This window comes from Mastacembelus armatus, chromosome 8 (genome assembly GCF_900324485.2).
Source record: "Mastacembelus armatus chromosome 8, fMasArm1.2, whole genome shotgun sequence".
In the NCBI taxonomy this organism is placed as follows: domain Eukaryota; kingdom Metazoa; phylum Chordata; class Actinopteri; order Synbranchiformes; family Mastacembelidae; genus Mastacembelus; species Mastacembelus armatus.
The window spans coordinates 6,140,447-6,212,535 of record NC_046640.1 but is presented as its reverse complement, the minus strand read 5'-3'; the positions used below and the strand labels follow the sequence as shown (position 1 = coordinate 6,212,535).

Here is a 72,089-nt window from a genome sequence, read left to right as displayed (position 1 = left end):
TGCACTTACACTTCATGGATTGTCAGGGATGGGTTGCCGGAGGTAGCAGGAGTGTGAGCAGCTGCTTCTGGTACGTTTGAGGGGTGAGAGATGTTCCTTCTCAAATCTACAGTAGAACTCTTTAAGGTCATCTGCCAGTCTTTTGTTCCACAGTGGGAGTGGTGGTGGTGGCATGTTCCTGGCCTGGTTGTACAGAGGTTTGTCCCCACTCCTATTGGCCTCCTTCCACAAAGCTGTGAACCAGGTTTTTTGTTGTATCTGTATAAGGTCTTTGTGGGCACACACATCTTCACAGAAACTATTGTGCAATGTCACAGTGTCAGTAAGTTCATTCAAGTCTGTGGATGCATCTCTGAACACATTCCAACCTGTACATTCAAAGCAGGCCTGCAGCTCTGGCTTTCCCTCTTCAGTCCATCTCTCCAGTGTTTTAGCCACAGGCTTTGCAGTTTAAGTTTCTGCCTGTAGGTTGGGACAAGGTGGATTAAATAGTGGCCAGAGAGACCCAGAGCGGCACAGGAGACAGAGCGATAGGCGTCCATTAATACAGTGTAACTGTGGACCAGTGTGTTGTTGTCCCTGGTGGGACAAGTGATGTGTTGTTTCTATTTGTGTAGTTCATGGGCAGTATATGATACAGAACTGGTGAGAACTGTGTAGTCTCATTTTTTGATGACAAACGACAACAGTCATTCACTAGCATCTCTACTCTACCGCTCTCCACGTTGGATTAATGCTAGGTTTGTTAGGAGATTCTGGTCTCACTGTCATTTTGCTTGCATCATATACTTAATTTCTGTCACCAAAAAATAATTGAATGGTTTGTTTGCCTGATAAGATCATAATTAAATATTAAATTAATTATAAAAGAGGGCATGGTCAAAATAATGTTTTTTTTTTTTAAGTAGGTCAGGGCGGGGTTAAGGGTGTTTCCTTTGACTCAATAGCAGAATGGTTTGTTTGCCTGATAAGATCATAATTATTTATTCAATTAATTATAAAAGGAGCTCGTGGTTAAAATAATGGTTTGTTTTTTTTCTCAATATTTAATTATGAAAGTGGGCGTGATCAAAAGTAGGTCAGGGCGTAGTAATGGCTTGTTTCCTAAGATAGCAGAACAGCCGTTGACAATTATTAACACCCTAAAAAGCTCGAGTTAAATGTTCACACATTTGAAACACCCAACAGTAAACATCATTCAAGTACATATAATTATTCCTAAAAAAGGAGGAGGAGAAATTATTTTAACGGTTTATAATATCATCCCTTTTGACCCACACACCCCTTCTTATCTAAAAACAAACCATTCTGCTATCTTAGGACACAAACCATTACTACGCCCTGACCTACTTTTGATCACGCCCACTTTCATAATTAAATATTGAGAAAAAAACAAACCATCATTTTTTGGCCACGCCCCTTTTATAATTAATTTAATAAATAACTATGATCTTATCAGGCAAACAAACCATTCTATTACTACTAATCTCAACCTATGATATTCCAGACTAATTATTTGTATAGTATAGAAAAAGAGTTAGTCTGTAATACACATACACACACATAGTAACATTGGAAAGAGTGGAGTACTAGAATGGGCTTAAGGATGGGCTTCACAACTTCAAGTCAGAACAGCAGGCTTTCTTTTCTAAATATAATAAAATAAAGCTTATAAGAGCTGAGAGCTGGTATGCACATCAACTCTCCGTCTCTGAAAACCAAGAAGTTAAAACAAGTTAAACTTTAATAGCCTTGTCATATCAATTACAAAATCTTCATTCTACCATCCTGAAAACAGTCAAGTCAGAGGATTCATGTCCAAGCAGGACACAGACTATTAGATGCTTTTCTTTCAGTGGGTTAGATGAATATATTCTCTTATCTCACTGTCTTAACATTTTTCTTTAGTTTAAAAGGTTATTCTTTTGCTATTCTATTTTTTCATGTTCTTTGTTTTTTATGTAAATCACTTTGCCTTTTTTGTTTGAAATATCCTGAAATATCCCAAAAATAAACTCGCTCAGCCTTTTTTAAAGGTTTTTTAAAATGTCATAATTTGTCATCTCTACATTTCTTAATTTAACTAAAACGCCAAAAAAAAACAAAAAAAACAAAACAAAAAAACTTAGATCAAAGTTTAGCCAGGACATAAAGTCAAAAATACAAATACAAAATACTAAATATTTGTAATATCATTCAAATATTCACACACGCACACACACACACACACACACACACACATATATAAGAAAGTAGATGAACATCATATACTCACGAGACAATTGTGTGCTGCTCTTCTTTCTCTTACTGATAAAATTCATCTTTGATGCGTTTGTTGCTAATATTGAATGTTGATGTAGCAAAAACCCTGAGGTGAGCAAAAAAGAGAATGACAGACCAAATTATCTTGTGTTTTATTTCCTTTCTAGGAAAGAAGCTGTTCAATGTATACAACACTTTTGTGCATTCCTCAGCTGCTCAGCTCCAACTGGGCTATGAGCTCCTATTTATACATAGATGTAAACAACTTCCTTTACTTCCCTACTGTAGTACAAATATTATTCCCTAATGCGGTTATATCCCAACACCCAACAGTCGTAGTTGGCAGATAATTCTCCATCCTGGGCGTGCCTTCTGCATTTGTTTCATTCTCAGTTGGAGTGAAGCATAACTCACAAATACGTCTTAACACATTGGTGTGTAACCAACACAACCTTGAGAACAAAATGCAACCTTGAGTTTGCAGTGTCACATTTGGTAAAACAGAGACATAAAAAAACATAAACCAAGAAGCTGCAGCTGCCTGTAAGCACAATATGAGACAGATAACTTTTCCATTACAATGTTTTCTTCTGACTTGTAAGTTCCATCTCACTTTTCTATATTGTAGCCTATTCCTACTTTGCTAAAACACACATCACCTATTCCAAGTCAAAAACCATTAACAAATAAGAAATAAAATGCAGCTGCAAGCAATAAATCAGGGGGCTGAGCAAAGACATACTATGTAGAGTATTTAGGCACAGCTACTGAGGACTGTTTACCTGACTCACACACATCAACATACAGTTTGGACTGTTATTATTCTTCTGATGAATCCTACAGGCAGGACAGCAGTAAATCATGGCTTGTGAACCTCATCTTATTCAGAATTTGTGTGTATTGAAATATAATGAAATAAAAGCTCCTTCAAATTAAAGTGCAGCAGAAAATTACACAGAGAAAATACAAACAAACATTCTATTACAGAGAAACGAGCAATGATGTTTATTTTTCTTTTCTCTAAACATATTTGACATTATGCTATTATTGATATGCTTCCTACTTTCTGTATGGATTCATGGGATTACAAATAAATAAATAAAAATAAAACTACCCATAATTCACTTGTCCACAGAATAATATACATACAAATAAATGATGCAAAAGTCCTTTTCTCCAACACTGTTGGATGGAGCAGAACCAGCTATACTGTTGATATTTTTCTCATTGCTACAAAACATTGTTGTGGGAAATGTTGTCTGCTATAAATTGCTTGTCCTGCTGCCTTTACTCTCCAGCCCTGGATCAGTGGTGGAAAATATAAAAGTGGGACTTTTCCACATTCAGTTCATTCTTGGATGATACGTCTACATTCCTCACATTACAACTCACCTACTGACAGATGGGATGATGATTGGAGTGTATTATACAAGTAGGGGATTTGTTTTCTTGTTTTCAACATGTCCATCATTGCAGAATGGTTTGCATATAGTTTGGCCAGTTCAATATATCTTTTATACAATAATGTACATACAGTACATCCTCATGTCAGAGGACTTTAGGATACATCAAGTTAAACTTACAAACTTTTTTAACTTTTCCTTGTTGTGTGCTTGGTGCCTTTTATCCCCTGAACACTTCTGTAAATATTCATAATAAAATCGTAGTTTCTGGCAGATCTGATAAACCTGTTCCAAACACAGTACTTCAAAATGACGAGCTTGTCAGGAGCTTGTCGCTTAAAAAAGAAAAAAAATGTAAAATGGCACACATACTGAAGGACTACTACTAGTTAATGTAACTAGCTACAATAACTTAGTAACTTATTGAAATGTTGTGTCCGTTCTTACCTGTTTAAAAACATCCAGCTCTGTCTAAGTTTTAGCTAGCTATGTAACCACTATGGACTGTTCATAATGCATTTCAAATGTATTAACACAAGACAGCTGAACATGGTGAGCACCTGGAGCTGGAGCATGTGTTTGAATGTGTCACAGAAGACATTGAAAAAGTATCAGGCTGACTACTACTCCTTGTGTCTAAGAGGATTAAATCAATAAGTCTGACAGGCTGTTATTACTGATGCTTTGGAAACTATATGATCAAAAGGGATGTTAATCGAATGAGATGAGCTGCCTCACAAAGTACAAATACATAAAATACATACTGTATCTTAACTGCATATATACATGGTTGGAGAAAGCCTTGTAAGCTGGTCCTGGGGATTCACGGAGGATTTGAGTGGTCATTTCTGCCTGTGTGGTTCTGCAAATACAGTCTGGGTTTGCTGATGCACGCGGCAGCTACACCGGATTTCGATCACTGGTTGATTGAAGCTATAGACACATCTTTGTCTAAGCTGGCCATTCTACACAGCGGGTGGTGGGGCACGTATCCTCAGGATCTTCTCCATATATGTTGTCAAATCCATGAACACTTCCTTGAATATGGTTTCCATCATAGAAGAGAGAGAAATAGTGTTTGATGCTTTTGCACTACAATGACAACTATTTTAGAGGACTGTTTTTAATCGCTTTGCTACTTTTTAATAACAGTACACTTTTATTTACATTATTTAAATCTGTCAAACGTGTTTTCAATTTTCAATATACAGTTCTGACACATTTGCTCAAGTAATGGGTTGTTTTTGCACTTTCCTTTTCCTCATCTGAAAATGACAATGTTGATGTGTAATAGCAACATTTATAACTTTGGAGCTATTTTTCCCCAATAAATGCCTGTTATATGTAAACTTTTCCAATTCACTGCCCCTTCCTTGCCTTGGGAAGTGTGGTCTGCTGTCCAATACATCACAGTTCATCTCTGAGATTACTTCCAACCTCTTTGTAATTCCTAGGATGAATTAATAAGAATTGATTCAGTTATTTTTATATTAAACCTATAAGCTGCTGTATAAAACATTCAGTGCCAAAAGAGCAATCTTCTAGTATGAAGAATATACATTAGGTATTTCCTTTTAAAATGATAATATCATGAACAAGAATTACATTGGATGATATTATTGGAATTATATTCTAACACCCTGTTAAATTTTATAGTTTTTCTTCCATAACTGTTGGGAAACCAACCTGTCTCCTACAAATTACATTCCTCTATAACTAAACTGCATTCTCATTTATGTTTTGTCCAATTATGGATGATGGGTGTAGTCGGGTGTCACCCTTTATGAATATATTGGTCAAGTATGTCATTAGCTTAAAAAAAATAATAATTAAAAATAAATACACATAATATTTTCAGTGGTTCTGTGCATTACGGTTGGGTAGTGTCAGCCTGGAGAGGGTTGTGGTTAAAGTTATTAATTACACAACACATTTTGTTACACAACAGTGTGTAACCACCCCCATCTTTGCCTACACCCACACATCCAAACCAGCCCAGTAGGCCCTGAGCCTCACTTAGAGCAACTAAAGAAAAAGGAAAGAAACTAACCTCATACACAACCTGGTATTATTAAGTTGCTGGATTGGACAGTCCACTCAGCAGCAGGGAAGCTAAGCTTGGACAGGCTGATGAGCAGCAGAAAGACTGGTAAGCTAAAATAGTATTGACCTGCTTCATGCCATATTAGTAGGGCTATGCTAGTAGCAAACTAACCAGCAAACCACACACCTGGCTGGCTCACAGAGCAAACAAATAGGTAAATATCAGCTTGGACATTCTGCCAAGCAGCAGAACAAACTAATCTGGAGGCAGAAACTAGTCTAACAGGCCTCAGGCCTGTATTACGCACCAAATTTTACTACAGCCAAACACCACAACACCAGGCACTTCCCAAGAAAGTTTGCTTGCATTATACAAGCTACAGTAACTAAGTAAATGACCAGTTAGGCAATAATTTATTTATTTTCATTTACAAGTGTGCAAGTGAAAATACATTAAATGTTTCTTATTTCAAGCAGGAATAATGTACTTTTCAACACTGGATTGTATCATTGTACATGTCGTCTTCTTAACAACTTATTTATTACACAACAAACAAGCACAAACTCTCCTGTCCACATGTCTGCGCTGTCACCAGGCCCCTTCTTCCACACGTCCCTCTTGGTCTTGGTGACAGACACACTTTTAACAAACCCCACATGAACAAAAGCCCAGTCCCCCCAACATAACCCAACCTAACACAATAACACTGAACATAACGGAACATAAAACACTGCGCTAACCAACATCCAAACACTTAACCAAATACCCATAATGCACCTGGCTGCTGTCATCACTGACTCTCGGGTCATTACAATATCTACATTGATTGTAGTGCAGGTTTTAGTCTTTGGCAGCATTTAATAAAGTAACTGCTCTGAGACAAAAGCTGTTCTTGATTCTGTTTGTTCTTGCTTTAAATGACCTATAGCGTCTGTCTGACGGCATCAGCTAATCAGCTATGTCTGATGAGTCGTTCTGAATATTTATGGCTTTTTTGAGGAGCTGTGTAGTTCTTCTAGAGAGGGAAGAGGGCAGCCAATGATCCTCAGTGTGACAGTGCTGTACCAATGAGCTGTTCTGTAATGGTGGGTAGACTGGAGCTAAACTAGGCTATTTATCTGTCGCTAAGCTAACGACTACTTTGACTGGGCTGCTAGCATCTATGCAACAGTTACTGGGCCGGAAGGACAACACTCATGTCCTGACCCTGAGTGTCTGTCATGAGTAGGAGCACCGACAGCAACAAACCAGCAGGAGGCAGTATTGTCTTTCTTCTCCTGTCCCTTTTTATTCTGAAGACAGAATAAAAACTACACAGGGAGGGCTATGTCACCAAGTCCTTCCCCTACACATCCCCTACACAGAGGGCAGCAAATGAACCAACCCCACTCTAAATCACTCCGACCTAAACACACATAACATTGCTATGCAAAAACCCAAACACATAACTCTAAACAGATACCCATAATGCACCTGGCTGTTATCATTGACTGCCGGGTCATTACAGTATGTTAATATGGTCTCTAAGGAGAAGCAGCAGTTTTTGGGTGATGTTCTCCTGAGAACCCTCAGGAAGTAGACTCTCTGCTGTGCCTTCCTCACCAGCTCTGTGGTCAGGTCTGCCTCCATGTAGACGCTCAAGAAGCAGAAGTCCAAGACCCTCTCTACAATGTCGCAACTGATGATCAATGGCTGTTTCTTTATACCTAAAGTCCACAATCAGATCCTTGGTTTTAGCAGTGTTCAATATAACACATGACAGAGGCAGTGAACAACTCCAGGTCTTGGTGTTCAAAAACATCCCAGTCGGTCTGGCTGAAACGGTCCTGCAGCTCCTGGGAGGCATCGTCAGGCCCTAACAGTCCGAGTTGTGTTAAGAACAGTTTCCCACGTGTTCTATGGATTCTAACGAACAGAACGATATGCGGCACTCCATGTTTGACTACACATATGAAGTTACACGAGAGAAAGGTAAAAAGCGGCGTTTTGTACTGTATGTTTACTGTTGTTAAATATTAAGAAACTGTAGTCGCTGTGATTCTTCGATCCTAAATTGCTTTATGCCATTTTAATCGTGAGACTTTAAGGTTTTATTAGACATAAAATGTATTATACTATATCCACATTTTTCGACGATCTTTTTGTGACAAAATATAAACATACCATTTTTAGAGCGGATCCGCTAAAGCCACGTGACAGTGCAATATTATATGTAAAATCCTATACAGACATTACTGTGTGTATTTATTTTAACCTGACACACACCTTAGAAAGAAGTGTTTGCTGGTGTGTCACATTCAGCTTGTTTAAGCACTCTGTAGCTCATCTATAGCTCATGGCCTTAACACCATTATGGACTACACTAGGTACCATGCACAACACACACAGACAAACAGGTTTTCCTGCATGTAAGTGTTCACACACAGGCGCATGAAGCAGATTTGAAGCCTATTTCTAATAGATATAGGGATACTTTTTAATTGTAAAACGAGAAGTATTCTCACTGGTAGTGCTGGTTCTTTGTGGAACTTTTATATACTTTGATTAATATTCTGTCTCTACTAGGGTCCTGGTGTTGGACAAGGGAGAGATGGCAGAGTTTGACTCACCTTCTAATCTCATTGCTCAAAGAGGAGCCTTTTACCAGATGGCCAAGGATGCTGGGCTGGTCTGAAGCAAAAGTGCCTGAGTTTGTAAGTAGCTCGTTTTGAGCTTTTCCCAGCTCCTGTGGCAATGGAGCTCCTGAGTTAAAGAGTGAAATCAAGTAGGAATTAGGCCTGTCAGTTCACCTCTGGTTGTTATACCAGCACCGAGGCGAGCAGAGGATAAAAAAGACTGTTATCTAAGTACAAAATGATCAATGCCATATACTTTCTCTGGTACACCAGTTGTTCCCAAGTACAGATTTGAAGTGTCAATAGTGATCTGCGAAGGTTGGGCTATGGAACTAGAGACAGCATATTAGTAGGCTTCTATTGTTGACTTCTGTTATCCGAAAAAAACATGCAGAAGAACAAAACAATTATATGTTAATCAATTCTGGTGTCACAAATGTGCAGAAAAATGTATACTATTTTTTATGTACACAAAACGTACAAAATGACTTATTTTCAATATGAAAAGTGATTGTAGACTGGATATTTTTTTTACCCCCTAACACAGTCTTGGATATGTCAATGATTAGTACTAGTATTATTATTATTTTTATTACTGATTTTGATGCATTGTTAGTTTTTGCACCACATCAGATTTTATTTTTTCTCACTAATTTATTGTCCGTGGATGTTTTTGCCCCATTGACTGCCATTATAATGACAATTTTTGACTGCACAGCCATGACACTATATAATCATGCATTCTTGATGGTTGGTGGTTTCCCCCGTTGGGAAGATGTAAAATTTGTGATTTTTACTGTTGACAAAGTGGCCCCCAATAACCCTTTACACAGGCCTGTGTTTAGATCAGAACTGCAGTTGATTAACAGATTTGACAGAAAAAAAGTTAAAAAAAAAAAATTTATCTGATATATTTTTACAGCAGTTTATTTTATTGAATGTTTTCATCCCAAACATAATGAAAGGCTAGTGAATTTGCCCACAGTGTATCATTGACCCATGGAATTACTAAATCATATTCTCAGAATTTATGTCAAATTAAGGTTTGCCACCAAAAATCAATCCATTTGTTGAAAAACAGTGAAAGTTATAGCGAACAGTACATAGGGGTTAAGGTTTTGGTGCAAATTGTTTGTAATGGCCATAAGAAACTTTGTGGATTTATTTATTTATTTATATTTTTTGGGTGGGGGGGCATTTACTGTAACTTCATAGGAGTTTGCTGTTATATGCACAGATACTATCACTGTGTTGTGCATGAGGTTGTTGCCATAAATAATTGTTTTCCTCTGTACGCAGAAGAGTATGTCTAGTTAGGCAGTGTGATGGTACTGGAGGGTAGAATCTTTGTTATCAAGTCATTACTGTTGCTCCACATTGTTAACATCTGTATATCCATGTAGATGTAGCTGTGGGACATCTTGGACCAAATGAATGTTCTCTTGTTTGTCAAAAATTCAGCTTTTGGGAAAATGATTGAGAAAAGCTTTAGTTGTGTCTTAGCATAAAATTTAAAGTGTCTGAAGATCAAATAAAGCGTCCTTATATATATATATATGTATGATTGCAGAGCAAATATTTAATGTTTTATATAGTACTTTGTGGTGGTGGGGTGTGATTGCGGTGAGTCTGCAGGGGGGAGCTGTGAAGCAGCGGCCAAGGATGGTGGCCAAATGAGGGAGACTGGCTGCAGCTGTGGGCCATTAAGTAATGAACTGCCTCTATATATAAAAATTCCCGTCTCACCCCCCTATGGGTGGTGTGTGTCTTCCTCAATCTCGGGTCCTCTACCAGAGGCCTGGGAGTTTGAGGGTTCTTCGCAGTATCTTAGCTGTTCCTCGCACTGCGCTCTTCTGGACTGAGATCTCTGATGTTGTTCCTGGGATCTGTTGGAGCCACTCTCCCAGTTTGGGGGTCACAGCCCCGAGGGTGCCGATTACCACGGGGACCACTGTTGCCTTCACCTTCCACATCTTTTCTAGCTCTTCTTTAAGCCCTTGGTATTTCTCCAGCTTCTCATGTTCCTTCTTTCTGATGTTGCTGTCACTTGGGATCGCTACATCTACCACTACGGCTTTCTTCTGTTGTTTGTCCACCACTACTATGTCCGGTTGGTTAGCCATCACCTGTTTGTCAGTCTGTATCTGGAAGTCCCACAGGATCTTAGCTCGGTCATTCTCCATCACCTTTGGAGGCGTGTCCCATTTTGACCTTGGGACCTCCAGCCCATACTCGGCACAGATGTTCCTGTACACTATGCCGGCCACTTGGTTATGGCGTTCCATGTACGCTCTGCCCGCTAGCATCTTACAACCTGCTGTTATGTGCTGGATTGTCTCAGGGGCATCTTTGCACAGCCTGCACCTGGGGTCCTGCCTGGTGTGGTAGATCCCGGCCTCTATCGATCTTGTGCTCAGGGCCTGTTCTTGTGCCGCTACGATCAGTGCCTCTGTGCTGTCTTTCAGTCCAGCTTTTTCCAGCCACCGGTAGGACTTTTCGATATCAATCATCATCAATCATCAACCATCTTCCTGATGTACTCATGGATCTTGGCCGTTTCATCTTGGATGGTGGCTCTGACGCTCACCAGTCCCCGGCCTCCTTCCTTCCTCTTAGCGTACAGTCTCAGGATGCTGGATTTGGGGTGAAGTCCTCCATGCATTGTGAGGAGCTTCCTTGTCTTGACATCAGTGGCTTCTATGTCCTCTTTTGGCCAGCTTATTATGCCAGCGGGGTATCTGATGACCGGCAGGGCGTAGGTGTTGATGGCTTGGACCTTGTTCTTCCCATTTAGCTGACTTCTTAGGACTTGCCTTACCCTCTGTAGGTATTTGGCTGTGGCTGCTTTCCTTGCGGCTTCTTCCTGGTTCCCATTTGCCTGTGGGATTCCAAGGTACTTGTAGCTGCCCTCAACATCCGCTATGCTGCCTTCTGGGAGTTCAACTCCTTCAGTCCTGACAACTCTCCCTCTCTTTGTTATCATTCGACCACACTTGTCCAGTCCAAATGACATTCCAATGTCGTTGCTGTATATCCTGGTGGTATGGATCAGTGAGTCGATGTCTCGTTCAGTCCTGGCATACAGCTTGATGTCATCCATGTACAGGAGGTGGCTGATCGTTGCCCCATTTCGCAGTCGGTATCCGAAGCCAGTCTTAGTGATGATCTGGTTGAGGGGGTTCAGGCCTATGCAGAACAGCAGCGGGGACAGAGCATCTCCTTGGTAGATGCCGCACTTGATGGAGACTTGTGCTATTGGCTTGAGGTTGGCTACCAGGGTTGTTTTCCACAGTCCCATTGAGTTCCTTATGATGGTTCTTAGGGTCCTATTGATGTTGTACAGCTCCAGGCATTCCAGGATCCATGTGTTTAACATTCCAACAGTTCTCTGTTATCAGCCCTCGTCCACGAGTGTCTTGTTCCAGTAGCCCATCTATATATCTATATATATATATATATATATATATATATACGCTGTGTGGATTTGTGTGACTGCCAGGGGACGAACCTGTATTGTAGCCGGGGTGGGCTACATACTTGTAACTAGTTTTGAAAATAAAACAGTATAAAAACCAATATTATGTTTTATTTTGTATTATCTTTGTTAATATTTATTGGGTTTTTCTGTTTGTTTGTTTTGTTTTTTTTTTGCTAAGTTGCTCACATTTGTGAAATACAGGTAACATTTTAAAATGAGATGAAAGTCAAAAACAAAAAACAAAACCCTATAAATTCCCTATAAGCAGCACTTGGCGACAGTGGCCATCTGCCTCGACAGGTTGGGGTGAGTGGATAGAGGAGGGAGAAAAGAAGAACAACAATGTGCAAGTTGATGGGGTCAGTAACTGCCTAAACTAATATAGTAAGAAAATTATATTACAACACAATGTGAGATACGTAATCTATTTACCTGATTTCGTCCCGTCTCTTTCAGACTGTCCTCGTCTGCCATCTTGCCGCCTCCAAGTCAAACACAGTACGAATACATGCACAGTTTATGAAATCAATGTTATCTTCTGCTTGATATATAATATTATTATTTATTTTACTTTTTTGTTTGTTTTTTGGAATCGTACTCTCACAAAAGACCACGCACTACATATTTTATGTATGATTTGACTTATACGAGAGTTTACAAAACCACATTTTTGTGTACAATTTATTCATTTATCCACAACCTTGGGCCAATATGTACGAATGTTTATTAGTACACGCACGTCTTTTTTGATAGCAACCTTACTGCACTCTGAGAGCGAAGTGGCCTATTGGGATAATATGGTATGAAGGAGCTTGATCATGAAGGGATTTGTATGTGAGGAGAAGGATTTTAAATTCTATTCTGTATTTTACAGGGAGCCAATGAAGAGAAGCTAATATAGGAGAAATATGATCTCTCTTGCTAGTTCCTGTCAGGCATTCTGGATTAACTGGAGGCTTTTTATGGAGATACAGTCTTATGCAAAAGTTTAGGCACCCCTTGACAAAAAACAGATTTTGGTGATTTTTTAACTGAAAAGATGTTAACACAGTCTCTCTTGGAAATGGAAAAAATGCACAATATTTTCAGCAAACACTGATGCATAGTTACTTCTTATGCCATAGATTTAACAAAAATAAAAAACAAAAACATTATTATGGCACTGTGCAAAAGTTTGGGCACCCTACATAATCAGGACTTAGTAACACCTCCTCTGGCAGATATCACAGTTTGCAAACGCTTTTTATAGCCAGCTTTCAATTTTTGTTCTTGGGATTTTCTCCCATTCTTCCTTGCAAAAGGCTTCTAGTTCTCTAATATTCTTTGGTCGTCTTGCATGCACAGCTCTTTTAAGATCTACCCACAAATTTTCAATGATGTTTAAATCAGGGGACTGTGATGGCCATTCCAAAACCTTCAGCTCGCGTCTCTTGAGGTATTCCATAGTGGATTTCGAGGTATGTTTAGGATCATTGTCCTGTTGGAGAAGCCATCCTCTTTTCAGCTTCAGCTTTTTTACAGATGGTGTGATGTTTGCTTCCAGAATTTGCTGGTATTTAGTGGAATCCATTCTTCCCTCCACCCGTGCAATGTTTCCTGTGCCACTGGCTGCAACACAACCCCAAAGCATGATAGATCCACCTCCATGCTTAATAGTTGGCAAGGTGTTCTTTTCATGAAATGCTGCTCCTTTTTTTTCTCCAAACATGTCTTTGCTGATTGTGGCTAAAGAGTTGTATTTTAACTTCATCAGTCCACAGCACTTGTTTCCAAAACACATCAGGCTTCTGTAGATGTTCTGTTGCATACTTCTGACGTTGGATTTTATGATGGGGACGCAGGTAAGGACGCTTCCATGAAGGTCTTGTCTGTGCAAGCATCGCTGCACAGTGGAACGGTGCACCACCACTACTGAGTCTGCTAAATCTTCCTGCAGGTTTTTTGCAGTCAAATGTGGGTTTTGATTTGTCTTTCTGACCAGCATACGAGCAGTTCTCTCCGAGAGTTTTCTTGGTCTTCCAGATCTCATCTTGACCGCCACAGTTCCCCTGAACTGCCATCTCTTAATTACATTTCTCACTGTGGAAACTGCAAGCTGATAGCGCTTTGCTATCTTCTTGTAGCCTTCTCCTGCATTGTGGGCATCAATAACTTTCATTTTCAGAGTCTTACACAGCTGCTTAGAGAAACCCATGGTTGTTGAGTGTCTGCAAGTGTGTGCACATGGTTTGTAGAGTCAAAGTATTTGTAAAGCTTTGAAATTGGCATTTACTATTGACAGCTGTTGTCATGCATCAGCTCTAACGAGCTGATTAAGGTCTGACACCTTGCAAAAAGAATCTGAGACTCTGGAACTTTTAGGATGCCCAAACTTTTGCACAGTGCCATAATAATGTTTTTATTTTTTATTTTTGTTAAATATATGGCATAAGAAGTAACTATGCATCAGTGTTTGCTGAAAATATTGTGCATTTTTTCCATTTCCAAGAGAGACTGTGTTAACCCTTAGATGCTCCTTCAATTGGAGCCTAAGTTTGCACCTTTGACACGAAATAGTGTGAGGAAAAATCAAACTATAAAAATTATGTAAATATATAAGTATACTTCATGCAAACTGGATTATTTATGGATTGATTATTGCAGCCTGGTATATGTCAAAAATCAGCACCAACATCTATTGATATGCATTATTATTTTATGTGCAGTGTCATATTTCATAAAATAATCACGATTTTCCAACCTGGACACAAAGAGATGTGCAGAGAAATAAAACTATAAATTATTATTATCGAAAAATTTTTTTTTTTTTTTTTAGACCAGCATCTGCCCTAATCATACATATCAAATGTGCATGGTTCTTTATTTTTATTTTAACCCTTAAATTGCCATGTGCGCTTTTACGCATACTATCCTACGGAAATGCAGCGCGTGTGAAGAAAAGACGCTTCACTGCACACACGTCCATTCATTTCTCGTCTTTCATACCCGGAAACCAAAGGAATGCATCAGACCGTGTGTGCAGAGAGCAGTGACGTAATAGAATTCGAGAGCCCTCTGCTGGAAAATCAAGGGATTTGATGGTGACGTCACCCGGAAAAAATGGCCTCATACCGGAAGTGTAAGGGGAAAGGTCTGAAATGAAGCGGAGAAATAATCATATGCGTGCTTTATGTTTTTTGTAAGTGCAGGGTCAAAAATAGTGATTTGAATGGTTTTCAATGCACACGTTTTCGTGCAAAGGAAGGACAACAGACGTTTACGATCGCACGAAAAGAAAAAAAAAACCTCAAAAATGCATAACCTGGCATTGATTACTCACAATATGCATGGAAAATGAAAAAAATGTGCTAGAAATTAAAATCAAAATACACAAAAACGTGCCTAGGTGCATCATCTTTTCAGTTAAAAAATTACCAAAATCTGTTATTTATCAAAGGGGTGACTAAACTTTTACATAAGACTGTACTGGGACATCCAGGTAGTAATGAGTTACAGTAATCTAGCCTTGAGGTAACAAATGCATGAGCTAGTTTTTCTCCATCATTTTGAGACAGGATGCTCCTAATTGTTGCAGTATTGTGCAAGTGAAAGAAGGCAGTTCTAGAGATTTGTTTTGTGTGTGAATTAAAGGACATATCCTGGTCAAAATGAACCCCAAGGTTTTTCACAGTAGTGCTGGAGGCCAAGGCTATGTCATCCTAAATCTTATATTTACTTAAATTGAAATTTCACTATAAAAAATAATAAATAGATAAAGGCATCCAGTCAATAACATATCAACAATTACTATATACATATATATATATATATATATATATATATATATGCATTTAATCCAAAGATATTGCACTTACCTGAGATATTTGTGTTTGTGTTTAAACACACCAACCATGCCAATCATAACAGGCCTACATTTCTCATAAAGTTATGAGTCCACTCAAGTCGGGTAAGTTTAATTGATTTATTAAAATAGATAAATATATACACATTTTTAGACTGCAAGAGGAAACTGAAATTGACCCATTTTAAAGTTAAAAAATAAAAAGCTTGGTTTTGCCTGCTGATTTCTCTTTACTGTTCCTCCAAACGTTTCTTCTTGTCCAGTTTTTTGCTAAGTTTCTGGACTTCTTTGTGCAGTTCCTTATTCTGCTGCTTCATGGCGTTTTTCTTCACCGTCAGGGAGTTACATGTCATGTCCAGAATGTTTTCATCTTGGAGACTTTTGTTAAGTGTCTCAACTTTGTCCCGCAGTGCACAGTTATCTCTGGTCAGATTGTTTAGCTTTTGGGTGAGCCCTTCATTCTTCTCCATCTGAGCACGCTGCTTTGAAAGCTGTTTCTCCAGCTCACGGAGATTTTTGTGCAGCGTGTTCTGTTGGCTGACGAGCTTCTTTTTCTCTGTTTTCAATAATTTATGTTGCGCTTTAAGATTATTCAGGTCTTCAAGTTTTGCATTACAACCCTGAATATCTTCCGCAATCTCACCATTCTCTTGCTTCAGTGCATCTACTTGCTCCTTCAGCTTGTCATATTTATCTTTCTCTTCCTTTGCGAGCTTCTTACGTTTCTCAGAGTAGGTTTTAGCGAGGACTCTGTTTTGGGCCATGGCAGATTTTTCCTCAGCCTCCAGTTCTTTATACTTGTCTCTAAAAAACTCTGTGCTCTGGAGCTGTCTGCTGACATCCTGGATTTGTCCGCGCAAATCATCATTTTCTTTCTTCAAATCTATAATGCGGGACAAGCTTTCATTATACGAGTCACTGAACTCTTTAACATTTTCGTACTCCCCGTTAAGACGCTCGAGTTCCCTCAGCAGGTCAGTATTTTCCCAGCTAAGGGCCTCGTGTGACACTTTGAGTGCGTCAGCCATCTTTAAAGAAAGATTTTGGTGCGACATTTTTCTGCTAATTTCCTCGATTTCCTGCCGCAGTAGGTCGTTCTCCTGACTGAGCACCTGCATTTCTGTTTTTATAAAATCGTAGTCTTCACACAAATCTGCGTTCTGTTCATACATGTCCCTGAGCATAGTGACCTGCTCCGTCCTGACGCTGTTCTCTTTGTGTAACCTCTCTGTTTCCTTTAACACCGTATTGTACTTTTCCTCCAAATCACTGGGGACTTTTTCCAACAGGAGCTCAAGTTGCTGTTGGAGCTCCTTATTTTCCTCTGTCATGGCTGCTCGTTTGGATTCCAGCTCACTCAGGGCTATCGCTTTGTCTTTCACTGCGTCAATCTCTTCCCTAAGCAATTGATTTGTCGCTACAATTATGTCGCTAGTTGTTATTTCCTCGTTTAACTTTTCATCTAACGCTCTGTAATTTTTTATCTCGTCACTAAGGGAATCTAAAGTGTTTTGAAGAGCGCTATGTTCTGCTATTGCAGCCGCCTGTATTCCCTTAAGTTCTTGGTATAGTTTCTCCAGTTCTCCGGAACTCCGAAGCTGTTCCTGGAGCTTCTCAATGTCAGCATTGGCGGCACGAAGGTGTTGGTTAATGGACTCTATGGTTTTGTCCATGGATGTTGGTTCACTGTCAAGAGATTCAGCGCACAAATAATAACATTCCTCAGTACGACTCATTTTGCTAGCTTAAAACAGCTGTGGTCACTTACAACACGGGCAATCAGGCAAATCCAGGTCTCTGCAAATATTCATCGGTGTGTTTGTCCTGCGTATTTATACTAAAATGAGCGTGACGTCACAGCACCCTAAGGCACCAAAGGCCTGCATTTGACGTCATTACCTTTAATAAAGGTTAAAATAGCGTGACGTCACAGCATTATACAAGGGACATCAGGGGCCTGCATCTGATTGGTTGCCATGGCAACAGACTACATGCTTCGGCCTAAACTGTTTATTTTTGAATTAATGAATTAAGATTTATTTAATATTTATTTTGCATAAATATAATGCACTATTACAGCAACATCTTACCATAAGGGCCATTAGTAGTGGTCCGGAGCTTTCCATCATCCCACACAGACTTCCTTAGGGAAGGAAGGGGGAGCAGGTGGACTGTAAACAGATTAAATCTCAGATATTAGTCAGTCAGGCTGAAAAAACCTGCAGTTGTTGATGCAAGTTCAATAAAGTTGTTGCTGAGGTTTTTAGGACCAATACAACAACAACAGAACCGGGCTAAGATTGACTGATTGATCGATGGCATCGATCTGACTTGATGTGGTCATCTCACTCTTTCTTGTCTTGTTTGCTTGCTGTGTCTATCCCTTAATAACCTGTGTTAGCTACTGCAATAACATGGGCAAAGCTGCAACATTCACAAAAACCTTTATTAGAAAATTTCCAGATTTAATTGTGGATGCTTATCCTTCCCCAGCCTGGTACATTTGCATAATATCTGAAAAGCCTAATTTAGATCTTTACATATGGGTGGATCCCATTATAAGACAAAGCTTCATGATTAGGCTAATGGCCTTTACATTGTAAGTTGTTATTGTGCTTCAGTCGTTATTTGCTATTTATTTATAATTAATTAAATGACTTCAACACACATTGATTATGATTGTAACGCAGTGAGCCTAAGGATCTGTGCTCTTTGATGACAGTTGACTCTTTTGTTCATCCAGCTTTGTGTGTGTGTGTTAGATGTATGCAGGGTGATTGAGCTGTTGGACAGGCCCCAGCGGAGCGGTGAGCTGCCTCCTCCCAAACTGCAGGCCCTACAGAGAGTCCTGCAGAGCAAATTCTGCGCAGCCATCAGAGAGGTATGGAGCTGCAGCAGATTGTTATTGCAAAGTCTGGGGCTGGAAATATAAGGGAGCTCAGAGCCATTTTTTTCAGTCCTGAGAGTATCCACATGATGTTATTCAGTTCCCCGCTGTGCAGTAGGCTTTGACTGATAAAACAACAGCAATAGTGTCCAGAATCTCCAGGTGAAGAGTGATAGCAAAGAAACCTAGTTTGAATATGTTGTATTATTTTTCTTGACCACCTCCTTGATCATCTTCACCAGGCTGTGAACTTTAGGATCGTCCTTGTCAAATGCATGGAACTTTTTGACAAACTCTTTGAGAGGTTGTTTGCTCTTGAGAAACTCCTCAGCCTGCTGTTGATCTGCATGAGTGACCACGGTGATGGTGTAAGCTGCTGCACCTGGGAAAAATGTATTGAAGATTTCCAGCACTCTGACATCTTCACATCATCTTCACATCTTTTAAGTATAATTATCACAGTGTAATTATACTCTGTTACAAAATTTGTTTAGGTAGAAGTACAAAAGTATAAGCAGCCAAATATGCATAAAGTACCAAATGTACTCAATGGCACATCTCGCATGAATGCATCTGATATTATTGGATCACATTCATTGATACTTCATTGTGTTCATTAGTTTAAAGTTGCAGCTGGTAAAGGTGAAGCTGATGTTACTTAACATTTATTCTTATAGTCTGACTCTGACACTCAGAGACTCCAATAATGGGACATAAATAAATGCAAAGAAATATTAAAACAGCTAGTAACCACTTAGGGTACAGGCAAATTTTAGAAGCACAATAAATAAATCGTTCAAAAGTAACAGGATAGACACCAGAAAGTTCATATGCAAAATAACAAACAGCAGCTTGAACAAGCAGTTTTCTGATCTCCAGCCTCAGGTACCAGAACTGGTCCAGTTATGGTTTCATATAGCAAAATGAGAAGAAAACATATGGCACCTAAAAACTAACTGACTTGTCCCCCACTCAGTTTTCTTGAGAAAACACTCCACCTCCATATTTTTGAGTTATTGATATTTAGGCATTCCTCATCTCTTCTTCCAACATGACTTTACTTGCGTTTACCTTTTCCCAGAAAATGCCAAACAAAATCACACTTAGAGGGCAGCATTCATTATCACGAACAAGCTCAGGCTGCTGCTGTTCATTTTATGAGCACTGTAAATTTTCATCAGAACTACTTGGGTTTGAGTGTCTGACTTTGTAGCTGTTGTGAATTATAAATGGATCCAACATATAGATTTAAGTTAATATCATAAAGCATTTGAGATGAATAAACATGAAACTTTAAATTAAACTGTCTCAAAATGCAAAACACACAAACCCTACTGAACCTACTTTTTTAGTAGCTGTAATTATCTATCTATCTGATATCTGCCTTATCTAAAACACAGCACAGTGCTTTCTGGGCTAATGTTAAAAGAGACAGTAAAAAGCAGTCACAGTACAGCGACTGTAGCCCTACACACACACATTTAGAGGTGGCAATAGCCGTAAACAGCCCCTCTCCTCCTGAAGTTGAAGAATGAATACAGTACAAAAGGAAACAAATAAAAATAGATGACATGTAGAAAAGTTGATACACTACATGCAGCCAGCATTTCCTATATCATAGTGGTGTATAAAGACACACAAAGTTAATGGAGGTACAAGCTTGATAAGAGTGTGCAGTTTCTGAGTTCCTGAACAGTTTTGCTGTGCCTGAAATCTGTTTCTGTGCTGCAGGGGGAGCTCGAATTGTGGTCTGGAGTTCCTGACGGGTGTGGTTTGTGATGTAGAGGCACCAACAGAGGTCATCATGTTGCTGAATGAACAGGCTAGCAATTTTTGTTTTGCTCTCTCTTTGTTGTTTTTCATTGAAGATATATGTTCTGCCAATACAATGAATTTCTGGCCACATTGCTTTCATGAAGTTCAGTGAGTATTTGTTTGATTGGAAGTTTACTTTGGTGCTAGACCATAAACCACTATTTAAGATCTAGGTTACACAGACTGGTGTACCTGCTTCAGCTGCAGTTAAGATGCAGAGATGGTCCTGATTTTTAGCTGCATACACATATGAGATTAGGTACAAACCACCTGAACAACACGACAACACTGATGTGTTATCCAGACTTCTCATGCTTGATGAGACATTCCCCATAACACACTCACAGTTCACAGTATCTTCATTAAATAGTGGGCCTGCAAAAGCAATAGCTTAGGAAACTCAGACAGATTACTTTTGACCAAAATCAAACAGTAGGTCATGTCAGGATGTCCTAATTCATCCCAGATGAGCTTCTCCAACAATATGTAAAACAAAGGTTTGTGGCCATTTCAGAAAAATGGCAAAGCAGGATATTATCACAGTTTCATGAGAGCCATGGTAAAAAAGAAAGCTCTGTCTAGACGGCATGGTGGCCGACATGGGCAAACGCACTGCACTAAAGACTTGAGACTAATTTCACATAGTGTATGCAGTACTCCCCAGCACCTGGACACACAGCTGGACTCTGTATTTTCTCCTGTGACCACCAGAGGGCAGAATTTATTCAAACAATTGCAAACTGACACTAACTCATTCCTGACTCTTTGTAAGTTTGGGTGGTTTTTATCTGGTCTGGGTGGACAGACAGGAGGAGTATAAAGAAGAAAGGGGGGAGCTTGGCAGTGTTCGTGAATGTTATGTTACAATTCTCCTCACTATTGTTATTATTGTCACTTATGCTGTGTTTTGTAATTCTTTTGCTTACTGCTGTAACACCTGAACTGGGATCAGTAAAGTGTTATCTTATCTTACTGGTGTTTAACTTTGTGGTTTACAGTGCAGGACAGATGCACTTCAGTCAGCTGAGTCAGTCACACTCAACCTGTTTAATCAGGGTTTATCAGGGTCTGTAGGTTTGTTATTTGGAAATATATCTCAAATCATCACTAGATGGTCACTGACATTAAGATAAAACTCAACAACATCACATAAGCTGATAAACTTCCTTCCTCAATATCAGAGGTTGAAACAATAAATCAGGTCTAACAGTGTTAGAATTGATATTTAATTGTGTTTACATCAGACACATTATTTAATTATATCAGGTACAATAGATCACAATATGTGCATCTTGGACATGACGCTGTGACTTGGCACAAGTTTGAGAGTGGACGTCCTTTCTGACACAACAATCCAAAGTGGTCCCATCCAGGCCCAGCCCTGATTTGCTGCTGGTAGCAGGCACAAAAAAGGCAGTGTCCTTGATGGGATATAATCCATGTCAAACAATAAAACATACAGTGGGTACGGAAAGTATTCAGACCCCTTTAAATTTTTCACTCTTTGTGTCATTGCAGCCATTTGCCAAAATCAAAAAAGTTCATTTTATTTCTCATTAATGTACACTCAGCACCCCATCTTGACAGAAAAAAACAGAAATGTAGACATTTTTGCAAATTTATTAAAAAAGAAAAACTGAAATATCACATGGTCATAAGTATTCAGACCCTTTGCAGTGACACTCATATTTAACTCACATGCTGTCCATTTCTTCTGATCCTCCTTGAGATGGTTCTGCTCCTTCATTGGAGTCCAGCTGTGTTTAATTAAACTGATTGGACTTGATTAGGAAAGGCACACACCTGTCTATATAAGACCTTACAGCTCACAGTGCATGTCAGAGCAAATGAGAATCATGAGGTCGAAGGAACTGCCCAAGGAGCTCAGAGACAGAATTGTGGCAAGGCACAGATCTGGCCAAGGTTACAAAAGAATTTCTGCAGCACTCAAGGTTCCTAAGAGCACAGTGGCCTCCATAATCCTCAAATGGAAAAAGTTTGGGAGGACCAGAACTCTTCCTAGACCTGGCCGTCCAGCCAAACTGAGCAATCGTGGGAGAAGAGCCTTGGTGAGAGAGGTAAAGAAGAACCCAAAGATCACTGTGGCTGAGCTCCAGAGATGCAGTAGGGAGATGGGAGAAAGTTCCACAAAGTCAACTATCACTGCAGCCCTCCACCAGTCGGGGCTTTATGGCAGAGTGGCCCGACGGAAGCCTCTCCTCAGTGCAAGACACATGAAAGCCTGCATAGAGTTTGCCAAAAAACACATGAAGGACTCCCAGACTATGAGAAATAAGATTCTCTGGTCTGATGAGACCAAGATTGAACTTTTTGGCGTTAATTCTAAGCGGTATGTGTGGAGAAAACCAGGCACTGCTCATCACCTGCCCAATACAATCACTACAGTGAAACATGGTGATGGGAGCATCATGTTGTGGGGGTGTTTTTCAGCTGCATGGACAGGACGACTGGTTGCAATTGAAGGAAAGATGAATGTGGCCAAGTACAGAGATATCCTGGAGGAAAACCTCTTCCAGAGTCCTCAGGACCTCAGACTGGGCCGAAGGTTCACCTTTCAACAGGACAATGACCCTAAGCACACAGCTAAAATAACAAAGGAGTGGCTTCGGAACAACTCTGTGACCGTTCTTGACTGGCCCCGCCAGAGCCCTGACCTAAACCCAATTGAGTTGCATCATTCCCAAGAAGACTCATGGCTGTACTAGCTCAAAAGGGTGCTTCTACTCAATACTGAGCACAGGGTCTGAATACTTATGACCATGTGATATTTCAGTTTTTCTTTTTTAATAAATTTGCAAAAATGTCTACATTTCTGTTTTTTTCTGTCAAGATGGGGTGCTGAGTGTACATTAATGAGAAATAAAATGAACTTTTTTGATTTTGGCAAATGGCTGCAATGACACAAAGAGTGAAAAATTTAAAGGGGTCTGAATACTTTCCGTACCCACTGTATTCTGGTTCTTTCTGTAGCTAAGGAGGAGACAGAAATAATATAGAAAAATGAAGAGCTGTGTACTGTTTTCTGTCATGTGGAAGAAGCTCCAGTTATTCAGACAGGAAGGAGCATCATGATTTGTGTCTGCTCTGCTGAATCTGGACCTGGACCACTTGCCAGTGTGGAGGAGACAATGACACTGCATGTCCTTCAAACACTTGGTGTCCTACAAATGTGTCTCAGCAGAGTCCAGTCTGTGAAGAGGAATGCTCAAAAATTTCTGCTGAACATTTTGTGCAGATCTGATCCACAGAAACAACAAAGTGGTTGCTTGAGATTATTGCTGCCACAGATCATTTAACCAGTTATTAAAACACAGAAATATTGTGTGAAATATTTGTGGGTTTGGAGAAGATCAGATCACATTTCAAATGTCATATAAAGATTAAAATAAAGTGAAGATTTAAACGAGAAAAACAAAGAAATCATAATAAAACTGATTATGTCAAACATAAAACATTAAAAAACGTATATATTTAGACAGAAATAAAAAACATCCGTGAATCACAATGAACAAAATGTTATGGTACACTCAAATGCAACAATCCCTACACATCCAATCACACCTCCGACTACAGCTCCCACTATAGCCAGCTCTTTTGCTCCTTCTGGAATTACATTCCCAACAAAGTATGATGCTACAAACCCACCAGCTGCTCCCAGCAATCCACAACTACATATAACAAGTTTGATATTCTCTCTAGTTTCATTACGTATGTAATACTTTCCATTATTTTTGTTAACCATGCCCTGGATCTTATTCAGAAGGTCTGTGACTTGAGCTGGATCCAGGTCAGTATTTTCAAAACCAAAGTATCGCCCTCCACATTTAAAGACAAACTGCTGGAGCTGAGAGTTTGCTTTGATGAAGTCAGCTACGGTTTTATTACCACGCTCCAGTTCATGTTTATGGGTGAAAACAACCAAAGCATATTTTGCAGCATTTTTGCCAAAGGTCTTCCAAATAAACTCTACCATGTTCTCTAATTCATCATCAAATCAAGAATTATCCAGCACAAACAAAAATGCATGAGGACCAGGTGAAGCAAGTGAAAAACACATCTCGACTTCCTCCCTCACCTCTTCAGGTGTTTTCCCAGGACGACACAGACCTGGAGTGTCAACAACAACCACCTCTTGATTGTCGATCTCTACTGTCTCCTTATGACACTCTGACTCTGTATTAGAGCAGACACATAAGTGAGACTCAGAAGCAGGTTCCTTATAGTCCTTTGAGCTCCTCAGGATGGTTTTCATGAGTCCAGTCTTTCCAGCTCCAACCCTCCCAATAAGAACAATCCGAAGCTCTGTTGGAAAATATAAGAAACATCAGTGGTGGAAGAAATACAATCAATGCAGCAATAACACATTTGGACCATTTAGGTAAAAGTCCAACATTCAACATTTTACTTAGTAAAAGTACAAAAATGTAAAAAAGACATGAAGATACACTTAAATTACTAAAATGAAAAGCATTATACAGAATCACCTATTTAAGATATTACTCAAATACTGACTTATTGATACATTTGTACATACATCATTGTAATTTTAGAAAGGTGGAGCTAATTTGAAGTGACTGTAGAACTTTATTAATGATGAATAACTGCAGGAGACTGAAACTTGGAGACTCATTAGAAATTGATAAGCCAAGAAACTATTAATGTCATATTAACATTTCTAAGTGCAAACCTGACGACCTGTTAGAAAGTGTGAAAGCTTCAATATTTACTCATGGAAGTGTAACTAACATATAAAACTACATTTGGAATAGAAACAGACTTGCTTTTACTGAAACAGTCTCTTTAAAGAAACAGTCTACACATGATTCCTTTTCAGTAGATGTTATCTTATTATTTGTTAGTTGCATCAGGTGAAAGTGTAAAACAAATAAATAACGTGTCATGTTGCTCCATTACTGATGGACGTGTAAATAAGCAACTGATTCCAACCTGTTCACCATGTCAACTTAAAATGTGATGACATGTCAGTGTCCATTTAAGAAAAATGTTGCTTATGTTCAATCCAGTTCTAGAGAAGAGAAATGTTTGTATTTCAACTTTTTCCTATTGGTTTGTTTGAACTTTTGAAGGAATTCATTCCAGCTCTTTATGGACTTTGGGAAAATGAATGAGCAATAGTTTTTCACTTTTCCTGACTTCCTGTTAAGCCATGAAAAGGCCACCATACCAGTTTTTGATTACACCGTTATTTGAGTAGGTTTTCACAGTGGATTAAGACTTTTACTAATTTAAACCCATCACTGTGTTTTTTCTCCAGAGTTGGCTGGTCATCTCTCTCTATGTGCTGTCTGCTTCATTAAACACACAACTATAATGTGTAATATATAATTAGTGTAAAATGAGATTATTCTGTAGTGTTTTAGTTGATGTTTATTAGTTTGATTTCCATTCAGGGCCATGATTAAATTGGCGTCATTACATTTACTTCACATGAAGAATTGTAACAAATGATTTATTTAAAATAATGCACTTTCTCTTTTTTTAGTACCGTTCATTAGACTGAATAATCTTCCTCAGCAAATGTATCTGAGGTTGTTTCCACTGAGAAAGTCATTGATCTAAGTGCTGCCTCTGACACATAGTAACAGTGGAAAGAGTGCTATAGTAGAATGGGCTCCAGGGCTCATTGTCACAACGTCAAGTCATATCTTCAGAACAGCAGTTATTGGTTTCTCAGTTGGTCATTATGTATGTTACCATCCTGAAAACAGAGTAACACCAGAGGATTCAGGTCCAGGCAGGACACAGACTCATCCATGTCTTTCTTTCAACAGGTTAGATTCATATATTCTTTTCTCTCATAGTTCTTAACATTTTTATTTTGTTTAAAATGTTATTCTTTTGCTATTCTACTTTTTCGCTCTTTTTTGTTTTTTATGTAAAACAGTTTGCCCATTTGATTTGAAATAACCTTAAAAATAATCTTGCTCTGCCTATTTGAAGGTTTTTATTCTGTCATAATTTGTATTTTCTTTATTTAACTAAAATGACAAAAAAGTGTTGATTAAAGTTTAGTTAGCACATAAAGTCAAGCCATTAGAATAAACATAATATTTGCAATATCATACCATATATTTATGTATTTATTAAATCAGGTGAACATCATTTACTCACCAGACAATTGTTCACTGACCATCTTTGTCTTATGGAAGCAGCTCATCTTTGATGTCTTGTCAGCAGTGGATGTTTTCTTCTGACTATTTTAAGATCTATCTCACCCGTTTATTTTGTAGCCTTCTCCTAGTTCCCTCCCCTGAAACACACATCACCTATTCCAAGTCAAAAACTGACCACCCACAAACAGGAAATAAACATGTAGCTGCAAAGGTACTTTGCTGAGCAAAGACATACTATGTAGAGTATTTAGACACAGCTACTGAGGACTGTTTACCTGACTCACACACATCAACATACAGTTTGGACTGTTATTATTCTTCTGATGAATCCTACAGGCAGGACAGCAGTAAATCATGGCTTGTGAACCTCATCTTATTCAGAGTTTGTGTGTATTGAAATATAATGAAATAAAAGCATCTTCAAATTAAAGTGCAGCAGAAAATTACACAGAGAAAATACAAACAAACATTCTATTACAGAGAAACGAGCAATGATGTTTCTTTTTCTTTTCTCTAAAAATATTTGACATTATGCTATTATTGATATGCTTCCTACTTTCTGTATGGATTCATGGGATTACAAATAAATAAATAAAAATAAAACTACCCATAATTCACTTGTCCACAGAATAATATACATACAAATAAATAATGCAAAAGTCCTTTTCTCCAACACTGTTGGATGGAGCAGAACCAGCTATACTGTTGATATTTTTCTCATTGCTATAAAACATTGTTGTGGGAAATGTTGTCTGCTATAAATTGCTTGTCCTGCTGCCTTTACTCTCCAGCCCTGGATCAGTGGTGGAAAATATAAAAGTGGGACTTTTCCACATTCAGTTCATTCTTGGATGATACGTCTACATTCCTCACATTACAACTCACCTACTGACAGATGGGATGATGATTGGAGTGTATTATACAAGTAGGGGATTTGTTTTCTTGTTTTCAACATGTCCATCATTGCAGAATGGTTTGCATATATTTTGGCCAGTTCAATACATCTTTTATACAATAATGTACATACACTACATCCTCATGTCAGAGGACTTTTAGGATACATCAGGTTAAACTTACAAACTTTTTTAACTTTTCCTTGTTGTGTGCTTGGTGCCTTTTATCCCCAAAACACTTTGTAAATATTCATAGCCTTGTGTGTTCTGGTCTATTCTAGAAACTGTCATTCCCCGGTCTCCAGCTGCCCCTAGATTCTCCGTCTGTCGCTGTTCTGCACACCTGCCCTTCATTCTCTAATTATCCAGTCCTAACTCCACTTACATCAATATTTCCTCTGACCTACTACATATACTGGCCTCTTTCCATTGCCAGATTATCAGATGTCTGCACTTGGCTGCAGTTCTGTTCAGTTACCATTTTGTGATCTGGTTTAGAAAGTAAAAGTAAACCACTGAACATCTCTGGTAAAAATGTATGATTTTCTCAGGTTTGCAGTATTTTTCTCAGCTGTGTCTCACATGTCTGACAAAGCTTCTGCAAGCTGTTGGATTTTGGTGTCTGGTCACTTAACAGTGTCCAAATGCAAGTACGTTGTGCTGCAAAAAGGCAACCACCAATCCGAGACATTTTCAACTCTTTTCATAGAAATTGTTTCCAGCAACAAACAACTAAACGGTGAGTTGCAGAAATAACTGCAGTAACGGGTGACAAAAGTAGGCAATGGTGAGTACAAGGAAATCAGTCAGGTTAACAATAGTAATTTCATTCAAGTCCATGATCAGGTATTCAAGAATCAAGTTTAGGTAATCAGGAATCACATTAGCCATGCAGAAATCAGGTTAACTTCAAAAGTCAGATTAGGTTATTAGAGATCTGATAAACCTGAATGAGGTAAGATTTTCATGAGACAGGTTAGGACTTCAGGTATCAGGATCAGTCCTCATGAGACAGGTTAGGACCTCAGGTACTGGGTTAGGTCCTCGCATATCAGGATCAGTCCTCATGAGGCAGGGTAGGACCTGAGGAATCAGGTTAGGTCCTCAGGAGTCAGGTTAGGACCTCAGGTACTGGGTTAGGTCCTCGCGAGTCAGGTTAGGACCTCAGGAATTGGGTTAGGTCCTCGCGAGTCAAGTTAGGACCTCAGGAATTGGGTTAGGTACTCGTGAGTCAGGTTAGGTTTCTGTGAGTTCAATTAGGTCCTCAGGAATTTGGAAGAACCCTGGTGAATTAGGTTAAGACCGCTGGTGTCACGTTAACTCATGAGTTAGGAACTGCCTTTAGGAATCAGATTCTCCCTTTAGGAGTCAGGTAACACCTTGAAGAAATAGGAACAGCCTTCCTGGTACCTCATGGAACATTATGGAACAGGTTAGGTCTTCAGGAATCAGGTGAAGCATTTAGCAAACAGATAAGGCCATAAGGAATCTGGTGAGGGCTCAAGAATCAGTCTTTGGTCTTCAGGCTTGAATTTATGGTAAGGCAAAAATCCATATACGGCACGACTGGACAGAGACTGTTCTGTAATAAAATGGGATAAAATGCATGCAATGCATGGATATGGAACACACTCAGAGGGGCACATCAATGTTGTAACACGAGTGTTCAAAAAAATTTAAAATAAAAATGTTTTAATACAAAAAGAAATAAAGTTACCCATTGACGGGGTCAGCAATTTTCTGCTAGTTAGCTCACGTTCTCTTGCTTCAGCGTTGGTTTTCCTTTATTTTAAATATATATATCCTCATGTTCTGCATACGAGGTGATTAAACTTCCAGTTCCACTGCGGAAACGATGAGGAACGTGTCTTCTTCTCCGTTGCCATGGTGAATCATTGTATCTGTGTCCCCCTGATGTGGGCTTTTATATGTTGTCAGACTTTACTCAGGGTAAGTTAACTCAGGTTGATTGCACTAATTCTGATCTGGTTTTATGAAACAGGAAATTCAGAGTTTCCCATGTCAGAGTCAGTCAACCAAGAGTTCAGGGTTAACTTCAGAGTATGTTGAACCCACTTTCTGAAACAGGCCCCAGTTTACCTAAATGAGTGAAGAACTACATCATTTGACTGAGCTTTCTTTACCTGAGGAGGAAATCTGCATTAGCTCTGATGGAATTATTTTTCATCATGAATGCTAAAGGCCACTATTTACCTGTGCATTAATGTTGTGGAAGGACTTCCTACTGACATAATCTCCTTCATTAACAGAGGGAGCCACCACAGGGATATGAGTCTATGCAGCCGATCAAATGAAAGAATTTGTTCTGATTTTAGAGCATGTTCATGAGAAGTCATGTGGGATATGTAAGGGCTGAGGATATCATGAAGACAATGACGTGAACTGGCAGAAAACCAGTATCAATCATTAACAGAGTCTTCAGGAAAAGAAAAGACATCCAGACAGGGTTTGATTAGCCTCTTGAATTCTGCAAAGCAAAAGGGCACGTAATCTCTCCTGCCACTTCTTCACTCTGAATGCCAACTGGCTCAGAAACAACTCAGGGTTTATAAAACCTGCCACCGAGCAGGTTTGGTTCACAGAGTAAGTTACCGAAGTAACTGACTCAGAGTTAATCTGAACTCGCTTTGTCAAACCAAAAACCCTGAGTTTGCCTCATCTCAGGGTTAACAAATTCCTGGGTTTTCACTAAACCCGCTTTATGAAACAGGCCCCAGGATGTCAGAAATAGTAAATAATAAACATCATACACATGAAATTAGACAGACTGAAGTTTATTCATAAGATGTAATATAGATAGCATACCAGGGAGTAAGAAATGGACCTGGATGTTTAAATCAGCTCCTCAAAATCATTAATCAATAATCAAACCAAATCACACAAGTTGATTACAAGTAAAATATGTGGAGAAGTAAACAAAGATTCAGAATACATGTGAATAATACTACAAAGATATATGTGTAAATGTATAATGTAATCTCCAGCAGCATTTTGTTATACGCTGCCTTTTTCACTAATCAAATATACTCAAATTCACCTTAAATCTCTTAACTCTGATACTGAAAAAATATTCATTTTTTAAAAATCAAACACAGAAAGTATATTTATAACAATCATTCAAACTTCCCACTTTAATGTTTCTCTGAAAGAGTTTATTCATATTTTTCGTGTAGTTGGTACATGGATCATTCTGGGCTGAATGAAACACTGTGCAAAGTGATCAAATTAAAAGCCCATGTGTTCAACCAAAGAGTGCAGTTTTAAATTATTCCTATTTAGACACAATGGAACATCTTGCATATGTGTGTATGTGTTGACCATTTGAAGTCAGGATAACCCATATCATGTAGGCACCAACAAGTCAGAGGATCACACAGTCTCTGAGATTTATTTAGCTAATTGTTTTAGTAGACGACTTTGGAATAAAATAATTAAGTCATGCAAATTCATTATTAGCAGCTTCAGTTTGCAGCGGGAGCGCCCGGCCACCCTCTGAACAAAACTCATTTCAGCTGCTTGTATCTGAGATCTGGTTATGAGGTGAAGCTCATGACCATAGGTGAGAGTAGGAACGTAGATTGACCAATAACTTGAGAACATTTCGACTCAGCTCCTTCTTCACAACACACTGCACATCGACTGCGTGCGTATGTATAGTGTCTACATTATCGTTTCATTCAGTTTTCTTGATTTTTCCCGTCTCATTCGGTGATCTCCAGTTTCCGTTTCATTCGGCTTTGTATTTTTGTATGTATCTTTGTCCTGGTAATCTCAGGAGGAAATAAACCCCTTTTTTTGGTTCTGAATTTGGGTCCAACCTCTCCTTCGTTGCTCCAGCACCCTGCACCAACACATGACAAACATAATAGCTGGTTTTTATATTTATTGGTTCCACCTAACCCCAAATAGCTAGAAGAAATTTAAAATGCAAGCCAAACCAAAGTTTGGGTCATAGAAGGTTAAGAGGATGTCACACACAGGGAGAAACAGCAGGCTCAATGTGTGGCACTGGCACCAACCAGTGGCACCTGCAGTGATAACTAGAAGTGCCACTCCAGGTGCTCTGGACTGATAGGCTGCATCAAATACTGGTTTTGCTTTTTTTCTGTTTACTGTAGTTTGAATTAACTACATTAATTGCATTATTATACCATCAAATTCAGAAAGCAGTCATTTTCCGGAGGAGATTGTCAAGCAACAAATCCATTTCCAAATCCACTGGGGAACATGATAGATTTACACACATTTACATATTTATATTATAGACTTGCATATATTTGTCTCAACTGATAAATCTGTTACCTCACAGGATATTTTCTGGTTTATTTGGATATTACACACAGAGATGTACAAGCTGGACTGTAAATCGTTATAGCAAAATTTGGAATAAGCTAATATGTTTTTATTACCTTGAATGTCAAAAAGTTTTACACTCAATTTAACCTAAAATTTCTACTTCAGAACTTACAGACATGAGTTGTTCTGACGTGCAGTCTTGCTACTTATAATGGTAAATTGAATAAAGTTCACTCAACGTAATAAGTTCTAAACAAGCATATTAGTAGACGTCCCAGCTGGCTTTGTTTGAATATTCATACCTTCAGTGTTTCCTCTTTTGGAATTATTTATACTGGAATCACGCTGGGTGTCTTTAATAAAGGTTAAGATTAGTCATAATTGTGGATCCGGTTAATCTTGTTAGAAATTTGAATCAAATTAAACAACTGAGGTTCACACAACAGGCTATTTCACTTAAGCTGGAATTGATTTGTATCTTCAAAAAATCCACCCAAGCAGTTTAATTAACAGATCTAAATCTAACTAAGACAACACTTCACACAACATGCAATATTTAATGAAGATAATGTGGTTGTGTTAGAAGAACCTAGAGAAGCACTTTGCTCATATTTCTAAAGCTGGAACAACGTATATTCTTCAATGTGCAGGTTAGTATGTCATGGCAGGTCATTCACTTGTCTTTGTTGAGGGCAGAGAGCTCTGTCCCAGACGTGACTGTAGAATCTGAGATGGCAGCAGAAGCACCTGATCATGACTACTGTGTAACTCAATCTGGATCCCTGCAAAGTTTATTAGCCTGCCTTTCTTTCTGGAAACACACAAATGAGCAGGGAACATGTCAGGTAGACTCACTCTATTGCACATAGAGTCTGTTCAAAGAGGTGCATCAGGAGAGTGTAAGAGAACATTAAGAGGAGAGACAGCAGGCTCAATTTGTGGGAGTGACAACCAGAGGTGCCACTCCAGGTGCCGTGGGAAGTCCAAAGGTACCACGTCATTTTAGACTGGCAACCCTATGTGACGTCCCATGCTGCAGAAGCAGGTACAGTGTTATTGTCATTTTCTTCTCTGTTGAAAACAGTGGAAAACACAAAAGCACATTTCATCAAGTTACATTAATGTAAGTTCACTTGGTTCCACATTGTCACAGTGGTCTTGTGGTTAAGACAGCACCCTGCTCTTCTATAAGGTTATAGGTTTGAGTTGGCCCTGATTCCAATCACAATCTAAAGACGTCTGTATACTTTTGTGCCATTACTCTAAATTTAAAACTTAATGCTGGCTAAGATAAACAGGTGTCAGAATGCACACTGCATTGCTGATTTCTCTGTATGGGGCTGTATAGAGGTGCTGATGCTGACTTCTGTCCAACGCAAGATTAAACCACCAGATGACTGTTTTGGCATTACTATTGTGAATGATCTATGTACCACTCTTAAAAAACAAACAAAATGAAAGAAAATGCCATGTGGCTACTTGCCAATTGTTGTTGAGCCCTATAATACTTCCACCTTCCAAGATGTAGGATATATAGTCTATGTAAGTCTTCTGCAAGTGTTCTCACAATAAAACAATGGGTTGCGTATATATTGTCCACTACACAGAAAAATAATCCTAATGAATACCCTACCATTTGTCTGTTTTTTCTTTGCATTTTTGTTGCATTATCTACACTACCCTCCAAAAGTTTGAACACACTTCAATATTCTTAAGTTCTACATTTTAGTTTTATTTCATTGTAAATGAACATGAAATTTCATGTGATTACAGTTTAACTGTGAACATTCGGGTACTAAAATCAGTAGACCTTTACTCAATTTTTATCATTATTCCATCCATCCATTATCTATACTCAATTATTCCTAACCAGGGTCCCAGGGATCTGCTGGAGTCTATCCCAGCTCTCTTTGGGTGAAAGGCAGGGGTCCACCCTGGACAGGTCACCAGTCCATCACAGGGCCACATAGAGACAAACAACCTCACACATTCACACTCACTCCTATGGGCAATTTAGAGTCACCAATCAACCTGACATACATGTTTTTGGACTGTGGGAGGAAACCAGAGTACCTGGAGAAAACCCACACAAGCACAGGCAAGGCAAGACAAGGCATGCCACCGCTTTGTCACCATATTTGTCCCTTATAGGGGGGCAAATATGGGAGAACATGCAGACTCTACACAGAAAAGTCGGGTTGCAAACCCAGGACCTTCTTGCTCTGAAGCAATAGTGCTAACCACCGTGCTGCCCTTTATCGCTATTATTATTGCAAATTTTAAAACATTTTAAAATTCTACCTATCCTTTAATGATGAAAGTCAAAATGGCCGAAATGGCCGTGCGATTGTGCCCTGGTGATGTAAACAACTTTAATTAATGTTTTGCCCTGTGATGGTCTAGTGACCTGTCCAGGGTGGACCCCTGCCTTTCACCCAAAGAGAGCTGGGATAGGCTCCAGCAGATCCCCATGACTCTAAATAGGAATAAGCAGGTTTAGATAATGAATGGATGGATGGATATTAAATCAATGTGACACACTTTGCAAAAGGCATGCACATTGTCAATTTGATAATAAATTCTTCTGGCCAGCTGTTTTAAATTTGAATGCTTACTTAGTTTTTTTTTTTTTCCAGAGCACACCACCTGAGTCTTCTTCTCCCATTTCTAGCAGCGATTGTCATGTGCTGGTGTCAGAGTGGAAGTGCGGGAGGAAAGGTAGGACCCAATTGCAAGACAACAAAAAGGCTTTATTTCACCTGGGAACTTGCAGGGCTCAAGACAACGCAAAAACCAGAGAACCGGATGAAACGGTAAGAACTATGAAAGAGTGGGTGAGACGGTCATCACAAAAACACACTTCTACTTGTGAACAACACCAACTAAATCCAACTAATGCTTTGGCAGGGAACAAAGGAAAGAGGGAGGTATAAATAGGGAGAACACAAAAGGTGATTAAACACAGGTGAAAAGGATAACCAATAGACAACAGGTGAAACCAATGAACACAAATAAATGTGAAGCTGCCGGGGACCAGTGCAAGGGGAAAAAGGAAGTCTTTACAAAATAAAGGTTCCCCGGCAGGAAGTCCCAGAGGGGAATCATGACAGCGATGCTTGATTCAACTTCTCGCCTTTACTACCTGTGCAAATACCAACAGCACAATTGGGTTGCAGGTTGCCAGGTTGAGATAACAAATAATTTAAAGTTTGTATGATGTGTTCATTGTTTAAGTAGAATGTGTTTTATACAAGATCTGGCAACTGGACTACGGAAGTAATTCGAAGCCAAATTTTTTGAGAGACCACAAACCGAATTTCAAGAGCTACTCAGTTTGCAGGTCAGCATATGAGAGCGAGCAGGCACCGATTTGCGTGAACAGGTACACATTTTTGCGAACAGAGTCAGTTTACGCTCTCTCAGTTTTTTGTCAGCTGCTGGGCACCTAAGACTGCAAGATCTCAGAAATACACATTTTTGTCCAAAAACAGCAACAGGATGTAGTATATGCAGTGAATGGTTTAGCCTGGGTCACCCCAAACAGTTTGTGTAGTGAGTACACTGGCAAATGTGCACATTTGCCATGTACCTATGTGAGTAGAGAGTATGTACGACGAGTAAAGAAGAAACGACCAGCTGAACAAAAGATACAACATGGTATCAGAAATGGAGGTACCCCTTTGTTAATGCGCTCCTCAAATATTGACTGAAGATCACCGGGCCTCGAGTGAATGGTGCCAAAGCCTCACCATCAGATTATCTGTACCAGCCCAGCATGATTTAATTTGTACCTTACTGTCTCAGCACTAGTGAATAAATCTGAGTCAAGACAGATGACTGTGCTGTTGAATTGCATAGGAGAAGAGGCGCTAGATATTTATAACTCGCTTGTGAATACTAGGATCCAAAACATAAAAAGTTATCAGAGGTCCTCGCAGCTTTTTGGAAATACTGTGCCCTGCTAAAGAATACTGTCCTTGAATGGCATCAGTTCTGGGCCCCCACATTTTCAGAGCAAACAGGGCGTAGACAAATTTGTCACAGACATAAGAAACAAAAGCATGCTCATGTGAATTCGGAGATACTGAAGATCTCATGATATGAGAGAAAATAGTAGTCACGACTACTGGCTCTGGTCTTTACGAATGACTGCTGTTCATACCTGAATTCACACTTTTTAAAGCTATTGATATATGCAAAGAAGTCACAAAAGCACAAGTGACTGGCAGCATCATCAGAAGTACAATTTGTGCATATCATTAGAAAAAAGGGGTTGCAACATGCATGCGGATGAAGCAAACCTGCAGTGAATAAAGAAACTCCAAAGTCAAAATGAGGACACAAAAAATTCTTGCGGATGCATTCACCTTCCAAGACAGGGCCCTGCCTTTAATGAAGTATGTAAAAAATGTGGCAGAAAGAAGCATTTTGCGAATGTGAACATGCTTGATATAAGCATTGAGCTGTCAGAGTAGACTGACTGTTTAGTGGGTGATGCTGAGGGAGTTCGGGCTTCAGAAGAATATCTACTTGGTAGATGGTGCACTTCATAGTTACTTACTTAAGAGATGTGCGTGAATTTGGCCTCTAGGTTTGTTTTCCACATTCCACATTGAAGAATCAGAATCAGAAACAGGTTTATTGCCGAATAAATGAGGGATTCACATTATAAGGAATTTGTTGTAGTGAGATGGTGCATACAAAGAGCATAGACATGACGAATTAACATATAACATGTAATAAGTGTCCTAAATAAGCAGCATAGATAAAATAGAATAAAGTAAGGTGCAGTGAAATAAAAAAGTGGGATAAACTGTGCAAAAGTCATCAGGTGGATGACAGGAACAGTGACTGTGCTAAAGTGACAGAGCAGAGCAGTGTTGTTTAGTGTTAGCGAGTCTGATGGCAGATGGGAAGAAGCTGTTTTTGTCCCAGGCTGTGGCCCCAGCGTACCACATGGTGATGGAGGAGGTGAGGATGGATTCGATGATGGCCGTGTAGAACTGAACCATCATCTTGGCTGGCAGCTTGAGTGTCCTCAGCTGCTGCAGGAAGAACATCCTCTGCTGGGCCTTCCTGATGAGGGGCTGATGGTCGGCTCCCACTTGAGGTCCTGGTTGATGGTGGTGCCCAGGAAACGGAAGGAGTCCACAGTAGATATTGGGGTGTCTGTCAGGGTGAGGGGTGTCAGTGGAACTGAGACTTTCTGAAAGTCAATGATCATTTCCACTGTTTTTTGGGCGTTCAGCTACAGGTTGTTTTTGCTGCACCAGGATTCCAGATGGTCCACCTCCCTCCAGTAGGCAGACTCATCTCCATCTGAGATGAGTCCAATGAGGGTGGTGTCATCCGCAAACTTAACCAGCTTGACAGACTAGTGGTCAGAGGTGCAGCAGTTAGTGTACAGGGAGAAGAGCAGAGAGGAAAGTACACAGCCTTGGGGGCTTCCGGTGCTGATAGTCCGGGTGTCTGAGACTCACGTGCGCCTCCTGTCTGTTAGGAAGTCAGTGATCCACCGACAGATGGAGTCAGGCACATTCAGCAGGGACAGCTTGTCCTGGAGGAGAGCAGGGCGGATTGTATTGAAGGCAGAGCTGAAATCCATAAACAGGATCCTGGCGTAGGTTCCTGGGGAGACCAGATGCTGCAGGATGTAGTGCAGGGCCAAGTTGATTGTGTTGTCTACAGATCTGTTGGCTCTTTAGGCAAACTGCAGGGGGTGTAGGAGGGTGGCCATGATGGTCTTGAGGTGGGGTAGAACCAGGCGTTAAAATGATTACATGACTTAAGACATCAACGCCACAGGTCATCATCATTTATGACCAGTGATGTGTGACCACTGTGACCTTTTTTGGAACTGGGACTATGGTGGTCGTTGATGAGGGCGTCGATGAACTAACTGGACTCTTTCATGATACCTGCACTGGGCTCATGGACTCTATTGCTCCTAAGCGCGCTAAACCGGTGTATGAGCCATGGTTAAATGACACCATGTGTGCGCTCAGACGGGAATGTTGATGCACTGAGAGGAAGTGGAAGAAGGACAGGCTGCACGTTTCCCTGCAGATGTTAAGAGACTGTCTTTCCACTTATCAGAAGTTCTGTTTCATTCTCTGCAGCCTTGGACCCTGCTATTCCTCCCGTGTGCTCAGCTGTCTTCGAGCAGTTTGAGCCTGTGTCTTCTATTGAATTCGCAGATATAGTCCGGCTTGTACGACTATCTCATTGTCCTATGGATTGTATTCCACCTAAACTGTTGAAAAATGTTTTGGAGAGTGTTGGGCCTTTTATTTTAAGATGAATTAATATCTTGCTGGCTACTGGCTGTGTTCCATCGTCTTTTAAGCATGCCTTAGGGCAACCTCTCATTAAAAAACATAATTTGGACCCAACTGTTCTCTCTAACTACAGGCCGATCTCTAAGCTTCCTTTTTTATCGAAAGTCTTAGAGATGGTGGTCTATTTACAGCTACAGTCCTACCACGATTTTAATCATATTTCTGAAAAATTTCAGTCTGGTTTTAAGTCACGCCACAGCACAGAAACAACCCTCCTAAGAGTTTCAGGTGACCGGCTCAGGTGACCCTGAACCATCCCTTAGTTATGTTGCTATATATCTAGACTGCCTGAGGACTCCCCATTGGTGCACTGAGCTCTCCTCTCCTCTCCTCTCCTCCTTTCCTCCCCCTCACATGTATATGCCACAACTAAGTGCCACAAATTTTGTGCCTTGTCTCTGGGTTTTGTTTTTGTTTTTTTAAGTACCTTGAGATCACTGTATTGTGATTTGGCACTATACAAATAAAATTGAATTGAATTATTCAATTATTCTGTAGCTCTAAGCCCATCTCCTTTAGACTTCATGCTGATGAATCCTGCTGTCTCTCCCCACATTGTCTGTCACTCTGCAGCCTTTTTCTTTCCTTTTGCAATTCAAATATGACTCCAACCTCCAGTCTAGTTAAAAGCTACTATTGCTTTGGCTACACGTATAATGCTAGCTACAGCTAGAGTATTTCAGAAGGACAAATACTATTCTATTATAGAGAATAATTTTTTAGGATCTGTTTCTAGTTAAAGTTACCTTTTTGTTGATAACAGGCTACTTTAAGATTCTAAACGCACTGTTAGGCATTGTTACTTTAGCCTAAGAAAAAGATCAATACTTCTCTCTTTCAATTTGGTCCTGTTCCATCTGTCTCTCAGTTGCAAATATCTAACAGTGTGGTCCTCTGCCTTCACTCCACAGCCAGATATATCTGCTCGGACTAGGTCTCTAGTTTTGCTGGAGATGCACAGCTAGATCTTTCAGTAGGAGCACAGGAATGAAAACATACACAGAGAAATTAAGGTGGCTAGTAGCTGTTTTAATCATTGGAAGCACAGCTTTATAGGCCTTATTTTCAAATGGAAATCTGCTAATCCTCAGCTGTTTACAGCAGGTTCAGACTGAAGACTGTTAACCAATGAGTTATTGTATCAGCTACTATAATTAATCAAACACATGCTGACAAGAGGCTGTTATTGTGTCCACTCCAAATATCCAATACCCTTTAATGTGTGTGTGTGTGTGTGTGCATGATCTAGTTGTCCATTTCAACAGAAATACTTTTTTTTTTTCCTTTTTGCACTTTCTCTACTTGTTCTCTCACAGACGGTACTTAACTGGCCTTCAGTACCAGAGCACAGGGAGGAACCGGCTCAGAAGTCAGGCTTTATTCTGCTTCACACCAGTGCATTCAAAGTCCTATGGGACTGGCTCATTCTGCTGGCACCCTTCTTTGTTTCTGTCACCGTGCCTTACAGCATCAACTTCTTTCCGTACGATCATTCCATTTCAACTAAACACTTCACCATCAGTGAGGGTGTAGTGGAAACGCTTTTTATTATAGGTAAGTGTTTAATAAGTTATTGAGGAAGACATGGCTTCCTGAATTTTATCCACAACTCTTAAGCTGTAGGTTGGTACTACAACCAGTAGACTCAGAAATATTTTGAATTACCTTAAGGTCAGTTAACTGATTTTTGGGGTCACACTTCATCAAATAATCCATAAAAATGTGGGTCACTTCCTTGGACTCCTGCCAGTTAATAATGTTTAATAAACCGTCAAAAGGAGGCACTGAAAAGATGATTTGACAAGGTTGAAACTCAGTATATCTTATCTTAGTACACTGTAAACCTGAACAGTACTAGGAACTTATAAAGACTGAGGGCTCTATAATTAAAACTGTCAAAAAAGTTCATGCAACTCAAAACTATTGATGTCTCTGAACAATTAATCTAGTGTTAATTTTGTATGACTCTGTATGACTCTGCACCCACTCCGGTTATATGTTTTGAGTGCTCTTTTTAAGGGTACGTCCTGACGTTATATTACGTCGCAGCGTCCCAAGTCCTGAAAATTTTGTTCAAGATGGCTGCCCTTCCTAGCGAGCGATACAGAAAATAGAGTGGCACGTAAGTACTGAAACACTATTTAAAAGTAATTTCCTTGCTGTAATTTTGTAAGAATTGTATAATGGAGGAAATGTTTGCTCATTAGACCGGACCATTCTTACATTTGGGGTAACTTGCATATCACGGCAGCGTCGCGCTGCCTCTTCGCGCCATTTTTGAAATGAACTAACGCTAGCTACTTTTTGAGCAGCATCTCTACGTGTCAGGGGGCAGCGAGTCCTACTGTTTTTAAGTGTGTTGCTGGTGTTATTTGGTTAGTGTGACGCTGTTCTTGAGCCTGAAATGTATTTTTTAAATTCACGGTTAAAGCTACTACCGAAGTCCTTGAAGACCTGATGTTATTAGTTGCAAGATATTGGATAACGGGTTTAAAAAATGTCTCCGATTTTTATTGAAACTCTTTTAAATGATCTTTTTAATTGGCTGAAATGGCGTAATGTGGGTGCAGACGAAGCAGTGATTCTCGTCAAGATTCAAGGTAAATGCTAACTTGATCTGCATTTTGGCACTTGTGTGTTCAAAGCTTACTTTAGTGATATCCCAGGGGTGAGTGTTACTGCCTTCTATGATTACTGGCATGAGCAGGATTTGATGATTTTTCACATTGCATAACAGTTTCCTCTGGATTGTGTTGCCTTTGAAAATACACTACCTTCATCGCCTTTGGTAATGATTTGTACGGAAGATAAACACATTTGTTTGAGCAAAGCCACTTGCAACTTACCAACGTTGTGATATTTTTTACTGTGTATATTGTTATGACCCTTGGGGTCATTATGTGTGAATTTGTGTTATGTGTGGTTGTTAGCTCTCTCCTCCCCATTTCGTGGTGTGTGTATGTGAGAAAGGAGTGGGCGTGGAGTCTAGGGACCCGTGAGATTGGTCCATTCAAATCGGATTATGCTTATCATCTTCACTGTAAATTCTGGATGTAAATGACATCTAATATTTTATTAAAGTACTCATAGGTACAGTGCTGGCTATACAAACTAAACAGCTTTTAAAAACTGAATCTCTTGACTTCATTTTACTGAATGACATGTATTCTATTTGTGTGTTTTCAGTAATACTTTACTGTCAATGTATTCTGTCTGTATGAATGTTAGGTGACTCTTAATAATTAACACTCTGCCTTATTTATCCCTATAAGACTCCACCTAATTCTGCCTGGTCCCTCACCAATATCCCAGCCTCTCGACAGGTCAAACAATCTCTTTTCTAACACAAACAAACACAGATCCAAATCATACCCCTTTAACTCCCTTAGACCAGGAATTATATTACCATCCTGCTGCTACCATTTAGCTCTGAGCTGGCACAAGACACAGAAATAAAAAATATCATAAACATAAAAATAACATGAAGTCTTGGCATTTGTTCTTCTCTCATGTTCTACTTTCTCATTCAAGGATGGCTTCCTGAGCTGGGCAAACATCTGGACACACCATACATCAACAGCACTTTGGGTGGCCCATCATTGCACAGCTCCTACATCTCTGTCCTCAGCTGTCCGACTACTGTGGGATTTGGTAACGTCTGTGCCAACACTAATGCTGAGAAGATCTTTACCATCTGCATCATGTTCATTGGCGGTACGTCTGACACCAGGGTACATTCTCCCTCTGGCATCCCTGCAGAACTGTGCCTCACCATTGCGAGAAATTCATCATGACGTGTGTTGGATGGTTTGACTGGTCTTGAAGACACAGCATGTTGCCAGTTTTATATACAAATAAACTGAATATTTTAGTCAAGGTAGCAATTATTGAAGCAAGTGGCCAGAAGATAACTATTGAGTGTTTATGGTGCTGACTGATTGCATAATGTTTACAGAGGAATACAATTATTGAGCCTTTATGTTATAATTTACTGTCTTTCCTGCTATTTGTTTCTCTCTCTCACACAGTACTGATGCATACTGTGGTCTTCAGTACTGTGACAGTCATCCTTCAGCAAATGTACACACAGCGTGTTTTGCATGGCTTGCGTATAACGGACCTGAAGAAGTTCAGCCGTGTCCACTGTCTGCCCCAGCAGCTCAAAAAGCGCATGCTGGAGTACGCCCAGAGGACATGGTCTTTCAACAATGGCATAAATGGCAACGAGGTAGGAGCCCTCTCATTGTGGTGTTCATGTAATACCCTCACAAAGTTTCAAAGCATTGGTATTTTGATAGTAGTTGAGTAAAATCTACAATCTATTCACAGCCCTTTGCAACAGTAATGGTTTAACATCTTTCATAACTTATACACCTTCAATTGGCATCCTATTGAAATTCAGATAAGGGTAACTGGTGGCATCACAGTTGACAGACTGATTACCAATCAGTGTCACACCTCATTACCTCATTACATCTGTCACACATCTCTAGCTCCTGAATGACTGCAGGAATGTGATTGTGTATTGTTTTAATTTTAGGAAAAGGGGCCCTGATTGGATCTGACCTGCCTGGAACAGACCAGGTTTTAAAGACCAATGCTGATGTGAAAGCCGTGACCTACTGTATCCTGGAGTGTATCAGTGTGTGTGATCTGAAAAAGGTTATGGAACGCTACCCAGAATGTGCCAGTGTGTATACCTCCAATTATTCCCGTCCCAGTGAAATTCAAGTGCTATAAAACTATTGCGCAACCCTATATCTAATAACGCAGATTCGTTGGCAGAAATCGTAATGAACGTATCCTGTAATGAGAAATGGATACAAAGTCTGTAAAAAAAAAAAAAAAAGTTTTACCAAATGACATCAAACTAATAGCTAGCCGCTAACTCGCATAACGTAGCCCCTTTTTAACACAGATCAAACAAAATGCTGCTTTCACTTATGAAGTCTGGAAATGTAGTTAACATTATAGAACATGTAACCATGAAACTGCACAAACAAAACGTCACAATCACATTAACACACTTTATATGTAAAAAAAAGTAACATAAAATAACTACTGGCTTACCTTGAGTAAACGACGGAAACTTCCGGTAATAACTGCCCCTTATTTCAAGTTCCGCAGCGACAGCAGCAGAGTATAAAAGCGTTCAGACATAGTAGTCCTGAGATAAACGCTGTGACAAATACTGTGTTTGGTTAAAAAGTTAAGACATTTTTCTACTGTACAACGATCTGCCATTTCAGTCTTCCCTATGCTATCTATGCTCCTAACGTACTTCACGACAGACTGACCCTGCTCTTTGTCAATCAAGCCCCAGAAAAAAAAAAAAAACACATTATTATTATTAATATAATACATGTGCAATATGGAAAATTATATTTTTACTTGGTCTGCATTTACTTAGTAATTGTTGACCCTGCTTTTTTGCATTTTGGCAAAGCTCTGTAAAATTAATACTTTATTGACAGTGCAACAAAACATGTAAAGTGCTACTGTATTGAATAAATCATATTTTGAGTGTTATCTAACAATGAGCTATATTGAGAAAGCAATAAATGAAGCCATTTATACTGCATAAAGATATAAGCCTAAGATATAAACTAGCCTATCAACATAATAATAAATACCATATCGACATTTAATGAAACATACTATAATATTTATTAAAGCGTTTTTCAAAATCAATATATAAATAAAACAAAAATAACACATTTTTATTGAAATATTTACATTTAAAAAAAAATGTGTTTAAATTTTTAGTTCTCCTCCACAAGTGCTTCAGTCTGAACTGCCATATGTTTTTGCTCTGTGGAGCAAGAGAAATGAAAAAAAGATTTTGTTAATTTGTGTTGCTTTATGTTAATTATTCTTTATGAAGAATGAATTAAATATGATTTAAAACATCACCGTCTACTTTGAAGGCAGCACATGCGCCTGCACTCTCAAGTGCAACTTCCAAATTGTCCATCTTTTTCTGGGCGCTTTTCAGTTGGCCTCGCAATACTTCAATTGTTCTGTCCAGCGCCTTTTTTTTGTTTGGCCTGTCTGGACATTAATTCTAAAATATCTCCACTAAATTTGTGCAGCTGTGTGGCAACTTCTCTCCTATCTACCTCTGGGTCATTACATTTGTACTGTAGAAAAAACAAAGTTCCATCAATTTTGTTAGGCATATAAACATTAATTATGTCAGAAATTATGCCAGAAAGTTAATGTTGTATAGTATACTGTAGAATGGTAAGAGTTCAGTGGAATACTTACACACAATAACTGAAGACGTTCCCTCAGACCCGCACTATCTGCCTGAGGGACTTCAATATGTGGCAGTTTTGCTGGGGAAGCCATATCTAGGTACATGCATAATAATGGTTACTTTTTAAAGTTACAATAAATCTATTATATTGTTGAAAAAAAGCCTGTTGTCATATTTTTTTCTTTTTATAAATACGTTTAGGGTGATAGTAATGTAAAATTATATATATATGTACCCTATCTTCTTCTGGTGCTTCTGGTCCTACTTGCTTCGTGATTGCTGTTTATGATGAAAATGACGACAAACCACACAAGCATACAAACGTCAAAACAAAAGCTAAGAATTCTAACGTTCAAAGCAAAATGACGTAACGAAGGAAGAACTCTCTAACACGGCCACACCCCACCTCTGTCTAATGGAAATAACGGTGCTTGTCTTATGTAAACCAAGCGATACTGAATATGTATATTTCAACTAATATGAAGCTGCATATCGAAAGCTTATTTGTATGCATTTGCTGGTCGTCTATATATAACATTTTTAAGCAGTTTTTTGCCATTGTAACTGTTACGGGCCCCGGGCACGGTGACCACAATAGCAAAAAGAGTTGTGTCTGTGAAATATAAGTAGAGTCTCAGGTTAAGAAACACAGGAGCACTCGTATCTTTCTCCAGATTGCATCTATTAAATCATTTCAACTCACAATTTACATTTAGTGTATTCATTGCCCAACATTACAGTTTCAACATTCACTGAGCAAACTCTGTATCTTATGCTCTCAAAAACACTCATCAACACGCACATACATGGAGTATTTAAACCTAATACACAAGGTAACAGTAAAATAAACACAGGGCGAGTTGACAAAATCTCGCGATAATGACGCGAAATAACGCGAGAATACTCGCAGTTCCGCTTTCCCGCCAATACCTGCCGCGGCTCAATTAACTTTTACCAATTTACTGTATCTTAAAATTACTTAAATCGCCACAATATCACTGTCAGCTAATATTGAAGTAATACGAAGCTTAAGGCTTTCATCTGTGGTGGTTTTAACCATGTACTGACCTGTGAAATATAAGTCGAGTCTCTGGGTAAGAAACACATGAGCACTCGTATCTTTCTCCAGATTGCATCTAAACGGAAACGGGACGTTGGTCCGCATTAGGCAACCGGGAGTGGACGACTACAATGCCAAAGGTTCCACTTACCGTTACACTACTTTACTTACCCATACTCACACAGGATTACATATAATAATGGCAAAATAACAATCCTCACGATTTTTAGAGCATACCTGCACTGTTAAAGTGACCACAAAAAAAAGCTTGATGTATTGCTTATCACTTACAATACCAAATGTGGTTGCACATATTTGGGTGCACCACATAACCAGCTCAATGTAAATCTAAATAAAGCCAACCTGTGACAAGTTTTTTCATCTAACTGACTATCTACATTTTAATAAGAGAAGCACATAACACCGCCATTCCTTGAGACCATTGACATTACAGTGTCATCAAAAATGTCATTAACACAAAAGTTTTAGTAAGTGGTATTGTGGTTCATTATCTTACCCATAATCGAGAGTGGGTATTTAACTTCTCAGGCAAGACCCTGAATCCCAGGTTGATATGTCTTAAAATATCTTTTCAATTACAATATGTATAGAACAAAATATACTTCTTTTTTTTAAAAATATTTGCATAATTTATTTTTGCATTTCACATAAATAGAAAAAATTGGAAATCTTAAGGTTCATTTACTTTCAACCTTGGTCTTGTACAACTGGTTGAAACAAATTGACTTGTCAAAATACTTCATATCTAAAAATAAACCTGGTTTTCAAAAACAATAAAACACTCTCAAGTTGATATTTCTTCTATAAATTTATTACTGTGAACTAAAGTCTGTAAAGTGGGAAAATATTCAGTAGTGTATAAAGTCAAAATGAGATAGTGTCACCTATGAGATAATGTCCACCTGGTTGAGACAATACGCCTGCTGCAACTTGTGCGGCTTCTTCAGAAGCTGGATCGCTACTCCCACCATCCTATCATAATCCTGACCATACTAATGACTGCGTATGCCATGCTGGCACACTGGATGGTCTGCATCTGGTGCATGATTGGACGTAATGAATTGGACTTCAGTCAGACCTGGGACCTTGGTAAGTCTGACTGAGGCCTTGATTAAATGGAAACTGTTAAATTTCAGGGTCAGGTTTAGTGTTTCAAGAATAAAAGTTACATGGAGTGATATTCACCATGTGCCATAAATTGCTTGTCATCTTCACTGTAAATTCTGGATGTAAATGACATCTAATATTTTATTAAAGTACTCATAGGTACAGTGCTGGCTATACAAACTAAACAGCTTTTAAAAACTGAATCTCTTGACTTCATTATACTGAATGACATGTATATTTACAGGGGGGAAATCCAGAGAGGTCAGGTAGACTAATAAATTTCTGAAAACTGAATCTCTTGACTTCATTATACTGAATGACATGTATATTTACAGGGGGGAAATCCAGAGAGGTCAGGTAGACTAATAAATTTCTGCCCTGTAGCTCAGCCTGCCCCTGCTCTCTGACTCTGAGCATAACTAGAGCAAAAGTAGGTGCAGCTAGGATGTTAAGATGGGCTCAGGTACTGTGGGTGCTGTCTGATGTCACTGTTAATTAATCAACAGGGCATTTATGCAGCGCAGAGAATAGTCTGGTGTGCTGACTGAGCAATCTGAAGTAAAAGTAGATTTTTTTTTTATCACAACCCAGCTCTACTTGTGGCCCTTCTCTGGCTCCCTTTACTCTTGTTTCACTTCCGTGTTCCTAGTTTTCTGGAGCCTTTTTTACCTATTTGCATCAGTTACCTTGGTCTGTGGCCCCAGGGTTTCACAGCTGCGTAAGAAATTGTTTCTCAGAGTCATGGAAGGGAATTATAAATTTATTTGGTACTCTATCAGGAGGTCATGAGAAAATTAAATATTTGAAGTCCAGAATGAAGAGAGGTTAATGTGTTGCTCTCTGCTGGGGACTTCATTGGGTAAAACTGTTTTTGAGTACTTTAATGCTGTTTTGCATACTTTAGCAAGTATGCAAGTATATCCAATCTAATAGGTGAATATGCAATGTAGGATAGAATATTCTAGTCTATTTAGTCTCCTTCTGTCATTACTAAACTGTGTGCACTTTGTACACAGATGAGTACATTAACCGATAAAGCATTTGAGCTCACCAGACGCCAGCACCACATGATTCAAGTCCTCCAGGCCCTTCGCCATCAGCAAAGCCTACTGCCCTTACAACATGCAAATGGAGAGCAGGGACAGTGAAAGCATAGAATCACAAGGGTCCAGTGACAAAATAAAATAAAAAATAAACTATTTAATACTGTGTTATTTACAACTGACGAATGCCTCCCTAGCATTAACTCATGATAGTCATAGGATTAAGGAATGTTACTTTTTGAATTGATTTTTCTTTACCTGGTAAAATATGCAGAAAATAAAGTACAGTGTCCTTTACTAGGGCGTCACATACTTTATTCTAGAAAAGAAACATGAATAAGTTTGAATAAGTATATCATTGGAATTAGTTCTATAGTGTCTAATCTGTCTCGATGCTTAATATGATTATAGGAGCAAATATACAATATCATCAGCATTAGGATTCTTTACATAACAGGCTACATACTTCAGGCTTTTAAGACTGCAGTAATCAAACCCTTACTCAAAAAGCCTAGTCTTGATCCAGGAGTCTTGGCTAATTATAGACCAATATCCAACCTACCATTTATTTCTAAAATCCTTGAAAAAGCTGTTGCTAAGCAGCTATCAGACCACTTACACAGGAATGAACTATTTGAAGATTTTCAATCAGGATTTAGAGCACATCATAGTACAGAAACAGCACTTTTAAATGTCACCAATGATCTTCTCTTAGCCTCAGATAATGGACTCGTTTCTATACTTGTTCTCCTAGACCTTAGTGCTGCATTTGACACTATCGACCACAGCATCCTATCCTCATAGTACCATATTATCCCAATAGAGCACTTCGCTCTCAGAGTGCGGGTCTACTTGTGGTTCCCAGAGTTTCCAAAATTAGATTAGGAAGCAGAGCCTTTAGCTATCAAGCTCCTCTAGCTTCTCTCCTGTGGAACCAGCTCCTAGTCTGGGTTCAGGAGGCACTCCAGTCTTATTTATCAGACAGATAATAATAATTGTTCATGTTCATACTGAACACACAATGTTATTTATGGAGTTTCACAAGGTTCTTGCTAGGATCAATTCACTTTGTGCTATACAAATAAAACTGAACTGAATTGAAATGAATTAAATTGAATTGAATTGAATTTATCAGTTAGAAACAGTAGTGAGTCATTTAAAATGTTCCCATAAATGCCAATTTTATGCATGCATTTTATTTTTGTTCACTCAGGACTTACTCTGAAGAACATTAGTATTTCACATTTATTGCTGAGTCAGCTTCATGTCCACTGGCTCAGTTTCAATGGGTCTTTCAACCATCCATTATCTCCCAGCTGGCACCGGGCAAGAGGTGTAGTTCACCCTGGGCAGATCACCCGTCCATCACAGGGCTGACACACACAGACAGATTGTCCATCCAGACTGCACACAGGGTCAAATGAGAGTCAAACCCAGAACTTTATTGCTGTGAGGCAACAGTGCTAACCATCACCCTACCTGCCAGCTTAGAATTGCGCCGCTCTACTGATTTCATAAAACAAAAAAAATGTAATATTTTCTCTTCATAATAGAGTTACAAACCTGGGCCCATATTCAAAAAGCTTCTTAGAATCCTCTCAGAGAGCTCCTATCCCAGCCTAAAAAGTCCTAGGTGGGAGTCCTAGGCTAAAAGTGATTTAGGAAACTTCTCAGAGCAGCTCTGAGTAAGGAAAGTACAAAAACCTTTATTTTAGTGAGGAGGTGTGGTCGACCCCGTTGCTAGGGATGACGCAGCATTTCAAGGACTGTGATTGGTTGATCAAAAACTATCTGTAAAGGTCTTTAAATGCGCTCTTTGTGAAAATAGAATATATGATAATAGAATGGACAGTAAAATCATATAATGTTTGTATTAAGAAATTGATTAATCATGAATACAGGCTACTTTATGCAAAGTTTCTGTTACAGGCTAAATATCTTCAAGTTAATTCAAATTAAAACAGCCAAATGTTGAAAATGTGTCTACCAATTTCCACGCAGTAGTTACTATATGTAAGTGTTTACATTTGTTTACCATACTGATGTTATTACTTGTAATCCATTTGAGATTGATGGGAGCTAAATGGCTAACCTTTTAGCAATTTAAATGAATGCAGGACAGTCTGTTTAAGTTGCACTTCTGGATGGCATGTAGCCAACAATCCAAGAGAGATGGAAGGAAGTAAAAGAACAAGAAAACTAAACTGGACTGAAGAGAAGATTTCTATGTCACTATATGTAGCTGTGAAAGCGTTTCACTAGTTTGTGTGATCACTCTGATGATGGAAGGTTGTGACAAACAAGTCAATACTACTGCACTGTTGCATTTTTCCAGTTGCCAAATACCTCAATGTTGTAATCTCTTTCATTTCTGGCGTTATGACATTACTACGTTGGTTGGAAAATGTGATCCAACCTGTAGCGTTTAATTAACTCATGATCATTTGGTGTTAGGAGAATATTTCTTTCTGCCATTTTGTCCTCTGCTAAAGAAATTCTTAAGCCTATTAAAAGTCCTCCTCTCTACTCTTAACAATTTTTACCTTAGTAGCTGTTTTTAGGGCTGAGATGTTTCGTGAATCATTTTTATCTTTACTAAGATTTAGTCCTAAGAATTTTCTTAGAATTTCATCACTAGGAGTAACTTTTAGGCTTAGGAAGCTTTGTGAATACAGGCCCTGGAGTCTTAAAATTATATTGCATAGTCCATTATTCCTACAATAACCTGAGTGTTTAAACAGCCAACAGCTGTGTTTTTGATATTGTTTATTTACTTGGAATGTGTCCATGTATAGGCCTATGCGCGACCCAAACATGAGCTAGAAAAACAAAAGTTGAGGATGTCTGCAGAGATCCTCAGTCGTCCAGGTCAAGTTATCTAGTGGTTGAGTCATGGCAACTGAACCTCTAGTTTTTAGGTTGAAATGTTTCACTACTCATCCAAGTAGCTTCATCAGTCTGAAAGAAGGTTATACAGTTTTTGAGGCCACTGCAACACAAACTAGGAGTCATCAGGGCTTTATGCCACAGAGCAAACAACATCCCTACCTCCATGGAGGCCAAGAGAAAGGACAATACACACTTGAAGACAGCCCTCAAAACCTGTGGCTGCCCTAAGTGAACTTTCAACAAGGCAACACCCACATCAGGCAGAAAAACAAGAGACACAGCTGAGCCTCAAGAGCCACAGAAGAAAAACCTGGTCATTCCTGATGTAGCAGGGGTTTCAGAGAGGTTTAAAAGGATTTTTGGGACACATCAGATACCAGGTCACTTCAAACCCACCAACACACTGAGACAGAGACTGGTTCACCCTAAAGACCAGACACCAAAACAAAAGAGGAGCAATGTAGTATATATGCTGTCCAGTGTAAAGAAGAATGCTCAGAACTCTACATTGGAGAAACCAAACAACCACTTAACAGGAGGATGGTCTAGCACAGGAGGAGCAGCTCCTCAGGACCACAGTCAGCTGGGCCCCTCCATTTAAAAGAGACAGGACAATCATTTGTAGACAGTGATGTACATATTTTGGACAGAGAAGATGGGTGGTTAGAGAGAGGGGTCAGAGAAGCTATATACAGTGGGTACGGAAAGTATTCAGACCCCTTTAAATTTTTCACTCTTTTTGTCATTGCAGCCATTTGACAAAATCCAAAAAGTTCATTTTATTTCTCATTAATGTACACTCAGCACCCCATCTTGACAGAAAAAAACAGAAATGTAGAAATTTTTGCAAATTTATTAAAAAAGAAAAACTGAAATATCACATGGTCATAAGTATTCAGACCCTTTGCAGTGACACACATATTTAACTCACATGCTGTCCATTTCTTCTGATCCTCCTTGAGATGGTTCTGCTCCTTCATTGGAGTCCAGCTGTGTTTAATTAAACTGATTGGACTTGATTAGGAAAGGCACACACCTGTCTATATAAGACCTTACAGCTCACAGTGCATGTCAGAGCAAATGAGAATCATGAGGTCGAAGGAACTGCCCAAGGAGCTCAGAGACAGAATTGTGGCAAGGCACAGATCTGGCCAAGGTTACAAAAGAATTTCTGCAGCACTCAAGGTTCCTAAGAGCACAGTGGCCTCCATAATCCTCAAATGGAAGAAGTTTGGGACGACCAGAACTCTTCCTAGACCTGGCCGTCCAGCCAAACTGAGCAATCGTGGGAGAAGAGCCTTGGTGAGAGAGGTAAAGAAGAACCCAAAGATCACTGTGGCTGAGCTCCAGAGATGCAGTAGGGAGATGGGAGAAAGTTCCACAAAGTCAACTATCACTGCAGCCCTCCACCAGTCGGGGCTTTATGGCAGAGTAGCCCGACGGAAGCTTCTCCTCAGTGCAAGACACATGAAAGCCTGCATAGAGTTTGCCAAAAAACACATGAAGGACTCCCAGACTATGAGAAATAAGATTCTCTGGTCTGATGAGACCAAGATTGAACTTTTTGGCGTTAATTCTAAGCGGTATGTGTGGAGAAAACCAGGCACTGCTCATCACCTGCCCAATACAATCACTACAATGAAACATGGTGGTGGGAGCATCATGTTGTGGGGGTGTTTTTCAGCTGCAGGGACAGGACGACTGGTTGCAATTGAAGGAAAGATGAATGTGGCCAAGTACAGAGATATCCTGGAAGAAAACCTCTTCCAGAGTGCTCAGGACCTCAGACTGAGCCAAAGGTTCATCTTTCAACAGGACAATGACCCTAAGCACACAGCTAAAATAACAAAGGAGTGGCTTCGGAACAACTCTGTGACCGTTCTTGACTGGCCCAGCCAGAGCCCTGACCTAAACCCTATTGAGCATCTCTGGAGAGACCTGAAAATGGCTGTCCACCAATGTTCACCATCCAACCTGACAGAACTGGAGAGGATCTGCAAGGAAGAATGGCAGAGGATCCCCAAATCCAGGTGTGAAAAACTTGTTGCATCATTCCCAAGAAGACTCATGGCTGTACTAGCTCAAAAGGGTGCTTCTACTCAATACTGAGCACAGGGTCTGAATACTTATGACCATGTGATATTTCAGTTTTTCTTTTTTAATAAATTTGCAAAAATTTCTACATTTCTGTTTTTTTTCTGTCAAGATGGGGTGCTGAGTGTACATTAATGAGAAATAAAATGAACTTTTTGGATTTTGGCAAATGGCTGCAATGACAAAAAGAGTGAAAAATTTAAAGGGGTCTGAATACTTTCTGTACCCACTGTATGTTCAAATGGGAAAACCCTCCCTTAACAGGTGGAGGGCTCAGACATAACTTATGTTCAATCTACCAGGCTGCCCTTTCATATGTTCCAGGAAATTAAGGAGCACACCAAACGTCTTCCAGGGAGGACACACTCTGCAGCCAGTTGGTGAATCTGAGGGGTCACATGAGTCGACCATTAGATCCTAAAGACCCTCACCTGAGCTCACTTCTGTTCACTAACAAGCCTATTCAGGCCAGGTGTGAAGTGAAACCAACTCAGGAGTGTGGGTCTAATGAATCTCACCCCATTTACATATCTCACCCAATGAGCCTATTTGGACTATGGGTGGAGTGAAACCAACCTGAAGGATAAATTGGAGTTTCCATACCAGCTTTCTCTGAGTGATGAAGCTACGTGGATGAGTAGTGAAAGGTTTTGACCTAAAAACTAGAAGTCCAGTTGCCATGACTCAACCCCTAGAAAAGTTGAGGTTCTTACATCTAGCAAATAAATGCGGCCTGGAGGCTTTAACATAGGTAAACGCTGCAGAAACGCATCGTGTTGCTTTGTTCTGTGGTTATATAGGATGCTGTCATTATTCTTGGACAGAATCATGGTAAGAAGATTGGATGTGATGAACTGAATGTGTGGCTGGCTGTCTTTGGATAGCAGATGAAATTGGTAACAGAAGTGATGAGCGCCTCCAGCTGATTGTTTTGCTCATGTTTCTTGTGTAACTGCAAACTCGATGCTCCCCTCCGGAAACTGGAAAGAAAAAGGTGAACCAGATGTTTTGCTGAGTCAGTATTTGGGCTCACACTCAAACACGTGTAATGGGAAACAGTAGGACTTCAGTTCAATTTCACATGAGAAAAAAGATGTGGAAACATCAGCGGTGGCTTACTCTGACGTTTATATGCAGTCGGGGCTGAAATAAACTTTCAATTTCCTATCTCCTTTTTACATGAACAGTTTGATTATTTTTAGCAGATTTATGGCTTTTATTTCTGGGCTTTTAAACGGAGCTCATAGTTCTCACGAGTAAAATGCTAATTTTGAAATTATTATTGCTGAGATGCCACTGATCCTGTGTCACATGATGAAGGATTTATACTTAATGCGTACTGCCATCTGTCCCATCAGGTTGCCACTGAGCAAGTCTTCTACCTGCATCTCTGACAGATTCCAGAGTGAGACGACAGGAATTCAACATGGCCTCCACAGTCTTCTATGGTTTCAGTGCCCTGCAGGTACAGTCAAGCATGGCTATGTTGACACTTTTACTGGTGACTTTGTTTTGTAACTTTTGTACTGAAAAGCACTTTACAAACATTTATATATTTTATTTACTTACTTTCTTGATGCTGTACACTTTACTTTTACTCCTGAATGTTTTGCATCATGCTATTGTTTTTTTAAACCTTCTGTCATCAGATTAATAAAATGCAGTAAAATAATTTAAGTGTTATAGAAAATAAGCACTACTCTTTTGCTGATTTGATGTTTTCGAGTTTCACGTCAGACTACCACTGACTGAAAGAAAAGCTCTGTCCATCTGTTTTTCTAGAAAAGTCATTTCCATCCAATCTCCTATCGCTCTCCTAGGATCACTGGCAGCAGCTTGTGGAGGACACTGAAAAAGGAGTCAGAACCAGGGAGGGCCACTCAGCCCTCAGGCCCACTTGACTTTCAAGGAATTGCCAAGCAGCTGTGGCCTTACCTCCACCTGGTGCTTGGGCTTCATTTAGGTCTATGGGGAAATGTTAAGAGAGAACTACTAACAGGAAGTGCCTTTCTACTCTCCTTTCTACGCTGATGCTGAAGGTAAGACTTAAAGCGAGTAAATAAGTATTGAACACGTTACCATTTTTCTCAGAAAATATATTTCTAAAGGTGCTATTGACATGAAGTTCTCACCAGATGTTGGTAACAACCCATGCAATCCACACATGCAAATAAATCAAACCAAAGATGTCCATAAATTCAGTTGTGTGTAATAATCTGAAATGGCACAGGGAGGTGCAAAAAGGCGTGGAAAGCCAAGACACCAGTTGAAATCAATCAGTAATTAAAACACAACCCTGCCCCTTGTCAGTGCCTATAAAAAAAGTGTCTCATTACCAGGGTGTCACACAAGAAATATCTCAAGATGGATAAAAGCAAAGTGCTCTCCCAAGACCTTTGCAACCTTATTGCTGCAAAACATACTGATGGCACTGGTTACAGAAGGATTACTAAACTTCTGAATATTCCAATGAGCACTGTTGGAGCCATAATCCGGAAGTGGAAAGAACATCATTTCACTATAAACCAGCCATGACCAGGTGCTGCTCACAAGATTTCTAACAGAGGAGTGAAAAGAATTATCAGGAGAGTTGTCCAAGAGCCAAGGATCACCTGTGTAGAGTTTCAGAAAAACCTGGAATTAGAAGGAACAATTGTTATGAAGGAAACAATAAGTAATGCACTCAAGCGCCATAGTCTGTATGCACGCTTATCATGCAAGACTCTACTGCTGAAGAAAAAGCCTGTTGAAGCCCATATGAAGTTTGCTGCACAACATTTGTACAAGCCTGCAAAAATACTGGGAGAATATAATCTGGTCAGATGAGACCAAAACTGAACTGTTTGGATGTCATAATACACAACATGTTTGGAGGAGAAATGGCACTGCACATCACCCCAAAAACACCACATCAACAGTGAAGTTTGGAGGTGGGAACATCATGGTGTGGGGATGTTTTTCAGCATATGTTACTGGCAAACTTCACATAACTGAAGGAAGGATGAATGGAAAAAAGTACCAAGACATTCTTGATAAAAATCTGATGTCATCTACCAGGATGTTGATGAAGAAACGAGGGTGGACATTTCAGACAGTCATCCCAAACACACAGCCAAGGAAACTAAACTGGTTTCAGAGAAAGAAAACAAAACTGCTATAATGGCCCAGCCAATCACCTGACTTGAATCCAATTGAAAATCTATGGAAAGAATTGAAGATCAGAGTTCATAGAAGAGGCCCACGGAACCTTCAAGATTTGAAGACTGTTTGTGTGGAACAATGGGCCAAAATGACATCTGAGCAATGCATGCGAGTAGTTTCTCCATACAGAAAGCCTCTTGAAGCTGTCATTACCAACAAAGGCTTTTGTACAATGTATTACATAAATTTCAGTAAGCTTGTTCAATACTTTTTTCCTGTCATTTCACGTTATTACACACAACTGAATTTATGGACATCTTTGGTTTGATTTCTTTGCATGTGTGGATTGCATGGGTTGTTACCAACATCTGGTGAGAACTTCAACTCAATAGCACCTTTAAAAATATATTTCCTATGAAAAATGGTAACGTGTTCAATACTTATTTAATCCACTGTATACATAAAAATATTGCATCAGACTTTGGCATTTAATTCTGTAACCGACAAATCTCTTGGTGACTTGTGATGTTAGACAACGGAAACAATCATTTGTAGTACAGAGCAGTACTTCAGGACTCTGAAAAATGTTTATTGCTTAAGCATGCGTGGAATAGTTTTTTGTTTCTGCAAAATTATATGTAACTGCAATTTAGATGCTGTACTGAAACATGTGACACTGATTACGAAATCTAACTACTTTAACCCTCGAGGCACCTTGGGGACCAAATGTGTACATTTAGCTTTCCTTTTTTTCTTTATTTTTTTGATTCTGTTCAAAGGCTAATTGTATGAAACTTGACCAGAATTTGTTTTTTATTATTTTTTAAATTCCATTACTCCCTCTATTGGAAGGTGTATAGAATAGGAGATTTGCATATGCCTACACTCTTTACCCTCATGACCGATTTGGTCCCATTGACTCCCATTATAACAACATATGATATGCTGTAATCCTGACATATTATAATGCTTTTCTCATGGATACCTAATAAATCTAAGCCTCTACCTTCAAAATACAGGAAAAATAGGTTTTAGGGGTAAGGACCCCCCCCCAAGCCACCAGGGGCAGCAGAGCCTTCATCACATAAAGTTTCAGTAGAGGTTCTCTTACTTTGCAAAATGCGTGGCAATAGAAAAGCTGAACACCACAAAAATGGTCTTGGTGTGTTGGGATTGTGGTTGAGAATATACTATGTGCATGCATGTGTGTGTGTGTGTGTGTGTGTGTGTGTGTGCGTGTGTGTGTGTGTGTGTGTGTGTGTGTGAACTTCAAGTCAACAAAGGTCAAATGGACTCTTTATTCCTTTCCTTCATCAAGAGAGACATCCTCCTCTCTCCTATTGGATGTGTGGTATAGCATGTTTATGCAGGGGCATCTTTGAAGTCTGAAAGAATAGTTTGCAGCCTTGTCTGGCTGGTCATTTCTCCAGAGGACAGTCATGAAGAGAAGCCTGAAACCAGAGGAGGTTCTTGCAAAGGGGCTGTGGACCACCTAGATCATGTAAGCAAACATGATATACATCGATTATTTGCCTATTTATTGAATGTTATCGATTATTTATGATTGTCTGATATAGCCAGACTATTTACTTAATTTTATTCTGTATTTTTGTATTTCTCAAAATAAGGATGTGTATAAATGTATTCACGTCATCTGATCATTCCTTTTTCTTTTACAGGTTTGTGGCACTTACTTCTGCCTATGTCCTGTTCACCTCTGTGGACCCCAGCTGGAACAGTGCAAATTGCTTTAGGTGGCGACTTGGAGCAGGTTGGCAGAGCTCTTGTCATTTGCCCAGAACACTGCCTGCAGCCAGCCTGGTCCTACAAACCTAGGGCCAGGACCATGTCAGGAGAAAGAAGAGGAGAAGGAGGAGCCACAGGGAGGGCCCTCCAGAAAGCGGAGGAAGTGTGCTGAAACACAGAAGTGTGTGGAACCAGTGCGCCAAAAGCGCACCCCACAGTGATCTGTGGTTTATGCCTTAAACTGTGAACACACAAAAGTGTGTATGAAAAGTTTTTTTGAATAAACCTCCATTGAGCCTGGAAAATCAGTGTTATCAATTATTGACCTAGTCAAGGCTATAATAACTTCATCCCAAATATTTGCAACTCCTTTATTATATTGCATATTTTGTTGTTTCCATTGGAAAAATCAGGAGTTCTTATGACAAAAAGGGCCTAAAAACATAAAAATGTTACAAAAATAATAAAAAAAAAACAACTTTATATATTAGGTCTGAAGTTGTTGAAAAGATTTGATGTGGTGAAAATGAAGAAAAAAAAGTTTTATATTAGATTTTTATTGCCCTTGTACTTTTTGACATAGTCAAGGCTGTAATAACCTCATCCCAAATATTCCACTTTGCACCTCATTTTTGGAAAATATTATATATTTTTATGTTTTTCCCATTGAAAAAAATCACAGGTTTTTTATGACAAAAAGGGCCAAAAATATGAAAAAACAATAAATTTTATATCTATTGTTAAGTCTGAAGTTGTTGATCCGATGCGGTAAAAGTGAAAAAAATATATATATATAAGATTTCTATTACACTTTTATGAAAGTGATGTTTTTTTGTACACAAGGGTAAAAAGTGTAACTTCATTTTTAAGGTGCCTCATGGGTTAATATCTCCTGTGCCATATCTGTAAAACAACTATCAGTGTCCTAGCAAGAGCTTTCTATGTACAGTGGGGCAAAAAAGTATTTAGTCAGCCACCAATTGTGCTTAAAAGTTCTCCCACTTAAAAAGATGAGAGAGGCCTGTAATTTCCATCATAGGTATACCTCAACTATGAGAGACAAAATGAGAAAAAAAATCCAGAAAATCACATTGTCTGATTTTTAAAGAATTTATTTGCAAATTATGGTGGAAAATAAGTATTTGGTCACCTACAAACAAGCAAGATTTCTGGCTCTCACAGACCTGTAACTTCTTCTGTAAGAGGCTCCTCTGTCCTCCACTCGTTACCTGTATTAATGGCACCTGTTTGAACTCGTTATCAGTATAAAAGACACCTGTCCACAACCTCAAACAGTCACACTCCAAACTCCACTATGGCCAAAACCAGAGAGCTGTCAAAGGACACCAGAAACAAAATTGTAGACCTGCACCAGGCTGGGAAGACTGAATCTGCAATAGGTAAGCAGCTTGGTGTGAAGAAATCAACTGTGGGAGCAATTATTAGAAAATGGAAGACATACCAGACCACTGATATTCTCCCTCGATCTGGGGCTCCACACAAGATCTCACCCCGTGGGGTCAAAATGATCACAAGAACGGTGAGCAAAAATCCCAGAACCACACAGGGGGACCTAGTGAATGACCTGCAGAGAGCTGGGACCAAAGTAACAAAGGCTACCATCAGTAACACGCTACGCCGCCAGGGACTCAAATCCTGCAGTGCCAGACGTGTCCCCCTGCTTAAGCCAGTACATGTCCAGGCCCGTCTGAAGTTTGCTAGAGAGCATTTGGATGATCCAGAAGAGGATTGAGAGAATGTCATATGGTCAGATGAAACCAAAATAGAACTTTTTGGTAAAAACTCTACTCGTCGTGTTTGGAGGAGAAAGAATGCTGAGTTGCATCCAAAGAACACCATACCTACTGTGAAGCATGGGGGTGGAAACATCATGCTTTGGGGCTGCTTTCTGCAAAGGGACCAGGACGACTGATCCATGTAAAGGAAAGAATGAATGGGGCCTTGTATCGTCAGATTTTGAGTGAAAATCTCCTTCCATCAGCAAGGGCATTGAAGATGAAACTCCAGGTAACGAAGGTCCACACTTCAATCCCCCACACTCCATCTCTGCTGCCCTGCAACTCTTCCTCAAACCATATAGAAATTTCATCATTTAGACTCTCTGTATAATTTCTTTCAAAGTCCTGACTGCTCCACTCAGTATCTATTGACTTCACTGAGTTCATCAACTTTTTTTTTTCTCTTCTCACATTGCTCCTCTCATTGTAACTCAAATTACCCTCCATACCAACAGTCTGTCTCAAATTTCTTGCTCAAGCACAGTCCTGTAGGAAAAGAGAGAAAAAAAAAGATTAACAGTGAAGAGGCCTATTCAACTAATCAAGATATACCTATATATGATAATACTGTAGCTCGAAAACTGTTTTATTTTGTTAGAGCATGGAATGTGAGTGCTTCTATGCCAGAGAGCCTTTTGTTTTTTAAATAACTGTAATTTCATTGTTTTTATTGATCAATTTATATCTACATCTAAATATTTCATACTTAATTATTTTATCCATAATTATTACATTCCCTTTAATTCATAAGATAATACTAGCTGTTTGGGCTAGTTCTCCTGGTTCAGTTTTGTGGCCAATTGTTTATGACAGTTATGACCTCTAAACATTACTGAGGTTAAGAACTATTGTTTTAGACAACAATGAAATTCATGTGATTCATTTAATTCTTTGTGTAGTTATTTTAATGGTACAATATAATTCTTCTTTTCTCAATCCCTGACAAATAGGGCACAAATGAGATGACTAGCAGGACATGAAAGTACTAAGCAGGCCTCTGTGATCACAAATAAAAGAAAATCAGGACCATGTCCTTCTTATGTGAAACAATGATTAATCCAATTTTACATAGCTGATGCAAAATTCTAACAAAATAACAAATGGTTTTCTTATTGCTTTATTTATTTATTTAGGTGTACAAACAGGGTTTAAAACTTTTTCATTCACCAGCCAATTTGGCTACTCAATATTTACGTTATTACAGGTCTACTAGCTGAAATTAAAATATCGGAAATATCCTGATTATCAATTCAATTCAATTCAATTCAATTTTATTTGTATAGCGCCAAATCACAATACAAATCATCTCAAGGCACTTTACAAAAACTAAAACTAAGAACCCAACAATTCCCTTATGAGCAAGCACTTGGCGACAGTGGAGAGGAAAAAACTCCCTCTAACGGAAGAAAAAAAAACCTCCAGCAGAACCGGGCTCAGTTTGGGCGGCCATCTGCCTCGACCGGTTGGGGTGAGTGGATAGAGCAGAGAGAAAAGAACAGCAACAATAAACAACAAATAGACACTGCAAGTTGGTGGGGCCAGTAACTACACATCAGCGATAAACAGCTCCAGGACCAGGGACACCTGCAGAAGGTACAGAGAGAACAGAGAGAGAGGGAGAGAGGGAGGGAAAGAGCACAAACTAGGGGAGAGAGAGAGCACAAGGTTAGTAACATTCAATGGTGGAATATACATGAGGTGGGAGAGAAGGGGGGGGGGGGGGGGGGTTAGGGTAGGGGAGCTCAGTGCACCGATGGTCCTCGGGCAGTCTAGGCCTATAGCAGCATAACTAACTAATGGATGGTTCAGGGTTGCCTGAAGCCAGCCCTAACTATATGCTTTGTCAAAGAGGAAGGTTTTAAGTCTAGCCTTAAAAGTACAGAGAGTGTCTGCCTCCTGAACCCAGGCTGAGAGCTGGTTCCACAGGACAGGAGCTTGATAGCTAAAGGCTCTGCCTCCCATTCTGCTTTTGAGAACTCTGGGAACCACAAGTAGGCCTGCACTCTGAGAGCGAAGTGGTCTATTGGGATATTATGGTACTATGAGGTCTTTAAGGTATGAAGGAGCTTGATTATGAAGGGATTTGTATGTGAGAAGAAGGATTTTAAATTCTATTCTATATTTTACAGGGAGCCAATGAAGAGAAGCCAATATAGGAGAAATATGATCTCTCTTGCTAGTTCCTGTCAGGACTCTGGCTGCGGCATTCTGGATTAATTGGAGGCTTTTCATTAAGATATTAGGACATCCAGATAGTAATGAGTTACAGTAATCTAGCCTTGAGGAAACAAATGCATGGACCAGTTTTTCTGCATCATTTTGAGACAGGATGTTCCTAATTTTGGAAATGTTGCGCAGGTGAAAGAATGCAGTTCTAGAAATTAGTTTTATGTGTGAGTTAAAGGACATGTCCTGGTCAAAAATAACTCCAAGGTTTTTTACAGTAGTGCTGGAGGCCAGGGCTATGCCATCTAGAGTAGCTATAATTTTAGAAAAGTTATTTCTGAGATTCAAGACTCCTGGATCAAGACTAGGCTTTTTGAGTAAAGGTTTGATTACTGCAGTCTTAAAGGCCTGTGGTACGTAGCCTGATACTAGAGATAAATTTACCAAGTCCAATAAAGTCGCAGATTATATTTAAATATAATTAAATCGGATTATACAAACAGTGAATCACTTTCAGCTTTACAAGTGAATCACTGTTACTGATTTCGCTGTGATTTTTCCTATCATTTTAACAGCATTACATTGTTCTGCACACCGGATAGGAAGCACAGTGCCTCGGACATTCCACAGGCCGGTTTACCGTCTGTACCCACGTTCTCAAGTTCAAGGCAGCAGTGAATCAGCTACCATGTACAGTAGGCAAAAGTTCACTTAAATAAAGAAAGTGGCATCCGAGCTTGAACCGAGCTAGCAGGAGGGCTGTGATAGTCACTACATAAATAGTGATGGAATTCATGAGTCATAACCCACCAAAATGTTTCATTGAGTTGCCTGCCACGGTCAATTTTGAAGGACGGTTTTCTTAGAGAAAGAAGAGAAGATGGAAGGAAAGACTGAAAAAGGGAAGATATGAAGCCTCTGGGTCATGACCGAAAGGACAAGATCACGTATAGGGATAGAGTGAGGAGCTCGGTCACCCGGGAGGAGCTCGGAGTAGAGCCGCTGCTCCTCCACATCGAGAGGAGTCAGTTGAGGTGGCTCGGGCATCTGTTTTGGATGCCTCCTGGGCACCTCCCTGGGGAGGTGTTCTGGGCATGTCCCACCGGGAGGAGGCCCCGGGGAAGACCCAGGACACGCTGGAGGGACTATGTCTTCCGGCTGGTCTAGGAACGCCTCAGTGTCCCCCGGAAGAGCGTGTTGTCCAGGGAGAAGAAAGTCTGGGTATCCCTGATTAGGCTACTGCCCCCGCAACCCGGCCCTGGATAAGCGGAAGAAGATGGATGGATGGATGGACAGGGTGCGTTCTCTGTCTTTTCTGTCTCTGTCACCTCTCTTCACAGACATGTAAATAAAACAACCAGAATCTCAGTAAATACTTGCCTCATAAAAATAAGAAACATATGGCTAGAAAGCTTGAAATGTTTTCTTTGAAATGAAATAATTCAAGTCGAAAACAAATCATCACTTTTTATTTAATCCGTATGAACGTAAGGAGAAGTACGTTTTCTCCTGTCTCACCTCATTACAGGTAATGCAATCCCACCTTGTCCTCCGTTCACATGTAAATAATTTCAGGTGAACCAGGTAAATATGTGCACACCCCCGAGAAATGACACAAAACATCAAACTTCATCATAGAATTTACTCACTTTTTCTGTGCGTTTGGATGATAGAGCACGTGATGAAGCGCTTCTTGTATTCCACAGAGACAAATAGTTTAGCTTGTCCTCAGAGTAAGAACACTGATTTTAACTCAAATGAGGATCGTTTGGCTCCTCATTGTGTTGTATTGTGCTGCACTAATCCGTCCCATCTACATTGACTGAAAGGCTCATTATGCGCGCCTTTGTCTGGTCGTTCAGTGCGTCTTTTGTGTTCTCAGGTAAATCACATGACTATTCATCCTCAGACACACCCTCTTGCATATGGCCTTTCTGGACAAAAAGTGTCTTTAAATTTAAATCAGTTTATTGTTTACTGTGAATGTGTGAACAAGATGACATTCACGGCACTCTGAAGTAAACACTTTAGCCTACAACATGCTGGTCTCTAAAGTCTTGTGAACCAATGTTCTGTTTGTGTTTTATGGTCTTATTTCGGTGACTTAAAAATTGTAGTTTTTCACTAACCATGCATAAACACTTTTTTCCTCAAAAACACAATCATGTATAAACTTGCTGCTCACATATTATTGTAGCCCAGTTTGTGCTGATTACAGTGTTTTCAGACTAGCCAGGCTGACAAAAAGTCACAGCTCTGTTGAGCCCTGAAATCTGCAGCTGAAGCAGCCACCCTGGCTGAGGTATATATAGCGGCCGGAAAAAGGAACTAGCCATGGAGCAATACAGCCTGGAAGGCTGGTAAGGATGCCCTGCAGGCCGACACCTCACCCATACCATCCAAAGTCAATGCCAGTTGTGGGTAAGGCTCCTGTAAAGTAGGAACAAGCTAAACCATTAAGACCCTCTGGTAAAATACTTATTTGTTATCTGTGTGGGCAGGAAAGGCACACTAAACCGTCATGCCCAGGAAATCCTGTTAAGCTTACACAGATGTGCTTTGTTCCACAACAGAAGCTTAAAATAAACAGTCCATGAAAACGACAAATGTGAAAATCAATGGACAGAATCTTAGAGCCTTGTTGGATACTGGCAGTTCCCAGACACATGTACACAGACGGTATGTACCAGCTAATATCATTTGTACTCTTGAGACTATTCCAATTTGTTGTGTGTATGGTGTTGAGAAGCCTTATCCCAGTGCTGATCTCTATATTGAAGTGCAAGGACAAGTGCCAAATGTTGGGGTGGCTTCTAACTTGCCCTTTCCAGTGGTTTTGGGGCAAGCAAAGAGAGAAGAGCCCTCTCCAACTCTTAGTGCCTTGCCTTTTTATGCTGCAGAGCTAGAGACACTTCTGGGGAAGCCTCAAAAGTCACGTAACCAGCAAAGGCAAGAGAAGTTTACAGTGTTCACCCAGTGTTCATGTGGACAATACACTGGCTTCTATCTGTAGCGCGCAGTTAGGAAACTTTTGTATAGTCACACTTTAATTTAGTTACTCTTTAATTATATATTTTCTAATCATTATTTCTTTGAGTTACCAGTGCTGGGATGCCGATGGTGGTTGGTGCCGCTCCTGGCGGGCCTCAGGCAAAGGATGCACTCCAGGAAGTAGAACACTTAAATAGAGGAAGTGGCCAATTGGACTTTACTAAGTGCTGGCCACCTTGTAGGGGAAGTTGGGAAATTTGTCTTGGAGGTTTTGTTTATTTGTATAAGTTATGTTGGAGGTTTCAGATATTTGTTGGGTTAACATTTCATTGGTGATATTGGGATTAAGATTAATTTAATATTTATTTGGTATTTGTAGTTTATTGGTAGTTTGATTCTTTGTTACCCCCCCTGTGTGTGTTAAGTGTTTTGATCAGCCATTATATATATCTCCTTCTGTGGTCAGTCTGGGGGTCAATTTGTCTTTAATTAGTCTGCACAGTTGTTTAATTTTTCTAAGTTGATTTAGCCTGAGTTCAGTTTGGTTTCTTTGACCTGTTTTAAGAGCTCATGTTATGATTATAAAGTTAAGTTATTTTGTCTATTCCTTTTGGGGAAATAAAAACCCTTTTTTTAAAATATATTTTTGTCCTCATCTGTGCCGGATTGGTCCCTTACATATGTTTAAAAGCAACTGAAAAAAGCACAAATGTCAGGGCATGTCAAAATTTGTCCAGGGCCCCAAAATCCCTCACCAAGGAGCTCATGTGTTTTCATAATCATATCTGATGTTTATGTTCTTCCTGACCTAGTATAGTCTGACTCTAAGGGACACAGTGTTCTCAAGGATGTTATTGAGGAGTATCTGGGAGAAGGGTTCCTTAGGACACTAGGTGTGAGGAAGGGACAAGTCTACCAGAGCACGCCCAGGATGGAGGGATAACTGTTGAATGAGAATATAGAGTTTTAGGATATAGTCTTATTAGGGAATCACTTTGTAGAACAATAGGGAAATACAGACTTAATTATCTGATTATGTGAATGCTTATTTGCATTTACTTTGCATGTCTGTATAAGTGGAGGCCTCAGCCTAATAGGAGCTGAGCACCTGGGGAACAACTGGGGAAGACTCTGATCAATTGTGTTTTATTCTGGTTTGCTCCTTTCTGGCAAGAAATATATTCTGGAAAAGACAGTCTGCACTCTCTTTATTGCTCATCCAACGGGTTTTGCTACAACACAGTCCAACTCACTCCTGTAGACCAACTCGTCCCCATCAGAGATGAGGCTGATGAGGGTGGTGTCATCTGCAAACTTCAGAAGTTTGACAGACTGGTGACCAGATGTGCAGCCGTTGGTGTACAGGGGGAATAGTGTTACACCCTCTGAAAAGGGAGAATGTTAATGAACAAGCTGAACACGACATTCTCTCTATGGTGCCTCCACCAGAAATGAGACATACGCTGCACATGCTCCCTTTCCCGGACACTTGCAGGCATAACTAATCAATTGATCATCACAACAACATAATGCCCTGCGTTCATCAGGTACTCGGTAATCCACTATTCAATGGTCTTGTACCACTGTCTTTCCCGTCCCCATATTTTGCAAATACCCATCTAATTTCGTTCTAGCCCTTTTCTGTTACGTCAACATAAATTTTGGGTCTACTACAATAGCAGGGGAGAAAGGACACAGCCTTGGGGGGATCCAGTGCTGATGGTCTGGGAGTCAGATACATGCTTTCTCAGCCTCACGAACTGCAGTCTGTCAGAAAATCCGTGACCCAAATGCACATGGAGTCAGGCACATTCAGCTGCGAGAGCTTGTCTCTGAGCAAAGCTGGAACCATTGTGTTGAAGGCAGAGCTGAGGTCCACAAACAATATCCTGGTGTAGGATACTAGGGAGTCCAAGTACTGGAGGATAAAGTGGATGGCCATGTTCACAGCACTGTCCACAGATCTTTTGTCTCTGTAGACGAACTGAAGGGGATCCAGGAGAGAGTAACATTACTCACATGTTATTAAGGGGTTAAATTAAATTTGAAATGTGATTAAAGTCTTCCAGTACTGAAAATGTGTGTGTGCATCTTGGTCTCATTAAAGCAGTTGCTTCTTCAGTGAAACAGTGTGGGCAAAGATAATGTAAGCTGAGTTTCATATGAGTGAAAAGAAAATCTGTTTATCAAATAGCCATTGTTTTGTCTATCACTGAGGCATAGAAGTATTTGCATGAGTGGGTATTAGAACATGACATTGAAAACTGGATTGTGAATGAAGGCAAGGTTATTTGGATAGGATCCTGCAACAGACAATCCAAAGAGGTTTACACAACAAATGTATTAGGAAAGAAACAAACAAAACAGTCTAAAAGACAACACATTCTGAGGGGATGAATAAAATATCTATCTATCTATCTATCTATCTATCTATCTATCTATCTATCTATCTATCTATCTATCTATCTATCTATCTAATCTATCTATCTATCTATCTATCTAATCTATCTAATCTATCTAATCTATCTATCTATCTATCTATCTATCTATCTATCTATCTATCTATCTATCTATCTATCTATCTATCTAGGACATTAAAATAAAACTCCAATTCTACTTATTTAAGAGAACACAATATACTACATATGATGACAGAATTATAACATTAAATGCCTTTAATAAATAGAGGCTACTTGATAAACATAGTACATTATAAAACAGTTTAGAAGTTTCTAGATTGTGGCTGCCAGTCCAGATTGAGCTCCTTGAGGTCCCAGAGCATGTCCAGTATATCAGATTGTTTTGCAGCATTTCTAATTCCATGTGTGTCTGACTTTTGTGTTTTAGGACAGGCAATACTTTTCTTTAATAATTGTCCTTTTACATTTGTAATAGTTTAGATTTGCTGTGTATCTTTTTTCTTTTGTATTTTATTTCACTGTACAACTCCTGCTTAGCCCCAAAAATCAGACAGTTGGCAACAAGCTGTCTAAAGTACTGAAGATGATTACGGACATTCATTCATCCATCATCCATTATTTATACCCACTTATTCCTAACCAGGGCCATGGAGATCTGCTGGAGCCTATCCCAGCTCACTTTGGGTGAAAGGCAGGGGTTGGTTAGGGACACTCTAAATTATTATTGTTTTTTTTTTTTTTTTAATTCTGACTTCATTCTTATAATTCTGACTTTAAACTTGGAATTACAAGTCTCCAACAATAAAATCAGAAATTAAACATTTTTTAATGTGGCCCTAATCCTCTTCCATAGTAAATAATTGTTTGCTAACAACAATATCAGCCTAAATGTGTCTAACACACTGTCTTCACAGCATGTTTCCACTGATAAAAGGCCTGAACACTTGTTAAATGACAATGTACTACTGTGTTATATATTTATAACAATAATACTAAGAATACTGTTTTTGTACATGTGTCACACAGAGATGATGCAACAAAGGCTGTGGAGAATGTGGCTGTGGTCATGAAAGGATTACTTTAGGAAGTTATGTAACAAATGACTGTTTCAATTTAGACATTATTATAATCACTTTTACACATGTAAGAAATTTGTCATTTAATTACATTTATAAAGGAACTTTTCCAAAACTTCCTCTGTTGTTCTGGGAGAATAACAAATGCCAGTGACAAAGTTTAAAGCCTCCACCTGAGAACTAAGACCACTAAGCTATGCTTTGTATAGCTCTTGGGACTCTTCCAGGAGTTACCAAGAAAGGGCAGGCAAGATTAAAATGAAGAGAGAGAGGCAGTGAGGAAGGGTAGGTGGATTGTCACATTTAGTTACTGTCATAGGTGGCAGGGTTAGTCTGAGCATCTAGCATCTTCTTTTCGATTTCTGAGACTCAGAATACTGACTATTCAAACTGTGTCGGAGAGGCATCGTTACCTGAAAACCAAGAGATCCAAAGCTGACTCCCCCTCTACTGTATTCCAAGGTGAGTGCATGAATGGCAGATTATAGGAAAGGCCTTTAAAACCAAATAAAATAATAACATCATTAAGAGTTTGTGACATTTTAAGTTATTATACATTACCTGTAAATTGACATTACTGTGAACTATTTTCTAAAACATGGTTGTGGAATGATTCCTTCCTTCACAACACTGTGTAATATGTTTCCTTTACACAAGTCATCATCAAGATGTTCTTGGTCATTTTTTGTAGAATTATTTACATGATTCACATTGTTGTTCAATTATATTCACATATATACACATATTACAAAAAAGGCATGGAAGACCCTCATCGTTCTGGAGATCTAGAATCTGGAAATTTTTCACCTGTCATCAATGTTAAATCTGTATGTTGATCCTGAAAAGTCACCAGTGAAATGACTTAGTGGAGGGAAATTATCAATATAATAATAATTATAAATATATAAGATTGAAAGGGAAATAGTTAAACATAAAAAAAGGTATACCAATCATGAAATCCAACCATGCAGAACAAAACAGTACAGGTAAGAGAAATTTAGGTTGACAAAGCGTTACAATTTTCATTTTAAAACCTTAAGAGCAAACTTTTCATTCGCAAGAAGTAGCAACTGAGTGACTAACTACTAGTATGTAATTGATACAACAAAATGACAATGAAAATCATGGGCTGGATCATTATCTCCTGTAAAATTACAACAATTGATTGAACAGTAGTGTATGCCTCACTCCTTTAATAAAGGCTGTTAAGTTGTTTGCCACCTGATTTAAATGATTTGATGTGGCTTGAAGTTTAGACATTTCACATCATAGTTCAATAGTTCAAAGTAAGATATTACTCTAAGACAGCATGATATTGCATAAGCACATAAAATAAATAAATATTAAAAGGTAAAAATTCTCCATTTCTCTGGCAACAAATATCATGCGTCAGTCTATCTCTCTGCACCATCACAAAACAGATCCATCAACTAATTCACTTTTTTTTTGTTTTACATGTTGCATGTTTGACTTTAAAATTAATGCTGAATACATGTGACTGCAGGTGTATGGAAATTCTCCTGGGGAAAACACAATGAGGAAGATCTGCATCGTTGTCTCCCTGCTGCTCCTTCTTCCTGCTGTGTGTGGCCAAACACTAGGCCTGAGAACTCCGGAGTTTGTACTTTACACTGACTCTAACATGAAATCCTGGAAAAATGCACAGGCCTTCTGCAGAAAACAACACACTGACCTAGTCACCATCACAAGCAAAAGGCACAATTTCAAATTTTTGAATACCAAAGGCTGGATTGGTTTGCACAGAGAAGATAATCTTAGTGGATGGAAATGGTCCAGAAGCGACAAGATAACCAACTTCACTATCTGGGAATCAAACAGTAAGCATTTGAATAACTCACTTAATTGACCTAAACATGTTGAGGCTTTCAGGGATTTCAGTACTCCTTTCAGGACAAATGTCATATTTTGCTTTATGCTGTTAACAACCTTGCACTTAGCTGACTGTTGGTCTAAGTTAGCAAACTGCCACAGGCAGAAAAAATGAATCAAAACAGACTACTTCAGGGATGAATCAAGATCATGATATGAATGAAAAGCTGGTTTGAGAATTCATTTGCATGCAGAATGGCTTCACTGTTTATAATTATACACACGCGCTGGCACGCACGCAGACACGCGCGAACGCGCAAACACACACCAGTTCAAATCTCTCGCCTCTCCCGGTCTCAGCTTCATGTGAAAGCAGCACTAAAGGCGGCGGTGTGCGTCCCTGCCAGGGAGGTTCACGCACATTTTGAGGGGCCGGGGCTCAAGTTTTAAAAAGGGCACTTTTGGATAATTAGCTGTAAATATGAGGCTTAACCTTTTGTTCATCACCATTCACCTCCACAACAAGACAAACACAACTGGAACTGGATGGAGGGCTTCACTTCTGCGGCTCTCTGGTTATCTGTGATTTGCTGATCAATGTGTGCTCAGGTGCTCAAGCCTCCTTTGATGTCTGTGTGTGCATGTGTCTGTCTGCAGCACATCATTATGAAGCATCCATATCTCTACATCTCTTCTCATACTCCTTGCAGATCCTAAGGAAAATGAACACTGTGTTTTTAAGTACTCGGATAAAATTGGATGGGAAACCGATAGCTGTGATGCGCCCCATAGTTACCTGTGTTATGACGAGAGGCTGGTTCTGGTGGAAGAGAGTAAGACATGGGAGGAAGCTTTAAACCACTGCAGGACTCTGGAGGCGGTGGACCCAAGTAAGCCAGCCACTGACTACCAGAACAACCGCTATGACCTGGCTACCCTGGTCACTCCAGATGACTACATCTACACACAAGAGAAAGCACAAGACACCACCACTGATGAGGTAGGACATTTTTCTGCTATGTATTCATGTCATTAAGCAACTTACCTTCTATGATTACATCTCTGCTAAATGTTGGTAGGTGTGGATGGGCCTGCGTTTCTTGGCTGGTCAGTGGGTGTGGGTGGGTGGAGAACAAGCGCAGAACCTGAATATTAAAGGATGTCAGACTGAAACGTCCTGTGGTGTCCTGGTGAAGAATGGCAGCTCACAAATCAGGATAAAAGACTGCACAGAGAGAAAGAACTTTGTCTGTTACAGGAAACGTTAAACCAGTGGTGGAATGTAATTGATGACATTTCCTACAGCACTGTAGCACTGATCTGAGCTATCTATTCCTGACTTTCATTGCATGTTTCCTTCAATACTTTTCAGTTATGGTTATGCAAATGTGATGGTTTATGCAGTTGATATGATATTATTACTATTATTAACTTACACTTTCACTTTTGAAACTCTAAATACATTTTCCCAATAATACCTACTTATTTATGTATGTGCTCTAGCTTTTGCTTTTGTATATAATGTGTTGCATACTAATCCTCGGAGTCCATACTGCACCTGTTCAGAGCTGGGCAGCACCACCAAGACTGGTCACTCTACTGTGGGATCCCACTTCACTGATTGCACCAAATCTCCCACAGCCAGGCCCTTGCCATCTGCCTGGTCCACCAACTGAGAACCTGCTAAGCGTCAATGTTATAAAGTCACCCAAAGCACAGTAACATTTTCCAGGCAGGGCCATCTTCACAGTGTGGTCAGTTTGGCCTTTAATTTCAGTAAAGGATCAAAATACTTTCTCCACCATTGCTTTAAACACATCTTTCCAATTGGACCCCATGCTCCGAAGACAGTACATCCACATTGAAAATCAGCCTTACACATGTAAACACATTTATTCCAACTCTGTTTTGCAGCTAGTAATGTTAGCAGTGATATGGCAGGGATTAACAAACAGAAGACACCAAGACAGCCTAACAGAAGAACTATGTCAATTGCTCCAAGATGCATGGAACAAGCTACTTAACCTGTAAACTAGGGGGCCGAGGAGAATTGGGTGCTGTTTTAAATGGGGATCACACCAAATATCAGTTTGACTTGGGTTTCTGTTCTCTTGTGCTTTGTAGTTTACTGATAAATAAAGTTATTTATGGTCTTAACTTTGAAAGCATCCTCAGTTTAATGTCTGGTACTTGTATGTATGATTCTACACACCTCATCTATTCACACATTAAATTACCAGAATACAAAAATCCTTCTGGATACAAACAGCACACCTTAACAACAGGGATGGTGTTGTGAGTGACTGACCCGCAGTGCATACATTTCAGTGAACACTGTGAACAAGTGGACAGTTTGCATGTTTCAGCAGGAAACAGGAAAACTCACTTCAGTATTTAGC

General features: G+C 39.5%; 2 protein-coding genes across 2 annotated transcripts in view; one reads left to right on the top strand and one right to left on the bottom strand.

The window, feature by feature from the left end:
• LOC113141291 (GTPase IMAP family member 9-like) overlaps positions 1-2,460 on the bottom strand; it is a 5,739-nt gene extending 3,279 nt beyond the window's left edge. The window contains exon 1 of the mRNA XM_026325616.1: positions 2,276-2,460. Coding sequence (XP_026181401.1) covers positions 2,276-2,321 — 46 coding nt within the window. The 5' untranslated portion in view covers positions 2,322-2,460. The remainder of the gene's footprint in view (positions 1-2,275) is intronic.
• A 31,585-nt stretch (positions 2,461-34,045) lies between these two features.
• On the top strand, positions 34,046-43,418 carry LOC113140533 (potassium voltage-gated channel subfamily H member 8-like). Its single transcript, XM_026324405.1, has 6 exons — positions 34,046-34,072; positions 34,347-34,523; positions 39,365-39,602; positions 41,580-41,762; positions 42,077-42,276; positions 42,589-43,418. Exons 1-6 carry the CDS (start codon positions 34,046-34,048, stop codon positions 42,601-42,603), a joined length of 840 nt encoding a protein of 279 aa, XP_026180190.1. The 3' UTR covers positions 42,604-43,418.
• The last annotated feature ends 28,671 nt before the right edge of the window (positions 43,419-72,089 follow it).

What these genes read in the sequence shown, in the direction of transcription:
- LOC113140533 (XM_026324405.1), top strand. Translation starts at nt 34,046, where the DNA reads ATGGCCGTGCGATTGTGCCCTGGTGAT. An exon ending in TGCGATTGTGCCCTGGTGAT is followed by an intron (nt 34,073 to 34,346) that starts GTAAACAACTTT and finishes TTTTTTTTCCAG; the next exon opens with AGCACACCACCTGAGTCTTC. An exon ending in GGAAACGCTTTTTATTATAG is followed by an intron (nt 39,603 to 41,579) that starts GTAAGTGTTTAA and finishes TTCTCATTCAAG; the next exon opens with GATGGCTTCCTGAGCTGGGC.